Source organism: Nicotiana sylvestris, chromosome 11 (genome assembly GCF_000393655.2).
Source record: "Nicotiana sylvestris chromosome 11, ASM39365v2, whole genome shotgun sequence".
Classification (NCBI taxonomy): domain Eukaryota; kingdom Viridiplantae; phylum Streptophyta; class Magnoliopsida; order Solanales; family Solanaceae; genus Nicotiana; species Nicotiana sylvestris.
In genome coordinates, this window is record NC_091067.1 from 94,550,047 (window position 1) to 94,622,135 (window position 72,089).

A 72,089-nucleotide genomic window follows, 5' to 3' on the forward strand; every position below is an offset into this window, starting at 1 on the left:
TTTCCCAAATGGCGATTCTGAATTAAATAAATAATCTCATTTCGAATATTGTCACTTAAATAGGAAAAACTCCCTCGCGCATTTTAACCCTTCGGGGTAGGAGCGCAAAAAGGAGGTGTGACAGCGGGTATATATATATATGTATGTATACAAGAGGGACAAGAGTGCTGACATGGCATGTCTCATAGACAAGGAAATGTATTTATCTACTTTGTCAATTTTTTTGTTTTTTCCTCTACCAACTCAATACAATATCCATTTGTAAATTCAAAAAGCTAAGACCAGAAAGGAATACCATTACTTTCAACCGTTACAACCTTCTATACTCCAACAGTTACAAACCTTCGCCTCTTTTCTATGAGATGTGCAGAAGTTGAAGAGACACCTACCTAGGTAACAGCAAGGTTCTTCACATTATTTCATTATTTATTAATACATTACTGCAGAATTTCCTTACAAGTCTTGAGGTTATATTAGGTTGTTATAATTGTTGTTTATGAAAGACAATAATTATGTAATTTTCATGTCCCAAACTCCTAAATTTTCTTTGGTGTTTGTTATATGCATATCCAGTTCTATCTAATGCAAATACTATACCTCTGAAAGATTCCAAATCTTTGCCACAAATCTATCTCTTGGATGACTTTATTAAAGGGTTGCCGGCAAGCACCATAGTTTTCTTTCCGCGGGAGGAATACGTGACTATAGAAGGGAAGTGCTAATTAATAGAATTGCGGTACACGAAAAATGATCTTCTGAATGATGTATCACACTATGGCATAAATAGGAAGAGTAAGTAGTGTCATTTTTTATTATGCAAATATAGTACAAAAACGATTAAATATAGTTGATTTTTTGTTTTGTTTCCTTTCCTTTTTAGTTTTTTTCTTAAAAAATAATTTGACAGAAAATAAAGACTGTCAACCTTGCTTTAAAAGAAAATTTTGAAAGAGAAGACATTAGAAGAAGGAGAAATGCCGGAGGCATCTCACGTTTATCTACCCAATATTTTTCAGTACTACTATCTTTTCTCTTTTTCTTTTTTTTTTTTTTTTTTGGTTTTTATTCTCAAGGAGTACTAAGTCAGATGGGCACTTAACATATTTGGCTTTTCTACCTAAAATATTTATAGTTTCTTCGCCAATATGTACATTAAAGGTGTTATAAATAGAATTGTATTTAAGGTGAATGTTTATATTTTAGAGAGATTTTAGGATTTGTTACTTTGTGGCTAAGTCACTTTTCTCTTATAAATAGAGTGGTTCTATTCCATTATAATTAATCCCAAATCAATAAGAATTCGCTCTCCCTATTTTCTCTGCAATACTTTTCTTCTTTTATTATTTCATAACACGTTATAGCACGAAACTTCAACCAATTGAGTAGAGGCTTTGGTATACGTGTGTAGTGCTCAACTTATACATAATGATTGTTAATTGCTCCATGAACTTCCTCCGGGAATAAATTTTGGATTTAAGGTAAGTATTTTACCTTATTTTTCTCTTTTAAATTCCTGAAATTCTGTAATTTGATTTTAAATACAAGCAATGACAATAAATTTTGATTATAACGCTAATAGAGTTTGTGAAAAATTATAACCACCCGAAATGGTAAAATTTCTATATCTTGCCATGATCAAATTCAAGTATGATTATGAGCACAAGAAGTGAAGACTCATCCCATTGAATTGCTTCACTCTCGTTCTCTTAAGAGAATATGGTAGCAATACGTAATAAGTCTGAAAGAAAAAAAAACTATTACCGTAGAGGTATCAATAGATGTGGACGTGACAATAGACGAAATTATAATCGTCATCATTGCAATAATGAGAATAATAAGGATTCTCAAAATAATCCTTCACTTAGTGAAAGTAATATTTGTCATCGATTTGATATGAGATTTTGTAAAAGCACATATAGATTTATTATGGTTCATTCATGATGTAAATGTGTCAACATGTGATTTAAGAATACATATTCATTCTTGAAAGAATATGAGCGTGCTAGTGATAGTGAATTTGCCGCACTAACCTCTAAATACGACTATTATGAGTTTCTAGTGAAGTCCTTTAGCTTAACTAACACCTGAGCGGCATTTATGGATTTACTAAACATGGTGTTCAGGACATACATTGATTCATTTGTTATTGTCTTCATTGATGACACTTTGATCTACTCACGTAGCATGGAGGAGCACGAGCAGCATTTGAGAGTGATGCTTCAGACCTTGCGGAAACAGAAGCTATATACTAAGTTCTCCAAGTGTGAGTTTTGTCTAGATTATGTAGCATTCTTGGGGCATGTTGTATCAGGCGAACGTATTAAGGTGGATACCAAGAAGATTGAGGCAGTTCAAAGTTAGCCCCGTCCCACTTCGGCGACCGAGATCAGGAGCTTCTTGGGGTTAGCATGTTATTATAATCGATTTGTGGAGGGCTTCTCATCTATTGCAGCATCTTTGACTAGATTGACCCAGAAGGGTGCTCCGTTCTGTTGGTCCACTGGTTGTGAGGCGAGCTTTTAGAAACTCAAAGACAACTTTGACTACAACACTGATTCTAGTGTTGTCTTCCGGTTTGGGGATGTATATGGTGTATTGCGACGCTTCACGGATTGGCTTGGGTTGTGTACTGATGCATGAGGGGCGAGTTATTATATATACTTCACATCAGTTTAAGATCCTTGAGAAGAATTACCCTATGCACGATTTAAAGTTAGCCGCGATTGTTCATGCTCTTAAGATCTGGAGGCATTATCTTTATGGGTGTCCTGTGAGGTTTACACTGATCAACGCAGCTTGCAGCATTTGTTCAAGCAAAGGGATCATTTGAGGCAGCGCAGATGGCTTGAGTTATTGAAGGATTATGATATCACCATTCTTTATCATCCGGGCAAAGCGAATGTAGTTGCGGATGCCTTGAGCAGAAAGACAAAGAGTATGGGTAGCTTGGCATTCATTTCAGAAAAGTAGAGGCCACTAGCTTTGGACATTCAGTCCTTGGCTAACAGCCTTGTAAGGTTGGATATTTCAGAGCCCAGCTGAGTTCTTGCATGCGTTATTGCCCAGTCTTCACTATTGGAGAAAATCAAGGCTCGACAGTTTGATGATCCGCATTTGATGGTTCTCAGAGAGACGGTACTACAGGGTAGTGCCAAGGAGGTTTCTATCAGCGATGATGGTGTTCTATGACTCAAGGGTCATCTATGTGTTCCTAATGTCGATGGTTTGAGGGAGAGGATTCTAGAGGAGGCACAGAGTTTATGAGCATCAGAGGCCAGGTGGCCTACTCCGGCAGATGACTATACCGAAATGAAAATGGGAGCGCATTAATATTGACTTCGTAGTTGGGTTGGCGCGGACCTTGCGAAAGCTTGATTCAGTTTGGGTCATTGTCGACAGGTTGACCAAGTCGGCCCACTTTATTCCGGTTGTGATTACATATACTTCAGAGAGGTTGGCCCAGATTTATATTCAGGAGATAGTTCGGTTGCATGGTGTGCCTGTTTCCATCATATCAGATAGAGGCCCCCAGTTTACTTCACATTTTTGGAGAGCAGTACAAGGCAAGTTGGGGACCCGTGTAGAGCTCAGCACAGTATTTCATCCACAGACCGACGGGCAGTCAGAGTGGACAGTTCAGATCTTAGAGGACATGCTCAGAGCATGTGTGATTGTATTTGGAGGGCAGTGGGATCAATTCTTACCTTTGGCAGAGTTTGCTTACAACAATAGTTATCAGTCCAGCATCGAGATGGCTCCATTTGAGGCTTTATATAGTCGGTGATGTCGTTCTCCCATTGGGTGGTTTGAGCTTGGCGAGGCCAAGTTATATGGTACTGATTTGGTGAAGAATGCCTTGGAAAAGGTAAAGTTGATTCAGGAGTGACTTCCATAGCACAATCCAGATAGAAGAGTTACGCAGATTAGAAGACGCATGATTTATCATTTATGGTGGGCGAGAAGGTTCTATTGAAAGTCTCGCCAATAAAGGAGATCATGAGGTTCGGGAAGAAGGGCAAGTTGAGCCCAAGGTTTATAGGCCCATTTGAGGTATTAATATGAGTTGGAGAGGTTGCTTATGAGCTTGCTTTACCTCCCAGTCTATGGGATTTCATCCAGTTCTCCACGTGTCTATGCTTCGGAGGTATCATGTCGACTTGTCACATGTGTTAGACTTCAGCATGATTCAGTTAGATGAGAGCATGGGTTATGAGGAGGAGCCAGTTGCCATTATTAATGGGCAGGTTCACCAGTTGAGATCCAAGAGGATTTTCGCAATAAAGGTTCAGTGGAAGGGCCAACCAATCGAGGAGGCGACCTGGGAGTCCGAAAGGACAAGCGGAGAAGATATCCGCACTTATTCAACACTCCATGTATGATTCTAAACCCGTTCGAGGATGAACGTTTGTTTAAGAGGTGGAGAATATAACGACCCGATCGGTCATTTTTGCTTTCTAGAACCTCGTTCCTCTAAATAAGACTCCTCGTACGTGCTTTTACTGTTTTATGACTTGCAGGGATGGTTAGTTCGGTATTTGGAAGGGCTTGGGTTGAAATCGGAACACTTGGTTCCTTAAGGTTGGCTTAAAATATTAAGTTTGATTTCGGCCAATATTTTGAGTAAACGACCTCGAAATTGGGATTTGATGGTTTAATAGGTTCGTACGATGATTTCAGACTTAGGCGTATGCTCAAATCGGATTTTGGATGACCCGGAAGCGTTTCGGCGCCTAATAGCAAAATTGGCATTTTGGGTGAATTTCATAAGTTTGGATTTAAGTGGATTTTTTGCATTATAGACGTCCGTTTAGGATTCGGAGCCTGGGAATAGCTCCGTATGGTGATTATGGACTTAGGAGCATGTCCGGAAGTGGATTTGGAGGTCCCTAGGCCGTTTCGAGGTCATTTGGCGAAAGTTTGAAATTTAAAGTTTTTGGAAAGTTTGACCGAGGGTGGACTTTTTGATATCGAATTCGTATTCTAGTTTCGAAAATTGGAGTAGCTCCGTAATGTGATTTAAAACTTGCACGCAAAATTTGGCATCATTCCGAGTTGATTTGATAGGAATCGGACGTGCGGAAGTATTTTAAAAGTTTTTGCATTCATGAGTTAATCCATGCGTCTTGGCATCCGATTCGTGGTTTTTGATGTTATTTCAGTGTTTCGACCGTGCGAGCGAGTCCGTATGATATTTTTAGACTGGTGTAGATATTTGGTGTGGAGCCCAGAGGGCTCGGGTGAGTTTCGAACATGATTGGAAGGTTGAGAAAACTTCGATTTTATGGTGTTTCTTTGCTGGTGTTGCAGGTATCGCAAATGCGAGAATTTGTTTCCATTTGCAAGGAAGGCTTCGCAATTGCGAAGAAGCCTGAGCTGGAAAGTGTTCGCATTTGTGACTCTTTGGTCGCATCTGTGACCTTGATAGTGTTCGCATTTGCAACTCTTTGGTCGCATTTACGACTTCTGCAGTGAGAGCCCAGGTTCGCATTTGCGAACCAGGTGTTGTGAATGCGACATCTGCGACCTGTGCACAACTTTATTAAGTGCGGGACTTAGGCTTTAGCTCATTTTCTTTCATCTCTTGGGCAATTTTTTGGAGCTCTTGAAAGAGGATTTTCACCTAGCACTTTGAGGTAAGTAATTTCTACACAACATAAGTTAAATGTATAGATTATGGGTAGATTAACATATAAAATTTGGTGAAATTAAGGGTTAGATGAAAAATCTAGGTTTTGGATTAAAATGGGACTTGACCTCGAAAATGGTTATGGAATTTGGTGAAAATCATATATTTGACTTCATGAGGTTATGGGTAACAATTTCCTTCGAAAATTTCCGGAATTCGGGCACGTGGACCCGGGGTGAATTTTGGGAGTTGTTCAATTGGGGTTGGGTAATCACTTTAATAATTAGGATATGAACTTTTGAGCATATATAAATTGACTATTTTATATAATATTTGACTAGTTTCGAGTCGTTTGGCACCAAATTAAGGGTCTGAGCGCAATCTTGGATGAGAAAGTAGGCTTTGAGACAAGGTAAGTCTTTTTTCTAACCTTGTAAGAGGGAATTAACCCCATAGATAAATTTGACTAATATGTGCTCCTATTTGTGGGGGCTACATATGCACAAGGTGACGAGAGTCCGTACGTAGCTACTAATTATGTTATTGTCCGGGTGGTCTAGGACCCATATCATGCTATACTTGCAAATGTTCGTACTTTACCGGTTAACTTAATTGCTTAAGTCACATGAAATTTGATAAAAGAAACGTAAAAGGTTAAATTTCACTTATTTGAAGTTGTGAATGTGACACTACTGTTGTTGAGAATTTGTGTTTCTTTAAAGTATTTTCTTTTGTGAAGTGGGCCAAACGGCTCGGTAGCAGATAGATGCATCTATGGTTCGTGCCGTTAGACCCCCTGTAGCGTACAGTTTAAATATTTTTATGTTGGATCGAGCCGTACGACCTCGGCATAATTGTGTATATTGAATCTTTGGAACTAATTATAAATGATATTGCTTCATTGACTTGATATATAAATTGTTAAATGATGGAAATAAACTTGAAATTTATTATTAGTGAGAGGATAAGTTATTGTTTCCTGTTATGGAGTTTTCAACTATATTTATGTAATCCATGTTTAGTTATAATTCTTGACATTTTATTATTATCCCATAGTAAGTGTCAAAGTCGACCCATCATCACTACTTCTTCGAGGTTAGACGAATACTTATTGGGTACATGTTGTTTATGTACTCACGCTATACTTCTACACTTAACGTGCAGGATCTGAGGCAAGTGCATCTGGATATCAGTCCGACGTGCACACTTGATCACTCCTACGAGACTACACGGTGAGCTGCCTTTCGAGCCCGTCCTGCAGCAGCTGGAGTCTTCCTTTTGCATATTTTTCTATCTATTTCATTTCAGACAGTAGAATGGTAATCTTTTATATATTCTATTAGTAGCCCATATACTTGTGACACCAGGTCTTGACATACACTAGTAGACTTGTGGTTTTGGTTTATTTCTATGGCTATGATTGCACTCAGCTGCTTTCGTTTCAATTATCTTAAATCTGTTATTCATTAAATCTTTTAGATTAAGGAAAGTTATTTACTTAGAAAACCTATTAAAAAGGGAAATCAAAAGATTGTTCATTGTTGGCTTGCCTAGCAACGGTACTAGGCGCCATCACGGTCTATAATAGAATTGGGTCGTGACAACATGGTATCAGAGCACTAGGTTCACATAGGTCTCACAAGTTATGGGCAAGCCTAATGGAGTCAAGCGGATTGGTGCGGAGACGTCCGTACTTATCTTTGAGAGGTTATAGGGTGTTAGGAAACTACTCTTTGTTCATCTCTTATCATGCAGTTGATGGTGTACTAAGTTTCTTCTCTTATTCTCTCACAGATGGTGAGAACGCACACAGGGGACGTTCCAGACCTGGGAGGGGATACTTCCCCTATTGCTAGAGGCAGAGGCAGAGGCCGGGGGAGGGCACCTGCCCGTAGGGGACGTGGACGTCCTAGAGTTGCCCCAGTTGTACAATCAACGGATCCAGTAGAGGATCTTATTATTGAGGAGCAGGGCGAGGTGCCTGCAGCAGAGCCAGCCCCAGTCGATTTCATGTCAGCACCAGGCTTTTAGGAGATTATGGGTCGTATGCTACAGTTCATGAATTCCATGACCCAGGCTGGTTGATTTCCACCGGACCCATCCACATCTCAGGCGGGAGGGGTGCACAGACCGTTATTGCTCAAGCTCCTAGCATGCAGATGCTGTAATATGGACAATTATTATTATTATTATTATTGTTATTATTATTGCTGTTGTTGTTGTTGTTATTATTATTTTTATTATTCACATTTACATATTCATAAACCAAAAAAAAAAAAACCGACCACAGGATATCCAAATAACAAACAGCAAAAGAAAAAAAAACAATCCCCAGTCGGTCAATTCACGACTCCTCCGATGTTACGCGTGAACGATGCGGTTCAAGCGACATACAAAAAGAGCACACAGCTGCTCCTGCTCCTGCTCCTGCTCCACTGCCTACCGTTCACCTCCGCTCCTACTCCAGTCCTAAACCCCAATTGAATGAAACAGAGAACATGGCCGTCCAAATCGGACGGTCAACCTCGTTTCACCGCTTTCCCTTTCGCCAAAAAACAGACTCGTCCCACCAAAAATCGCTCCATTTTTCATTTCCAAGTCAGTCCAAGTTCATCATCATCGTCCAAGCCTAATCAATACCATCACGACTTTTCTCAACTTCCATACGATGTTCTCTTGAAAATTGCGGCCAATTTTACGCTGCCGAACTTACGTGCAGCTTCACTAGTGTGCAAATCTTGGTGTGATGCACTTCGACCTTTAAGAGAAGCTATGCTTTTTCTGAGATGGGGCAAGAGATTTAAGCATGGCCGTGGAGGGGTTAAACCCAACTTAACTAAAGCGCTTGATTCTTTCCTTAAAGGCGCCGCGCGTGGGTCCACACTAGCTATGGTCGATGCTGGCTTGGTTTATTGGGAGATGGGGAGAAGAGAAGAAGGGATTGCTTTGTATAGAAAGGCTGCTGAACTTGGTGACCCTGCTGCTCAATGCAATTTGGGGATTTCCCTCTTACAAGGTATTGAGATTGTTGCATTACTTTATTGAGATTGGGTGAATATTGCTTGTTTATTATTGTAGTTGTTAGTAGTTAAGTGGGATTTGAACTTCATGGGTTAGTGAGTTCGAAATACTACCACCGCCCATTTGATTTATTGCGTTTGAAATCTATTATTTATACTTATTTAGTGGATCTTTTAACACAAACATAGTCGAGGACAAAGTTACTGGATTTGGATGAACCCATGACTTGTATGCTGTGTCTTCCCCAGGTTAAGTGGAAGAACTAGCTTGCAATGTTGATAGTATCATATTTTCTGGATTCTTCATCTATGATCACTGAGTTATTTACATTCAATTTAAGTCTAGGTCCTAGGAATTCTGAAGCATTGAGAATAATGTAAGCTTGTGGTTCAGAAGGTGAAAGTGTGTTAGCAAACTTTTATATTATGCTTAATTGATATTTGTATCAAACTAAGCTGAATAAATGAATGTTAGCAACTTTAATCGCGTGAGCTAATTACTAAAATGTGTTTGATACAGGAATTGAAAGGTTTAGTCAAAATATTAATTTTCATTGATGTTATTATTCTTTTTGTTCTTCTTGTTGGCGGTATTGTAAATAAATTGTTTTCTAGAACCTTGTTGCCTCGCGTTCAATTGTTGACATGGCTCCTACCAAAATTGATAAAAATTTATACATTGGGACTTTCCAAAACATAAATGTTACCATGGCTCCAAAAAAAAAAGAGATATACATAGTCAACATGGCTCCAGTGAAGTCACTGATCTCAGTTGTTAACTTGCTCCTACGTTGTACATGTGAGCGTTATTAAAGAGCGTCACGCAGAAAATTTGCCTTTGATATGCACTTTGTAGAGTTTTAGGTTAAGCTTTCTGACTGAAAATGGTTAAAGTTTCATTTTCCATTGACAACATTTACCTTTAATTTTCATTAGTGCGTAACTAGTTTACTATTTCATTGTGTTTTTGATCTCTTCTTAGTTCTTACTCTATGTAGATAATCCTTCGGATCATGAGGAAGCTGTTAAATGGCTGTTTAAAGCCTCCGTTGCTGGCCATGTTCGAGCTCAATACCAACTAGCACTTTCTTTACATAAAGGTCATGGCCTGAATAGTAATCTCCAGGAACCGGTATGAGATTTTACCTGCTTTAAGTTATTTACTTTATATTTAAAAAAAGCTTTCACAGGATTACTGGAATTTCCCATGTCAATTGTAAATTATATCTCCTTGTTGTTTTATAAATTACAACATGCAATAGGAGATTTTGCAACCTCTATCTAAGAAGAAAATTATTTTAGATTAATCTGCTTAAACACCTATAAAAAAAAATCACGATTAACATCTATTTTAACAAATTCCTCTTGTACCTACCTAGTTTCTAAAAGGCGTTGAAGGAGGATTTCGATTAACAGAAGTAGTAGTAGAAGATGATAAGTTCGATAGTGTTTTGTTCATCTTAACAAGTGTCTTTGGACAGAACAGGACGTATAGTCCTTAAATATTCAATTACATACATAGAAAGAAGTGGGGAAAAGGTCCTTGAGTCCATTTTTTTGTTTTTTTGAACTGGACAGGCCTATTATGAAGAATATTGAGGGATACTTCTCATGGTAGGACTGGAAAAGATACTTATGTCAAAAACATATACTGCTAGGCATTTGAATGGTGCTTTAGTTTTCTTGTAGGTATGCAGAGAACATATGCCTGCTGCTCCATTTTCAGTTGAATTAATATATTTCAAAATTTAGGTCCAGATGCTCTAGTTTCTGAAGTTGATGGACCTGTTGTTTGTAACAGAATTCATTATTTTAAAATTGTGAAGAGGCAAGTATATTTCAAGATTTAGTATAAGATAATTTTAGAGTTGTTGCTTGTTAGAATAATTAACTAGTATTAGTACCCACGCAGATGCGAGGACACTAATCATGCCAAATATTTAAGTTATTTGGATTGTATTTAAATAATCTTAAAATTTACACTTTCTCAGTAAATATAGATAATCATTGGATATTAACTACATGGAAAAAATTAACTATTTCTTCTATTTTTCTTTTTTGATACCATTCTTGCCAGTGTCATTGGATCCTAAAAATAGTCAGGAAGCAAAATAATAACTCATATTTATGGCAAAATAATCAAATGTTGAGACAATGAATGATTCTTTGGATAAGACTTAACTCTTTTACCACTACTTGAGCTCTTATTTGGCTATCTAAAAATATAAAAAATTCTTTAGCTAGTGAATTTTTTTTTACTCCATTTTGATATTTGACATTAATCATGTTAAATATATGAGTTATTTGAATTATATGTAAATAACCTTAATATTTTAACCATCTAAATAATTATAGATAATCGTCAGATATTAATTAAGAAACACTACATGAAAAAAGACTAACATTTTCTCAATTCTCGTAGTGATGATTTTATTTTTTCACTATTCTCATAGGTGTCATTGGAACCTAAAAATAGCCACAAAGTGAAATAATAACTCATATTTATGGCAAAGCACAAAGGTTGACACGATATAAACGATTCTTTGATTACGACGTGACTCTTATACTGCTACTTGCACTCTTATTTGATATGATTTTATCTTTCAAACAATATTTCTATTTTGAAATTTCAATTTCTAAAATTTTATATATATTATAATAATGATTATCTTTATAATGATGCAAGTGAAGATATTATCCTTAATTTAAAATTCACTTTAATCGGCTATTTAAAAATTTAAATGATTCTTTGGCCGAATTTATTTCAGTATGACTCCACTTTAAATTTATCGATATCTCTAGCCCTAGAAATTGAATTTTCAATACCCTATATATACAAAAAAAATTATTCTTTGAATCATTAAATGTTAAATTAGTTGATTATTATTATTATAAAACATTGCATATATTGTCTTAAAATTGTCAAGTTGTTTATTTTTCGACTCCATACTTGGCTTAACCTCAATGCAAACTACTCAAATTGCATTCCAATTCAAATTCAAATATCATATCAGTTTGTTAGTAATAGTGATATTTTAAAAACGACACATAATGTAAATTAAAAAAAATATTCTAAGATATCCTTATCTTATCATCTATGTATTTGAGTTGAAAAAAAATACTTGAAATCGATGAGATTAACTTTTAAAATTTTTATACTCAACAAAGATGAAACATAAGAAGAAATTTGTTGTCATCTTTTATTTCTCGTTTTTAGATTTGTCTAACATTTTTTTCAATATTTATTTTCTTTTATCTTATTTTTCATGTCATTATTTCTTTTGTTACAAAAAATTAATTTATTTCACTTAAAAAGGATGAGTTTTAATAAATTTTTTCTACATATGAACTTTAATTATATTTTTAGTCTTTGGTTGAAATTATTTCATATTTCTTTTGGCTTTATCTAATCAGCCTAAATAGGTGCTCATCCGGCCACTTAAATTAAAAAATTGAATGATGTGTAATTTATATATAATACATATATAATATGTGTATAATCGTATGTTGTCGGTATATCATCTATTTATATTAGCTATAAAAAGTAAACAATAAATATGGTCGGATATTATGTAAATAATCTATTATGTATATATAGATTATTGGAGAAGTGATTGCTGATCCTATCCAGACTTGAAGAATTCGCAAAAGTTTTATCTTCAAATGAAAGGGGGTGGTTTGAATTTGGATAGGGATGTTAAATTCAAAAGTTAAGTGCACCATTATGGCACGTAAGTTTTCAACTCTCTGTATAAATTGCAGATATAGGTCTTGAGAATTGTATGGTGCATACAATCTTGTTCTTTTTTCAGCTTCCTGTATACATTACAGATGTAGTTCTAATGAGACCTTCACTTAAAGGATTCTATCATTGCATAGGCGAAGTGGTATTTGAGGGCAGCAGAAGGTGGATATGTCCGTGCTATGTATAACACTGCATTATGCTACTCGGTTGGAGAAGGTTTAATGCAGTCTCACAAATTAGCAAGGAAATGGATGAAGAGAGCAGCTGATCGAGGTCATAGCAAAGCCCAGCTTGAGCATGGGCTTAGTCTGTTTTCTGTAAGTAGTGCCTAAATATTCCTCCTCCCCTTCTCTCTTGCAACAATATCCATATCTAAGTTTAAAGAAGCATATAATTCCATGCATCTGTGTGGTGCATACAAAAAAAGGAGACCCCCCCCCCCCCCTTAAACTAAAAATAGTCGGCAGAGTAAAATATATGTATAATTCATGTTATAATATGTGTATTATTGTTTATAATTGTATACATGCTAGGAAAAGTAAAAAGTGAATCCGGCCTACTATTTGTGTAAAGATCCCTTCCTTTTTTTCTCCTCGTCAGCTTGTGAACTTTTAATAACTCATGCTGCACATTCAACAGGAAGGGGAAATGATGAAAGCTGTGGTGTACTTGGAACTTGCCAGCCGTGCTGGCCAGGCAGCAGCTGATCCCGTGAAGAACGTTATATTTCAACAGATGTCCAATTCTTCTCGTGATCGAGTTGTGCTTCTTGCCAATAATTGGCGTGCTTTACCTTCATCCCACTGATACGCTGCTATTGTCAGCTTCCTACAGCCTAATCAATGTCTCACTAAACTTCTTGAAGTTTAAGTGTAATACTATAAGATTTTTTTCCCGCATTTGCATGTTCCTTAGTTCGTTGTGTGAGACTGCAATAACTAATACTATAAGAGGGTTTGAGCCAATGCATCCCTATTAACAATGGCTTAGAGTTAAATAGATATTGATGTCGCTTGTAGAAAACGCCATAGTTGTTAACTCAACACGACATAAGCTCGTAATTTCTTACGTGGTTGTATGACTGCTACATCATCAAGACCGCTGTGCTTTCGATGTGGCTGTGTGGTTGCTTGCTACATCATCAAGTTTGTCGCCCTCTTAAGTTTCTTGCGGCACAACATGCCACGTGGGCCGATCGTCGTTTGTATATATTTATATTCATGTTTCATCCTGTATAAATGTCGTCGAATGTTATTTTCGACGTGACAATTATGGAAATAGATAGAGCTAAAGGATAACATTTTTACTGAGAATATGATTTGTCAAATATTAGTCAACGAGACAAATAGAACTCTGGAAACATTTTCCTCTTATCAAATAAACTGGTATACTAGCAAATGCCCCTCACGTAATAATATTAGTATGATGAGATCACTTGTAAAATTCCTTAAATATTTAAAGCATCGTGCAAAAGTTAACGGAATATTTTTTGCCAGAGGAAGATTTTAAAATAAAAGATGTCGTGAACATGATTAGATGATGAATAAGAAACGGAGCAAAACTTGTAGCTATCTCAGATTCCCTCCACCAAGCCTTGCTCAGGGCATCAATGGAGGAAGCGAATGTGTCACTTTTGACATCAAGTAATTCTGATGCAGATGACATCGAATTACCTAACCATGGGCGCAGAATCCTTTACCTGCACATCATGGTGCAAGCTTTGTGGGGATGATGCCTAGTGACATGGAGTATGAGAATCCTCTCGGGAACTTGCTAACTGAAGTTAATGATGTTGAAATTGGAGAAGGCTCTGCTAATTCTGATGAGCAAATTTGTGGCTAAATGTCAAGCCTAGCAATTGAAAAGTCATTCCCTCCTCAGTAGGAAGGAATCTTGGTAGCTTGTTTTGATGTTTTTTCTATTATCTAGGTTATTTCAGGGTTGTGATCCAGATTTTATTTGTTTTATTTAGTCAAACCCTTCTATCCCTCCATTCTGTTTGTGTGAGTCTTGTCTTTCTGTTCTGTTGCTATTTTCATTAGCCGGATCCGTGAGTTTTCGAGGGAGACCAAGAAGCTGTGGTACCTTGCTGCTCCAGCAGTTTTTACTTTGGTTTGCCAGTATTCAATTAGTGGCATTACTCAAATGTTCGCTGGCCATGTCGGAACCGTCCAACTCGCTGCCATCTCCGTTCAAAACTCTGTTATTGCCGGTTTTGCCTTTGGAGTCATGGTATGATCATTTATCCCACATCCCTCTAGCTAACTGTTTATATATAGTATATGCCGTGCGATGGAGTGATATATATATATTGATGATGACATTAACAATTTTGTGACAATGTACAGTTTGGGATGGGAAGTGCATTAGAGACGCTTTGTGGGCAAGCATATGGAGCAAAACAGCTCGAAATGCTGGGGATTTACATGCAGAGATCTTGGATTATTGTAGGTACCACAGCCCTGGTGCTAATGTTTCCTTACATATTCGCCACGCCTCTCCTAAAACTCATCGGTCAAGATCCTGAGATATCAAAATGGGCAGGGAAGTTCGCAGTTTGGATGATTCCGCAGCTCTTTGCCAATGCAATCAACTTTCCCATCAGGAAGTTTTTGCAAGCTCAGAGCAAGGTCGTGGTGATGGCCGCTATAGCAGGGGTTACAGTAGTTGGGCATACTTTGTTTAGCTGGCTGTTGATGCTCAAGATGGGATGGGGACTGGCGGGTGCTGCATTGGCGCTGAATGCATCCTCGTGGTTCATGGTGGTGGCCAATCTCGCGTATATATTTAGTGGGACATGTGGTCGAGCTTGGTCTGGTTTTTCTTGCAAGGCTTTTCAAAATCTATGGGGATTTGTCCAATTGTCTTTTGCATCTGCAGTCATGATCTGGTAAGCTTCTTTGATAATTGAAGCCTTTTTTAAGTTATTCATCTTTGTGATCTTTCCGAAGGGGAGCCTTAGCATAGCGGATAAAGTTGTTGCCATGTGACCAAAAAGTCACGAGTTTGAGCCGTGGAAACAGCCTCTTACAGAAATGTATGGTACGGTTGCGTATAGTAGATCCTTGTGGTCCGACCCTTCCCCAGACCCCGCGCATAGTGAGAGCTTAGTACACCGGGTTGCCCTTTTTTTTATCTTTGTGATCTTTTCCGGTGCATGCTCTAGTCAAGGCATCCATGATCCCAATCATGCAACCCTGAGAATTGTTTAAGTAACACGAGATCAGGTTGTTTAATAGTTCAAACAACCACGAAGTTATTTTAGACAACCTGAGATTGTTACGACCATCTCAGCTGGAGCTCAGGCTGAACTTCGTTCATTTGAAATGTGTACCAAGTGAGTCAGGTTCCCTATCTGGTTCTTTACAGTAAGTTTGTTAGATCATCAAAACATAAGAAACATAAGGCAAAGACATTGAAAACTCATCATAAATAATCTTATACCTGCACATTCTCCTTCATCAGCACTTCACTCTTCCTATTTTTGTATTGCTTCGTTATGATTAGGCTTCAAATCAAGTGGCTTAGATGTTAACTAATTTTCAAGATTTGTGCAGCTTAGAGATGTGGTATTACATGGCGCTGATTCTCTTTACTGGGTATCTCAAGAATGCGGAAATAGCTGTCGATGCAATTGCTATATGGTGAGAGATCACATCAAAATGCCTTTATTAGATGGCCACATGGAGCTTAAACGTCATTTAAAAATGTCATTTCCTTTTGGACTATAATGATCCGTGTTTAATCTCCTATTGATTATTCACTAAAGTATGATTAATTAAACTTTTTGTTCCAAAAGGAATTTTTTAGAACATAAGAATCAGTATTCTAAGTGTTTCTGATTAGCTACTCCAAAAAGGGTAGCAGAACATATTGCTAATTTGGTAAACTTGTACAGTTCCGACAAAAAGTACATTCATATACGAAAACAAAATGTCCAGCACGTGCATGCAGAAGGCGTTCGCTCTCTTTCTGATTCACCCAGTTATATTCTATTGCAGCTCGAACATTTGTGCGTGGACATTCATGGTGTCTTTTGGATTGAATGTGGCAGTAAGGTATGATATCATTTAGATTTTAAATATTCGTTATATCCCACAACTCTCAGATCAATAAGTACAATATGAAAGGAAGGACGTTCATATGGCAGCATAAGGGTATCAAATGAACTAGGGGCAGGGCATCCAAGAACCGCGAAAATGTCAATGATAGTAGCCTCGTTCACTTCTCTTCTGCTCGGTATGTTCCTGGCACTGGTTCTGCTTGTTTTTCGAAGCAAGTTTCCCCCGTTATTTACAAACAGTAAGGAAGTCCAGACGGTTGTACATGAACTTACACCTTTGTTAGCCGTCACCGTGTTCATAAACAGTCTTCAACCTACTCTTTCTGGTATATTCACTGCCTCTTTAAAATCTTGGTGCTGATTTTAATTTGTTGCTCAATTCCTGGACTCATTAGGAGTAGTGATGGTTTTTGACTGGGTAGAATTATTGAAATTGCAGGAGTGGCCATTGGAGCAGGATGGCAAGCTTATGTTGCATATGTGAACATAGCATGCTACTATTTATTTGGCCTTCCTATTGGTTGTTGGGAATAAACCCTTTACCAAAATAATATTCACGGTAATAAAGCGGAATAATAATGTAGCACCGAGATACGGTAATTAACAAGAATAAAAGAGTAACAATGACACCAAGATTTTTACGTGGAAAACCCTTTTGAATAAGGGAAAAAACCACGACCCCGAGAGGAGCAACTGATATCACTATAGTAAGGAATTTTACACTTTGTAGGTCGGAGATAAATACTCCAAAGACCACTACAACACTCAAAAGAAATAACCCTCTTTTGATATTCCCACCTCACTACAATATCGCTCACTCTCTATTTTCCTCACAGACTATTTTCTTATACCTTGTCTGTGAAACCTCACTCTTTCTTTCTCTCTTTGTTGGTGTGAAGAAATGAGAGTTGAAGCTCTCCTTTTATAGCCAAAGTTTCACCCTCTAAAGCCTACAATATTTGACAATTTACACACACTTTTCACAATTCAACAAAGTTGGCTACCAAACCAAAGAAATTCAACAAGGTTGGCTACCAAACCAAACTAATTCAACAAGGTTGGCTACCAACCAAACCAAGTCAACAAGGTTGGCTACCAAACCAAAGAAAACTCTTATTAGGCACATGCCTAATACTTCTTCAATGAGATGGACATCATCAATCTCCCCCTCCAGTCTCATTCATCCAGAGGAGGTAGCACTGTCTTCTAGTTTGAGTGCATGCCGACAAGTTCTTTGCATAGCTCGAACTTGTTCCTTGGTACCACCTTGGTCAGCATATCTGCGGGATTCTCATTTGTAGAAATCTTCAAGACTTTTAGAGATTCATCATCTACCATTTCTCGAATCCAATGATATCTCACATCAATGTGTTTGGTCCTTGCATGGTACATAGAGTTCTTGCTAAGGTCTATTGCACTTTGACTGTCACAATAGACGACATACTCCTTCTGATGCAATCCAAGCTCTTGAAGGAATCGCTTGAGCCATATCATCTCCTTGCCAGTTTCTGTAGCGGCAATGTACTCTGCTTCAGTTGTTGAAAGTGCAACGCACTTCTGCAACTTAGACTGCCATGATATAGCTCCCCCTGAAAATGTAAACAAATATCCAGTAGTGGATTTTCTGTTGTCAATGTCACCCGCCATATCAGCATCTGTATAGCCCTTCAAGATTGGATCAGATCCTCCAAAGCACAAACAATCTCCCGTGGTACCTCTCAGGTACCTGAGTATCCACTTGACTGCTTCCCAATGTTCCTTTCCAGGATTTTCAAGAAACCTGCTGACAACACCAACTGCGTGAGCAATATCAGGTCTAGTACATACCATTGCATACATCAAGCTTCCGACTGCTGAAGAATAAGGAACTTTAGCCATGTTCCCTTTCTCCTCCACTGTTGTAGGACACATCTTCTTACTCAACTTTAGATGACCAGCAAGAGGTGTGCTGACTGGCTTAGCATTCTTCATGTTGAAGCGTTCTAGTACACGTTCAATGTACTTCTCCTGAGATAGCCACAACTTTCTACTTGTTCTCTCTCGAACTATCTTCATCCCTAGAATTTGTTGTGCTGGGCCCAAGTCCTTCATATCAAATGACTTGGACAGATCTCCTTTCAACTTTGCTATCAACCCCTTGTCTTTTCCTACAATTAACATGTCATCCACATACAACAACAATATAATAAAGTTATTCTCAGAAAATCTTTTGAAGTATACACATGGATCAGAATAGGTCTTTAGGTATGTTTGACTTTTCATGAATGAGTCAAACTTCATGTACCACTGCCTTGGTGCCTGCTTCAATCCATAAAGACTCTTATTCAATTTGCACACCATGTGTTTCTTTCCAGCTACTTCAAATCCTTCTGGCTGCTCCATATAAATCTCCTCTTCCAAATCTCCATGAAGAAATGCAGTTTTCACATCCAACTGCTCCACTTCAAGATCTAGGCTAGCTGCTAAGCTCAAAATTGTTCGAATAGAAGTCATTTTGACAACAGGTGAGAAAATTTCGTCAAAATCAATACCTTTCTTTTGTTCGAAGCCTTTAACCACCAATCGAGCTTTGTATCTGACCAGCTTGCCATTTCCATCTTTCTTGAGTTTAAAGACCCATTTGCATTTGAGTGGTCTTTTACCCTTTGGAAGTTCAACCAGCTTGTATGTGCCATTTTTCTGTAGAGATTCCATCTCTTCTTGCATAGCTTTCATCCACTGGTTCTTTTCTGGATGGGACAACACCTCCTTAAGACTTTCTGGCTCCCCCTCATCACTGATGAGGACATACTCTGTGGAAGGGTACCTGCATGACTCTACCCTTGGCCTCTCTGATCTCCTCAGAGGTTGAGGTTGTTCTTCTCCCTGAGTGGGGTGCTCCACTTCCTCGACACCTTCATCAAGTTGCTCCCCCTGCTCAATAACCTCACCAGGTTGCTCCACCTGCTCGGCAACCTCGTCGGTTGTACTTTCTGCACTTGTGGGATTGTTAGAAGTAGAAGGAATAGTAACAAAGTTAGGAATTATACCATTCTTCGCCTTTTCTAACATATCAGCAGCAGTTCCAACTTCACTTTCTCGGAAGACTTACATCTCTGCTTCTGATGACCTTCTTCTTTACAGGATCCCACAGTCTGTACCCGAACTCTTCATCTCCATATCCGATAAATATGCAGGGAACAGATTTATCATCCAGCTTTGTTCTCTGCTCTTTTGGTACATGTGCAAAAGCTCTGCAACCGAACACCTTCAGATGCGAGTAGGACACCTCCTTGTTGGTCCAAACTCTCTCTGGGATTTCAAACGCCAACGGAACTGATGGACTCCTATTGATCAGGTAACAGGCTGTCTGAACTGCTTCACCCCAGAATGACTTAGGCAGTTTAGCCATTCTGAGCATGCTTCTCACCTTCTCCACAATGGTGTGGTTCATCCTCTCGGCTACACCATTGTGTTGTGGGGTTCCAGGAACTGTCTTTTCATGTCTGATCCCATGACTTGAACAATACTCTTCAAATTCCCTTGAAGTGTACTCACCTCCATTGTCACTTCGGAGGCGCTTTAGCTTTCGACCCGTCTCCCTTTCTACTAGAGCATGAAATTTCTGGAAAACTTGAAACACCTGATCTTTGGTTTTCAAAATATAAACCCATAATTTTCGTGAAGCATCATCAATAAAAGTAACAAAATATTTGTTACCGCCCATTGATTCAATTTCCATTGGGCCGCAAACATCAGAATATACTAAATCAAGTATATTCAATTTTCTTTCAGACGATGTCTGAAATGAGACTCTATGCTGCTTACCAAATAAACAGTAGTCACAAGGTTTTACAGTTGTACCTTTGGCATAAGAAATGAGTGATTTCTTGGCAAGAATCTGCAATCCCTTCTCGCTCATATGACCCATTCTTTTGTGCCATAAATCTACAGAAATCTCATCTTGTGCCGCGTTCAATTCACCTTGGCATATTTCTGCATTTGTCCTGTACAACGTGCCACGAGCAACTCCCTTTGCAATCACCAATGATCCCTTAGTGAGTCTCCACTTTTGATTTGCAAAATAACTCTCGTATCCATCTCGGTCTAAAGCAATTCCCGAGATCAAGTTCATCCGCAAATCAGGTACATGCCGCACATCCTTTAGAACCAATGTGCATCCGACATTTGTCTTGATACAAATGTCACCAATCCCCGCAATCTTTGAGTAACTTGTGTTACCCATTTTCACTGTGCCGAAATCACCTGCTACATATCTGCAAAAAAGATCTCTTACCGGTGTGGCATGGTGAGATGCCGCTGTGTCAACCACCCATTCCGACTCTGGACCTGACAGGTGCATGCATTCCTCTTCCTCATTTATAAAGAGGACAACATTATCATTATTTTGCACCATGGCGGCTGTGTTGTCGTCATTCTTCTGGCCACTGGTTTCACCTTTGCCCTTCCTTGGATTTGGGCAATCTCTTTTGAAGTGACCTGGTTGATTACAGTTGTAGCAATTTCTGACTCTTGATTTGGATCGGTTCTTTGACTTCCCACGAGCTCCGGATCTACCATAGTTGTTCGAACTCCTTTGATAACTCCTGCCTCTACCTTCTGTGATGAGAGTCTGTCCTTGATTTTCAGGCTTCTTTCTCATCTTCTCATTGAGTAGAAGAGCCGATGTGACATCTTTCAACTCAATAGTAGTCTTACCGTGCAGGATGGTTGTTGCCAAATTATCGTACGAAGATGGCAACGAGTTCAATAGCAAGATGGCTTTATCTTCTTCCTCGATTTTCACTCCGAGGTTGGCAAGCTGTGTGATTAGTCCGTTAAACACATTTAAATGTGACAAAAAATTCGTACCTTCACTCATGTGTAGGGCGTATAACTGCTTCTTCAGGTACAATTTATTTGTCAGCGTTTTGGACATGTATAGGCTTTCCAACCTTGTCCAAATTCCACGTGCAGTGTCTTCATCAATGATGTTATTTACCACATCATCTGATAAGTGCAACCTGATTGCACTAGCAGCTCTTTCATCCAAGTCAGCCCAATCCTCAGCTTTCATGGTATCAGGCTTTTTGGAATCAACATCTAGAACCTTGTGTAATCCTTGTTGGATGAGCAGATCTCTCATCCTTCTTTGCCATGTTGAGAAACCGTTATCTCCGTTGAATTTTGCTACCTCGTACTTTACTCCGGACATTTTTATTTTTCACCAAGTATAGTACTACCGACAGTGAATAGTATTTCAGTGAACGAGCAGAACCTGTGCTCTGATACCAGTTGTTGGGAATAAACCCCTTACCAAAATAATATTCACGGTAATAAAGCGGAATAATAATGTAGCACCGAGATACGGTAATTAACAAGAATAAAAGAGTAACAATGACACCAAGATTTTTACGTGGAAAACCCTTCTGAATAAGGGAAAAAACCACGACCCCGAGAGGAGCAACTGATATCACTATAGTAAGGAATTTTACACTTTGTAGGTCGGAGATAAATACTCCAAAGACCACTACAACACTCAAAAGAAATAACCCTCTTTTGATATTCCCACCTCACTACAATATCGCTCACTCTCTATTTTCCTCACAGACTATTTTCTTATACCTTGTCTGTGAAACCTCACTCTTTCTTTCTCTCTTTGTTGGTGTGAAGAAATGAGAGTTGAAGCTCTCCTTTTATAGCCAAAGCTTCACCCTCTAAAGCCTACAATATTTGACAATTTACACACATTTTTCACAATTCAACAAAGTTGGCTACCAAACCAAAGAAATTCAACAAGGTTGGCTATCAAACCAAACTAATTCAACAAGGTTGGCTACCAACCAAACCAAGTCAACAAGGTTGGCTACCAAACCAAAGAAAACTCTTATTAGGCACATGTCTAATACTTCTTCAATGAGATGGACATCATCATTGGTCTCATCCTTGGCTTCCTCTTCAACATGGGCGTCAATGTAAGATTTTGTTTCCTTTGTTCCAGTTTATGCGACGCTATTTCCTTCTTATTTAAAAAAAAAGAATGATATTTTCTTATAGTTAGTTATTTAATCCTTAATGACATGGTTCTATAGCTATACAAATATCTTGGTATGTTTAAGATCATAAGTTCCAGAGTCTTTTTTTCTTTTTTTCTTAAACTTCGTGGCAGTCAAACAAATTCACATAAATGAATCTTATTTCATTTATTTTCTTTGCTTCTATATTCTTCACCTTTTTCTCGTGTAAGATTCTCATATAGTGGTCTAACCTTTCTATACCAGAAAAAGAAATCCTTTTGGTATTGAGTTTCAAGACAGCAACAAGTACAAAAGCTTCAGTGACACTGCTATTGTGCTGTATTTTGTAGGGCATTTGGTTTGGAATGCTGGGAGGTACCAGTCTTCAGACTGCTGTCCTAATCGCGATGGTCCTCAGAACAAACTGGAATAAGGAGGTACTCCATTATTATTGTAAAAATAGCACGGGCTAGCTAGTTTTCGGGCTGCTCATTCAAAAATAGTCGGCGTTTGCAAAGTCATTGAAAAATAACCACTATTTTGCTGCACGGAAAGTTCCAGCATAATATACTGGAGATTGGTGTCCCTGTGTATGAACTTGCAGCATATTATGCTGGAACTTTCCGCGTATTGTTGTTCCAGCATAATATGCTGGAACTCCATACTGGAGTATATTTTCAGATTTTGAACAGTATTTTCGTTCAGATTTATCTTTACATGAAAAGTGACTAAATTTCGATTACTTTTGAAGTTGTGGCTATTTTTGAATGACCACTTGTAAATCTGGTTATTTTTTAATTTCTCCCATTATTGTCTGCTCAAAGGCGCACACACACTTCAGAATATTGCTTTCTCAAAGCAGTGGCGGAGCCACATAGCTCCAAGGGCTTCGTCAAAAAATACACTGTTGAATCCATTTGATTTCCTCGTGTATTTATTTCTTTAAGTTTTAGTGAAAATACTAACTCCACTACTTTCTCAAAGAGGATGATCAAAACTTTTTGCATAAACTATTAGATTCCAATACTTAGTAATAACCTCAATTCAAGCTTGTAGAAATTAAATGAACCCATATAACACATCCAGCAAAATTGATACTAATTAAGACATTGAATTCGTCTGTCAAATTACAGGCTTCCCTTGCTGGAGACAGGATAAAACAATGGGGAGGAGACTCGTTGGCTAAAGCAATTGATGCAAGTTAATCCTTGTTAGTACCATGTTGCAGCTTAATGTTAACGCCTGGTTATGTCCTATTTTAATTTCTTTCAATATTGGCCATTTCTAAGTTAACTGTAAAGCCTATTTCGATTTGGTTTTATTTTTGGGATAATTACATTTTTGGCCGTCCAAAAAAAATAGCATGCAAATATATATGTTTTGTATATTAAGTATAAATATACATAATTATTGTATATATTTTGTATATTTGAACTAACGCCTCTAATTATTTTCAGCCGTCAGGATAAAAATGAAAAAAAACCTTTATTTTTCGTTTTCAGAACTGATTTTAAGTTTGACTTCCAGATACAGAATGTCAATGAAGTGCAACTCCAACTTAATGGAAATAGCAAGAACAACAGAACGAAAAAAGAAAAACAAAGGAATTCAAAATAGAATTGGAAACAATTAACAGAAGGTGATTACCCCAAATTAACCAGACAAGAAACGACCCAAGTCAGACAGATTAACAAGGAGGAGAAAAAGAAAAGGACTAGCTCTTCTACAATTGTGATTGTTTGAACTTCCATGAGGTTGGATAAATCGAAGGATCACCTATCCCTTGGAAGCCATTCAAAAACTTAATGAATCTTTAATACGTTTATCTTAAACATTAATCGAGTAGATTTTTGGGATTAACGATACTATAATTGAGAAGGGTAAAAAACTAGGGGAATGGAATACTAAATCCATTTAATATTATAATTGAGAAGGGTAAAGTATATAAACTAGGGGAATGGAATACTAAATCCATTTAAGCAATTAAATGCCGAGTTCAAATAGTTTCTACTCAACCTTTCGGCGTGGCACTTTTGGTTAGTCAATACTGTTGTTCTAAGAATCTTGTTTCTTGTTTTCCATTTTGTCTGCCTTTCTATTTTGTTAAGTATTTGATGGCCAGGGATCACAATGCTTGTCGTTTAATTGTTAAGACAAAATTGTTCAACGAGCATTACCATATTTAGCTTCCAAGCGGACAGAGCTTTCTTCTTACTAAGTTCAAATATACCAACACAAACGTAAATTTTCACCATACAGAGAAACAGTTATATTTTGTGTTTCTCAATTCCCTAGCCTATTTAAATGCTCAAGATCACCATCTTTCTGCAACTTGGTTAGTGAAGGAAAAGTATTTTATTAGATCCCAAATCTCCACACTTCTTCGCACACAAAATAAGTTACTAATACCCCTATTTATAATAGTACTGTAGACATCAAAATTTTAACGGATCAAGCTAAATCATAAATTCAAGATCTTACAAGATTCCTGAAATCATAGGAGTCTATCAGGGTTTCTTGGAAGTTAGTCTACCCTAAACCTTAATGCACACCTATATAAAGGGATACATATTCCCTTGAAGAGGCGTCTCAAAAAAAATCCCATAAATTCTCGGAATATTCACAAAGGGATCAAGGTATAAAATAATGTCGTGATCAATAGATGTTCTTCTTGATAATCAAATACTTCAAGAAGAATATTCATACAATGATCGACTTTCATGGAGATTAAATAATCCAGAGAGGTCCGTATCATCCTACAACAACAACAACAACAACCCAGTAAAATCCCACAAGTGGGGTCTGGGGAGGTTCGTATCATCCTATGTTCGAGAATACGTTGATCCAGCCCTCGAATCTCGGAGAACAATTCGAAGGAAGAATCAAGGGATAAACAGAGTTGTAACTCGCAATATTTATCAATAAAATCACTTTATTCTTTTGTGATTGCAGTTTATTTTCGTATGCTGAAAATTTATTGCAAACAAATTCATTTGTAGACACTGAAATTTTAACAGATCAAGATAAATCCTAAATTCAAGACAACTATTTTATTAAGAGTTTATTAGGGTTACTTGGTGGCTACTCCACCCAAAGCCTAAGCCATGCTTATAAATAAGGCTACATATGTCCTTCAAAGAGGATCTCAGCAATTCCATAAACTCTCGGAATATGCACAAAGAAATCAAATATGTAATCTCTGAAATTCCATGAAACTCTTGGAACATTCATTAAGAGATCAAAGACATGTCAAATATGTCTTGCTTAAAGTCCTACGTTCGAGAAATACGCCGTTAAGGCCCTCGAATCACGTAGAATAAATCAGAGGGAAGAAACAAGGTATAAATGGAGTTGTAACTTGCAATGTTTATCAATAAAATCCTTTTTTCTTTATAGTTGTTTGTGATTGCAGTTTTATTTTTCTGCCCAAATTTATTACAAACAAATTGGCACGCCTAATGGGACCAAATCTGCCCTTCATTTCTTCTCTCACAGTGAATAGAATGTGGTGTCTTCTTTGCTAGTACTTCAAGCCTCGTCTACGACGATCTTGTAAATCTACGCTCCGACAAGCCTTGAAGTAAGGGGCATTTGTAGACAACAAAATTTTATCGGACAAATCCATATGAAATTTGGATAAAATCCTAAATTTAAGATACTACAAGTAGAGTCCATCGAGGTTTCTTGGAGGCTACTCTATTTGAAACCCTAACTTGGCTACCTGAAACTCTAGCTTGGAAGGTACTCTACCCAAAACCCAAGCTATACCTATAAAATGGGGGCTACATATTCACTTTGAAAACATCTCGAAATTCCATAAAAATTCATGGAATATTCACAAAGACATCAAATATTGTCTTTCTCAAAACCCCCAAAAGTGATCAATGGATGTTCTTCCTTTTCCTGGGGATCAAATACATCCTAAGAAAGTTCGCATCATCCTACGTTCAAGAAATACCCTGGTTAAGCCCTCGAATCACAGAGCACGATCTAGAGAAAAGAATCAAGGGAACAAACAAAATTGTACCCGCGTCATTTTATCAATAAAATTATGTTTCTTCATATTTATATTGTGGTTGCAATTCATTTTTGTATCACAAATAATTTGTTGCAAATAAATTGGCATGCTCAGTGAGACCAGTTCTGCCCTTCATCTCTTCCTCCTGTAAATCAAAAACTCCAAGTTTCAAAATCATTTGTTGCGATGGTCGAGTACTTCAAGTCTCGTCTTCAAGTTTCGGCAAGCCTACACCCTGACAAACCTTGAAGTAGGGGGCATTTGTAGACATCGAAATTTTAACAGATCAAGCTAAATCAAAAATTCAAGATCCTACAAGACTCTTGAAATCCTAGGAGTCTATCAGGGTTTCTTGGAGGTTACTCTACCCTAAACCCTAATGCACACCTATATAAAGGTATACATATTCCCTTGAAGAGGCGTCTCAAAAAAAAATCCCATAAATTCTCGGGATATTCACAAAGGGATCAAGGCATAAAATAATGTCGTGATCAATAGATGTTCTTCTTGATAATCAAATACTTCAAGAAGAATATTCGTACAATGATCGACTTTCATGGAGATTAAATAATCCAGAGAGGTCTCTATTATCCTATGTTTGAGAATACGATGATCCAGCCCTCGAATCTCGGAGAACAATTCGGAGGAAGAATCAAGGGATACACAGAGTTGTAACCCGCAATATTTATCAATAAAATCGCTTTATTCTTTTGTGACTTAGTTTATTTTTCGTATGCTGAAAATTTATTGCAAACATGTACAAAACATATTTCAACTACAAAAAATGAAAGTCTATTCCTATAGTAATTCTGACTACAAATTCTATTTAGGTATGAGTCAAATAAACTTGCAAATACCAAATCCTAAACAAATGAAGTTTCCTACTACAAATTTGAATTAGTTTTCCAACAATTAGACTTATTTTTTTGCTTGAAATTAAATTAAAAAAAAGGTTGTTTTTTTTTTTTTTTTGGGGGGGGGGGGGGGGCGAAGGTTGAAATAGAGGTAATATCCAAGGAAACAATGAAGCCATGTTCTCCAACCCCAGATGAAGTTTGGCATTCTAGCCTTTCATATCTTGATCAATTTTCATACCCCTAGTGTATTTTTACCCTGCCAGCCACCAGTATTCAAACATAGAAGGTTTACACCGGGTAAAAAGAAATCCTTATCCAAGGCCTTCACCAAATTTTACCCTCTAGCAGGGCGTGTCGTGAACAACCTTTATGTCAACTGCAACAACGAGGGCGTTCAAATGTAAGCCCTCTTATATCACTAAAAATCCAATTACTAAAGAATTCAACAAGTTCATTCCTTGCGAGTTGGATGGTGTCAAAGATCTTGGCTTAGTAGTACAAGCAAACTTTTTCGAATGCGGAGGAATGGCTATTGGTATAGTTATTTCTCACAAGCTAGCTGATGCTGTGTCATGTTTCACGAGGAGATGATGATCCGTAATTCGACAGTACAAGATGCTCTTTTTATAGGATTCTAGCTTTATCGGCTTTTATATGGAGCCGTTTCAGGGAGACGGTTCATGCTGAAAAGGATCCAAACAAGATTTACGCAGTGACATATTCAGTGAACTTACATAGACGATATATAAGACAAACTGATCCACCACTGCCTGAATCTTTATTGGGAAACATAATACAATCTGCACTTGTAGTACCATTCTTCGATTAGGGTAATGAAGAAGAAGCTTTTAAGTTTATCAACAAAGTGATAGAAGCTATGCAGGAAAATAGGTATTTGATCACCGCAAGTTTGAAAAATCTAGCCAAGTGACTTTTTAATTGATATATTCATAGATAAGTGAATTTTACATTACAAACATAAGAAACATGATTTTACTAGATAAATCTGGATAGGTAAGTAAACATATGAGTAATGTACTTCATGTTCTATGTTCAAGGACCTAGTTCAATCAGAATCGAGAACTGCGGAGAGGTTCTAACCGGCCTAGCCTAACCAACCGCTACAAGCGGGCAGGAAATAGATGTGGTGGAGACTCAAGTCAAGGCAATGGATCACTATCACTGAAACAATATGCAAAAGTTTACCGGAAAAAGGCAAGAAAAAGGAGAACTAAGGATCGCGAAGTAAGAGTCTTGGACTAGTGGAGAATATTATTTAGGAGATTACAAATAAAAAAGGATAAAGGGCAGCCTGGTGCACTAAGCTTCCGCTATGCGTGGGGTCCGGGGAAGCGCTGGACCACAAGAATCTATTGTACGCAGCTTTACCCTGCATTTCTATTAGAGGCTATTTCCATGGCTCTAGTACTAGATAAAATACTAGATCAAATCACAAGTGTTTCTAAGCTGAAAACTCCCAATTATAGATTTTCAAGTGCTTCCAGGCTGAAAACTCCCAATTTTAGATTTTTTACTTGTTTTTTTTTAATAGCAAATGTTTTTAAACATTTTTGGTATTTGTCAAACAACAAAACAAGTCAAAAAGTGCACCTTGTGCTGTATGCAGCATATGATCAAATAACCTCAGACGCCATTTTACGAGCATCCTTTATTAAGTGTTATCATTTCTAATTTTGTCCAACAAATGCACAATATTTCAAATAGCGTTATTGGTCTCAACTTACATTTCACTTAATTAGTATCTCCTTTTCACATAGTTTCTGTTAACACTAGTTTATTTCGACCATCCTATTCTAATTCAGCGCTACCTCTTAATTAATCTACTATGCATTCTCCTTAATTAAAACACTGAATGTAAATATTTTAATTGTTTAGATTTATACACCACAATTGCGGAATCTAACTTCACTTTCATCTGGGGGAATAAACTTGTCATGCATTTATTCTTACATCTACTTATTCCAAAATCTTTACTCGCTAGTGCTTCTCCACGGTCCTCACCCGCTAGTATCTTTTAGTTACAATATCACCTAATTCACAATATTTTGTCATAGTTATATGATACCTGAGTGCTCAGGAATTTGAAAACGCATCTTGAATCCTTTTGCAGTCAACCAAATAAGTGAAACCATAAGCTAAGTTCTTCAGTGTAGCATCATGCAATTCTGCTGAGGAAGTAGCAGTAGCATCTGTGGAAAAGAAGACTCTGAACCCTCTCACAAAGGCCTCTCTGGCTGTAGTCTCACAACACAAGTTGGTCATTACTCCACTCACTATTACCTCCGTTATCCCCATCTCCAACAGTTTCTCCTCTAGGCTTGTATCTGAAAATGTTTGTCACTAGAAATTAGTAGCATTACTATAGTTTCAGGAACAAAAAAGAAGTGATTCTTAAGGATCCGTTCTCGATATTAATTTTTTCATAACCAAGAAATCTCCTAGGATTAGTGGCGCACGGTTCGAAATTCGGTGGATAAACGGGTCTGACCCTCTACCTTTCTCCACTTGAATTCCACGGTTTGTCTGTGGGGTTTGAACGTTTTGCACTGTTACCATGAGACTAATCCCAGGGGGGTTGTTCTTCATATTAACTTTCTGGGGGGAAGTAGGGAGTGGGGTGAAAGTGGCCGTGCCACTTGAAGCAGCCCCAATCTTGCATGTTCCCTGTTCTTTATTATATAAAAGAATGATGTTATTTCACTTGGATACTTGTTGTCTCCCACCAGCAGAGTAAACAAATATTACGAATATATATATATAATTTGAAATTAAAGCAGAATTGACTGTTAATTAGTTGATAGGAAAAGAGTGTATAATTGCTCAACACAAAACCATCAGATTAACTTTTGTCCATGTCACATAATTTAGTTACATTGATAAGTTCCATACTATAATAACAACCTTACTAAATACCATAAGTTATAATGTCAGTTCAGTTCATCACCCGTAACAAATGGTTAAATTGAACAAAAAGGAACCTCGGAGCCCCAAAAAACCTTCCGCATAACACTCTGAATCGTATTGTTCCCAAAAAAAGACATATTGTATATTTAGAAATCATTTAATTTTTGTTAAAGAATGAATAGTCATATTTCTTGTACTATACATAGATAGCACAATCATAGGGATTGATAATAAATCTGTAGGATTTTCCTCTTTATTTCTTTCCATAGTTAGGATTCTCTGTATAGCCTCTTTATTCCTTTCCATAGTTAGGACTCCCTGTGCAACTATATATGTTTGTTACTCCATGGAATAATACATCAACTATTCTCCTATACCTTGTTTATTACATGGTATCAGAGCCACTATAGCTCAAAACTTTGCTGGGAAAATCAAGTCCCTTATCTGTATTAGGAGAGAGGGTTCAGTCTCGTTTTGGGTCACCCCTGGGAGTGATTGGTTTGTCTCACATTCACCATATAAGGAGGTGGAAGAAGATTTTCGGTCTAGAGACAGCATCTCCGGGGACTGTGTTGCCAGAGCGTGATCTCACGCGCCACTTGAAGTTAGCGATTGTTCACCAAACACCGGCTTGTGGAAGCACATGAACTGGCAGCAACAAAGCTTGTTCAACAGTGTAGATTCATCTTCTCCATTTCGACAATTCTTGGTATTATTCTGGTAACTCAGTTATTGGGAGAGATCTGTGGCTCCTTTATGTCGGCCTATACCAAGTTTTGTCCTTCCATTTCTATCCGCAATTTACTTTGACCAAATTTAAGTACCTCAAATTTGTCATTTCAGTTCTGTTAAATTTTGAGGCTCGATAAATTTTGGTTTTTATACTTCTGTTACTATTACGGTTTCTACTGGAGTTACTAATGAATTCTCTTTTCTTGTTTTTTTTTTTGTTTTTTTTCTTGTTTTTTATTTTATTTTCGTCTTTCTGAGCCGAGGGTCTATCGGAAACAGTATCTCTGCCCCTATGTCTGCGTACACATTACCTCCCCAGACCCCACTATGTGGGATTTTACTGGGTAGTTGTTGTTGATAGTGTGTTGGGACTTCTGTATATTGGACTTCTTGGTTAGAGTGGTGCTTCTGTTTTTTCTGGTTGTGGTCAGATTTGTGAAACTACTTTTGTGCACTGATTTCGTGGACTATTATTATTGGTGAGGCTGCTGGGATTCTGTTGGTTTTGTCAATTTACTGTTGGATAGTTAACTCACGGCTAATATTTGTACAGCTCCTAGTCCAACAATATTGATTTCAAATGAGTTTCTGAAATTTCTTCAATATCATAATCAATTATGGAATCTTCAGTCACTGAGTTTGTTGGGTCAGATAAAACATGTATTATCAGCTCTTCAAATAAATGGGTGATTGATTCAGGTGCCACAAATCACATAACAGGTAATCCAAAGATTTTTTCTAGCTTTTGGTCACACAAAGCACGCTCTCTAGTTACTGTAACTGATGAATCAACTACTAGTAATGTTGGATCTGGAACTGTTAAAGCAACTTCTTCTATTACTCTGTCATCTGTATTAAGTCTACCTAACTTAGCCTTTAATTTGATTTTTGTTAGTAAAATCACTAAAGACCTTAATTGTTGTGTCGCGTTCTTTCCCAATCATTGTCTGTTTCAAGATCTTACAACAAGCAGGTTATTGGTAAAGATATTTATCTAGTGATCTCTACATCCTTGATGAGTGGGAGCCATGGCCTGCTGCATGCTCCAGTGTTGTATCTCCTTTTGAAGCACATTGTCGATTAGGACATCCCTCTCTACCTTTGTTGAAGAAGCTCTGTCCTCAGTTTTAGAATATTTCTTCATTGGATTGTGAGTCATGTCGATTTGCAAAATACCATCGCATCTCGTTAGGTCCAAGGGTTAATAAGTGAGTTGAGTCAGCTTTTGAGTTAGGTCATTCTGATGTTTGGGGACAATATTCTATTGTTTCCAAAATTGAGCATAAGCATTTTGTCACTTTTGTACATGATTTTTCTCGAATGACTTGGATTTACTTTATGAAGAGTCGCTCTGAAGTGTTTACTCACTTTTTTGTCTTCTATGCTGAAGTTAAAACTCAATTCAATGCTTCCGTACATATTCTAAGGAGTGATAACACTAAAGAATACGTATTAGAGTTATTTCAGTCCTACATGAGACAACATGGTATACTACATCAGTCTTCATATGTTGATACACCCTCTCAAAATGGAGTTGTTGAGAGGAAGAATAGGCATTTGCTTGAGACAGCTCGGGCAATTTTGTTCCACATGAAGGTTCCTAAACAATTATAGGCTGATGCAGTCTCTATAGCTTGTTTTCTCATTAATCGCACACTATCTACTATGCTTGGTGGTGATGTGCCTTACAGTGTTCTCTTCCCAAACAAGTCATTATTTCCGCTAGAACTTAAGGTGTTTGGATGCACATGTTATGTTCGAGATGTTCGACCATCTATTACCAAGTTGGATCCCAAGGCATTGAAGTGTGTTTTCTTGGGCTATTCTCGCCTCCAGAAGGGGTTCCGGTGTTATTCTACTAAACTTAGCAAATATCTGGTGTCAACCGATGTGGTATTTTCAAAGACGACACCATTCTTCTATGCAACTCCCAATTCTACAAGTCAAGGTGAGGAAGATGAGTGGCTAGTATATCAGGTTACCCGTGCTTTGACAGAACAACCAGATGATGTTCCTCCTTTTCCTAGTTCTTCTATTGAGCACCAATTGACTATTGTGCCTTCAGCACCTGCTCCAACTGTGTTAGAAAGACTGCCATTGTTCAAGTTTACTCGCGGAGGCGAGAGACGAATGATATATGTCCTGCAACAATTCCTTCGTCATTAGACTGTCCTCCACTTGATCCTACAGAAAACCTTGACCTTCCTATTACTCTTCGCAAAGGTATACGTACTTGCAAATTCACATATTCTATTGCTAATTTCGTTTCTCGTTTATCCTCTACGTCTAGATCTATGATTGCTTCTTTAGACTCCATCTTGGCACCTAAAACAGTGAAGGAGGCTTTGAACCATCCTGAATGATCTGATGCAATGCTTGAGGAAATACATGCCTTAGAGGGTAACCACACGTGAGATTTGGTGGATTTACCCAAGGGAAAGAAACTAGTGGGATGTAAGTGGGTCTTCACCGTTAAAGTTAATCCATATGGTTCTGTGACAAGACTTAAGGCTAGACTTATGGCTAAAGGGTATGCTCAAACTTATGGGGTTGATTATTCAGACACCTTCTCCCCGGTTGCCAAACTCACTTCTATCTGCTTATTTATTTCTTTAGTTGCTTCCAAGAATTACATCAGCTAGATATCAAGAATGCGTTCCTTGAAAATTGAATATAAATCACACGAGTGGAAAGATATTAACCAAGCCGCGACTGGGACTCAAGAATAAAATCTATAGAAAATTGAATATTCAAAAAGATAAATCTAAATCATACGAAAGGAAACATATTCAATACATTGTAGTTTACTACTCATAATTGCTACAATACCTTGTGTCTTAGTTTGCTAGTGAATATGCTGGAAATAATTTAGTTTAAATAGGAGTAGCATAATAGGTTTGAGAATTAAGATTTTGAGTTTAATTACTTGTTGGCTTGTAACTGTTTTCATAATTCCAAGACCCAAAGAAATATTTAATGCCTTACTGACATTTAAACTTAATATATAAATATATTTTTCACATGTAAATTTATTCGGTATGGTTCGGTATTTTTTCGGTTTATTTTCATAAAATAAAAACTTATCCTAAAAACTTATCCTAATTATCGATACGGTTATATATTTATATAAAAATCTACAATTTTATTAGAAAAAACCTAAAAATCGATTCAGTACGGTTCGGTCGGTTTAATCGATTTTTATATATCCATTGACATCCCTAGCAGAATCTGAATACAGAGCTATGTCACAGTCTACGTGTGAGATTATGTGGATACATCATCTTATGACTGAAATTGGGTTGGAGCATCCAATACCAGCAAAACTCTGGTGCGACAATCAAGCTGCCCTCCATATTGCGTCAATCCGGTGTATCATGAAAGAACTAAGCATATTGAAGTTGACTGTCATTCTATTCGTGAGAAGATTCAGGAAAACTTGATCTCCACTGGCTATGTGAAGACAGGAGAGCAACCAGCTGATTTGTTCACAAAGGCGTTGAATGGAACTCGAGTAGATTATCTTTGCAACAAGCTGGGCATGATCAATGTCTATGCTCCAGCTTGAGGGGAGTGTTAAAGAATGAATGTAGTCATATTCCTTGTACTATATATAGATAGCATAATCAATCATAGGGATTGATTATAAATCTGTAAGATGTTCCTCTTTATTTCTTTCCATAGTTAGAATTCTTTGTATAGCCTCTTTATTCCTTTCCATAGTTAGGACTCCCTGTACAACTATATATGTTTGTTACTCCATGAAATAATACATGAACTATTATTTTAGGAGAAAGGCAAGAAAAAGGAGAACTAAGGATTGTGAAGTAAGAGTCTTGGACTAGGGGAGAATATCATTTAGGAGATTATAAATAAAAAAGGATAAAGGGCAGGCTCCCACTATGCGTGTGAGCTTAGTATCTGTGGTCGAGCGCTTCCTCGGACGCCGCGCATAGCGGGAGCTTAGTGCACCGGGCTGCCCTTTATCCTTTTTTATTTGTAATCTCCTAAATAATATTCTCCACTAGTCCAAGACTCTTCACGATCCTTAGTTCTCCTTTTTCTTGCCTTCATCAATTATAATTTTAAATTGTTCATTTTACTCTAATTTATTATTTATAGCTACACAAATATATGTGATTTGTGTTGGACCATTCTGTACACGAAAAAACGCCCTCACATAAGCTGAAATGGAAATGGAAGGGGTAGGAAATTACCTCTGAAGGCACTATAAGTGTGCTTTTCTACCACCAAGTCAGCATCTCTCCGGTTCAACTCCGGTATGAGTTCAGCTTCAATGGTGCCATCTCTGATGACGTCTCCGTTCCACCACTCGTAGAGCATGCCGTAGTCATCCGGTGACTTGTGACGGTGGCGCGTGAATATCACAGGCACGGAAGCCTGTCGGCAGAGGTCGATGGTGGTGTTGATAGCGGGGAGAATAGGCTTGGCCATGGAGTAGAAGTGGTTCTGTATGTCTATCACTAAAAGAACCGCAGATTTCGGGTCTGGATTTCGCTTTCGGGTTTCATATTTCCTGTATGATGAGGAAGCCATGGATAAAGATGCAGAGTGACGGGAATAGAGATTACGAGATTCCACCTGTTATTAGTCGTTTTCTATCACAACAGTAGGAGTAAATTTTGGACCTTGTGATTGTGACCACTCACCAACTAGTTGAGACACTGGTACGACCTTGGCCCTAGGATTGCTGGAAAAATAGTACGTAGTTAAATATTGTTTTTGTGACTCGAAATCATGGTAATTTCATGTCTTCTAATCATTCATTGAACTGAAGGTAATTGTTATAGTAGTAGCCAATAATGGATAAATTTAGCGAATTAGTGTTAACTCAAAATGGTTAAACAAACAGGAAATACTAGCATTTATACATTCTTTGCTCAAGGTGAAAAGAAATGTTATTGATCGTGAATCCTTTGATTTCGCGCACAAGATTATTGTAGCAGTCTAAACGATGAAGTAACTGGAATGACTTGTTATGCTAACAAGGTCAATGGCGCTATTACACTTCTTCAAATACGAATAGCATTGTCTCTTTCATCGATACGTAAACCCTTTCAATATTTGCTCTGTAATTGTTTAACATTGTAATCATCCCTGAATGTTGGTAACCAATACTCTCAACGCTTCGCTTGGAAGAAAAAAACTACTACCCACGTAATAATACTCGACGCACGACAGAGGTAGTGAACCAAAATCACACCCAGAACAGGGGGAAATATTTGTGCAAGATGACATTATAGAAATGTGACAATTAATGGGAAAATGAAAGGATCCCACGGACGGGCAGATTATTAGCCATTTGGTTTACACAAAAAAATTGCTATAGCAATACAAAAGGAGCAATGATAGGGAATATCACAGATTTGGATTGTGAGTTTGCTTTGGTCCAAAAACATGCTGTTAACATAAATTGCATTACTGCAACGTCCTGTCATAACATGAAAATTAGGACCTAATAACAGTGAATTCTAAAATGTCAACATTATAAACCCTTCTGCAGTTTCTTCTCCGTTCCTGGATAAACAAGTATATCCATCAAATTTCTCTTTGTTATTATCTTCCATGGGTAATGGTGGATAACCGGACATCATTTAGCATGTCCACGAACAAGCAAACAAAAAAGTTTCCAAATGAAAATGTCATGCCACAGGCCTACACAAGACCCCTCTGTTTGAACACATCGAGCATTGAGGCTCCAATTTTTGCAGGAGATTCGCACACTGTAACACCAGCTTCCTTTAGTGCCTTGATTTTGTCTTGGGCTGTTCCCTTTCCCCCTGATACAATAGCTGCACTTCCAAAAAGATCAGAATTAAACAATTACTCTAGGCATGACAGCAGGTAATATGACACATCTTTTTATAGCTCATGCAATTTCATTCATCATCATGATTCATGATAATGCAGCAAAGCAAACTCAGTATAGATCAGAATAACACAGCAGAAAAGCGGCCATACCCGTTCCTAATAAACTCAAGAGATAAGAAAAAGACTAGCTTGAATGGGCAGATAAAAAGAGAGCAGAGCCAGGTTGTGCAATAGTATCCCTAGTACTTCCGAATATCAATAACCAACAGATTGTTCTCACGAGTATCGACAAGAAACAGTTTGGATCTATTTTTTAATTTTCTCCCATTATTTTTTGGTTTAAGGGGCATGGGAATGGAAGGCATAGTTCAGAATTAACATAGAATCAACCCATTATACGATTTTGACCAATGAGGAATTCTCCCATAAGACTGTTTTGTATGTAACCAAAATCAAATTTAATCAGTTCCCAGATCAATGTAACTATCAATATCAAAGGTTACAGAGTCAAAATATTTAATGCATGCAAGTTGTTGGCCAACAAAGTACCTCCAGCATGACCCATTCGCCGTCCAGGAGGAGCTGTCAATCCAGCAATAAAAGCAACTACAGGCTTTTGAGTTCCACTTTCCTGTTTCAGGAGCAAAATACATAAAACCGCACAAATCCTATGAATACAAATATTATTCAGCTCAGCTTAAAATGCTATTAAACCCAGAGACATGGCAAGAACTGGATGTTAAGAAATTCTAGCATAATAATCAGCCAAAGATTCTGAACATCCTCTCTAAAATACGAGAAGCTAACAGAGTATCTTCTTCTTATGCTCCAGCAGCCACATCATTAACTTTCTCGTAATTCTCATACAAGGGAATGATAGAGCAGTGCATACAGTTGCAGGATCAAAAGCTTAAAATTATTGGTTTGATCCCTGTTAGACAATCTAGGGCAAATTAAGGGTGTAGAGGATTGAACCATAAGCTTATACGTGGAAAGGAAATCAAAATGATGAACCAAGAAAAGTTATTCAACAAAAGAGCCAGTCAAAGAAGGCACAAATACATCTGGGCTTAAGAATGTTCTCTTTGCACAGGTTGAATCCAAAAACATAATGGTGTGGGTCTGGAGGTACTTTAGGCCTTTCAAAAAGCACAATAAAAAGGAAGCAGATAGAAACGTGGAGATTCCAATCGGAAGTGAGATAGCAAATCTTCAGTCACAAGATAAATGAGTTCACTGGTAAGGTATTCCAAGTTGTGCAAGGGACACCTAAAACGAGGGGATATTTTTATTTAAACCACAGTTGAAAAGATAATAGAAAGAAGTGTGTACTTTTGGTGTATGGCAAGATGTTAAATCTCTGATATGGTTGTCGGACTAAGACAAGAGATCAAGAAGCATGATCAAGAGGTAGCGTTATTTTACTTCTTTTACCTTGACAGCTGGCAAAGAAGAACATCCTCTGCTGGAAGGAATTTTGTACCTATTGGAACAAATACCATCTTGCATAGTTTCTTATAACGCTGAATGTTACCAGGTGGGGTGCACCCTCAACATGGATAGGATTTCTGGTATTTTTTATCAAGATGTTTTCTTTTGAAATAAAATCTAGAGATTGAATAACTTGAATGTGAGTGATACAGTTTACTCCTACTATTCCATGAGACTTAAGTGGTATAGAAATATTTCTGAAGAAAGAAGAACCGCATTTACATATATTACCTAAATCTGACAAAATTCTGGAATATTGATAAATCAATCATCACTAAAAATTATTTCAGTGAACTTCAATGGAGATGCAGTATAAACACTATACTGCATACCTTGAATGATACAGTTCCTAAATACCAAATACATCTCATTAAAATTTTATAGTGCTGGATATGAAGGAAATCCTTGGTACTTACCACTTATGTTGCTCGGACTCTCCGAAAGTGTGGCCGGATACGTGTAGGATCCTCCAAAAGTAGTGCATTTTTGAAGGATCCGACACGGGTGCGGCTACATTTTGGAGAGTCCGCGCAACATAGCTTACCATAAGAAAACTGTTACTCTTGACAGTATCGCAGTAACAGCTTGGCACTCATAAATATGGCTAGGACTCTATCATAAATAACTTTCCAAATCAAGGTGGACAGAAATTCACATCACCACAGGACTACCATGAAAGAGCATATGATTTATTCCATAAAAATGCTGAATGAGCCAGCATATACAAAAGTATAATCCTGACATTGGGATACTTTACTCTGACATAAATATTTCAATCATCACGAACCTTTATGAAGGCTGCAGCATCTTCTTCTGCTGTGCCACCAATCTCACCAATAAGAACAATACCTGTCATACGACGGGCACTTATAATTAGATCGAATGATCCTAATCTCCCTTCAGGATAATGCATAGATCTTCTAACTTCCGTTTATCATCTAATTCTCAGTTCCATACTTTTTCTTTTTTGATAAGTGAGTCATTGTCAGTTCCTTATAAATGGAACAATAGGTAAAGGCAGCAGAGAAGTCTGGGAAAAGTAAAAAACATTCGCAACCCATCAAATTTTAATTAAGAAAAGATAGTAAAGTAAATGAATAATCCTAAGGTCTAACAACACTATGGAAAAGAAAAAGAAGTACCATTTCTAGAGACAATAAATGTGATAAAGGATTAAAAAGAGTTCTTTCCCTGGGTTGGGCGCTTGGTGATGGTCGTCAAGGTAAATAGTAAGAAAATTTTCTTCTTCCCGCAATCTGGGGCTGGCCCACCTCCATTTATAAAAGCCCTTTAGCAAATTTTCCCCTACAAAATCGTGTTGCTTACCGTACACTATTGCACTCTGGTTGTAACAGATGTTAAGTTTAATCAAGAAATCTGATAATTCTGGAAAATATAAGTAACCATCTTATTTTGTCATCTACTCTCTGCTAAGATATGCATATAACACTACCACACAGAAGAAAAACATGTCATTCCTGGCCATCATCTGTAATACTTGGATTAATTAATCCTTCAATAAGGTTTACCTTCTGTCTGTGGATCAGCAACAAATTTCTCTAAGCAATCAACAAAGTTTGTACCATTGAAAGGATCCCCACCAATCCCTACACAGGATGATTGCCCAAGGCCAACAGCAGTTGTTTGAAAAACCTGAAAAACAAATATCAAAAAGAATAGTTCAGGAAAAAAAATGCTTATAAAAAAGAGCATATATATACAGTAGATTACTATTCCCCAGGAAGATCAGATGATTCCCAATGTCATTTTCTAAGAGAAAAATGTCCAAATTATCTCACAAGCAGGGACTAGATTTTTTGAAACTGGATCGTTTTGACTTCTTTAGGTACCGCTTCCTACATTTTATTATCCCTTTGTCTTCCCAACATTCACAATGACAGGGCACATTTACACATAGAGAATTCAATGATGAGAACCTTAAATCTCATCAATGAGAAAACCATAGAAAACAAACAGATCGACCTCTGTCTGGTTAAAACATGCAATAACCGCATTTTATTTTATTTTTGATAAAGCATGCAATAACAGCATTATTGACTTGGAAAATTTATTTCAAGGACCGATGACTTCCTAGATATAGCCAGTCCTATTAACATTCCAACACATAAATGTTTAGTGAATAACATGGTCAAAGGGGAAAGGCACAGAAATACATCAAGTCTGCTGGACTTTATAAGCAAAGCGCCATAAAAGATCGTGCAGTTTCAGTAAAAAGCAGATTGAAAAAAGAAAAAAATGAGAAAAAAGTATATGTAAAACAAGAAAAATAACTACAAATACAAGCACTAATTATATGGACAAAATAATAGAGAAAAGCTGCAATGTGAAATATATGAAGTAAAAACAATATCATCCACTTAAATTTAAAAATTCAGATGCAAAGATACAGCTTTAATTTTTAATTCAGATTCAATGACTAGACATAACACATTCATTTCTTTATAACCAAGAAATCCATTGTTCCAACTTCGAAACTCCATGGTTAATGGTCCACCCCTCTACCCTTTTCCATTTAAATACCAAGAGCGTGTGCACTAGATAGGATTCAAACTCGTGAAGTGTGCCTAGCACACACATAAGCTAGGCAAAACACCTCGCTTCCATTGCACCAGATTCCAAGCTTAAGCGCACTTTTAACAATGTTAATATAGACACTTCAAACCGATAACCATCACTAAATATTAAAAGGTTTAAGATCATATTTATCAAGAGACTTACTTTTTCCCATAGAAATAATTGTAAAAGTAAGAGGAAAAAGAAACTCGAAATAAGGTTTTAACTTTTTAGCTAATAAACTACTGATAAAATTATGCCCTAGACATAAATGACACTGGATCTTTTCAGACCACCAAAACATCTTTAGCCAACTACATTTATTGTCCCCTCTAGTGATGGTGCCAAAAATTCAATCAAATAGAGTTTTTTGCCCCTCTAAATGGTGCCAAAAGTGATACTATTTCAAGACTTGGTTTTTCTTTTGCTGCAACAGTTAATGCACCCAACAACCCCTCTCTCTTTGAGAACCATAAAGGGAATCTGAATTCTCTCAATTCTTCTCTTCAAGGCACAGTCTTGCTAGATATACATTCAAAATTAAGCGGCAGAAACAACTCCATCAAGTGTTTAAACAATGACCTATTAGCACAATGTCTTCTAGAAGCAGCAATGAGACTGGGATTTATGGATCAATAATAGAACACCAAATAAAAATAATATCCTATTCATGTTTCACAAAGTTTGCATTCAGCTAGATTCTTTTAACATTTTAACCACAACTATGTTCTCTTGGCACCAGAAGAATTGCTCATAGATTCCCTACCACTCTCACAGCGACAGGTAGTGTCCCCCGTTCCCCTCTCAGCTTTAAAACCTTTTTTTTCTTTTGAATAAGGTATATAATTTTATTGATGTGGAAAAAGCTCCTGTATACAAGCATGAAGTAAAAAAGCTACACACAAAAAATGGCCACTATGGAAAACATCAATCTTTTGTCTAACGAGAACCTCATGTGTACACCAAAAATCACTAAAAACATGAAGCTGTTCCTATACCTTCAAGCGTTCGCATATTTCTCGCCTTCAAATCCTACGAGTGAGGGTTTTCGAAAACAGGTAGGATTTTAGAAAAAGCAAATATCTGAGAGATTCTTTATTTTTTGGAAATATGGCAGAATCTTCTAAGCCTCCAAATCTTTAGCGGCTCATCATGAATATGAGGGGTGCAACATAATACGTACAGTTTAGACAAGTTTAATAGACAATTTTTACAGAGAATAAATCTTACCGCTTCATATGTCAGCGTACCAGATCGAGAAACAATTCCGATACGTCCTGGTTTGTGAATGTATCCAGGCATAATACCGATTTTGCACTCTCCTGGTTTTATAATACCTGGACAATTCGGACCAATCAGCCGAGTTTTAGATTGCTTCTTGAGAGCTGCTTTTACACGAACCTGTAATTGCATGGGAAACCCAGGCAAAGAAAACAAGCCAGTGAGAGAATAACAGAGTGAAAAGACAAAAAGGTGCAAGCTCAATTAACAAGCTAATCCCAATTATAACATTTACTGAATCAACCCAAAAACAAAGGATCATAACCCCCAAAAACAATTTATATAACCCTGAAAATAAACTCATCTAAGGGATTATTACTTGCAATCAAATTAGCTTATTGTAATCTCCCTTTACTCGTATTTTCTTGTTGAGTCGAGCAGCTGGAAACTAGAATTTAAACCTTAAAGTTGAGCATTCAGTTCTGAGAAACCCTGTCCAATCTAGTTGTCAAGAACCCATCTTAATGCATTCAATACTTAGGACTGCAGCTTCAAAGCTAATCCAAGTAGTAGTGAAACAAATGTTATAAATGCCTTATGGCAAAAACATTCTTTACGTTTCTAAATGGACATTGAAAGGGATCAAACCCCTTTCACCATTTCATCTCCTGCATGATGAAGAAAAATATCGATGTTGCCCCTAATGACTATAATAATACATAAATCAACAAGAATGGCACCAATGTTTGACACATAAAATACACGAGCAAAATGACTAAAGCTGAACAAATAAAAATGACGAAGGGTGAACAAAAATGTTAACGTGAGATGTTCCTTTCCATTTTAACACAATTTCAGCCCATTTGCTCTTTTTTGGGGATCAGTCAGCCCATTTGCGCATCTTAACACATCCATCATGACAAAAAGTTTTAGATTTCAGCCTTCGTTGATAATCTTTGTTGTCAATCTTTAAAGTTGCTGCAGTTGTCTAGTTCCGCATTCTTAACCCCTTGTCACGCTTTGTAGATGAACAGTTTAGTTTTGGGCATTGTGTATTTACTATTTAGTCACCAGCAAAGAAATTATTCCTGCCTTCTATCTTCCTAAACTTCTTACATTTTGCTCATATATGGGTCTTTTCTTCCTCAGATAATTTATTCCTGAACTTCTTCTGGGCCTAAACTTATGAGCCAAATAAAAACTAAGAATGATCGAGCATAGACCTAAGTACAGTACGAACCTGATTAACCTCATGCCTGGTAGATCTATACTGAAGTCGCTATTCTTACTAAGATGGTGAAATTATATAGTGAGCGGGCAAAGGAGAAGGTTCATTAACCTAGAGAAAGTGTATGATAAGGTGCCTTTGGGATGTTGGCAAAAAAGACATACATACTAAAAAAGAAAAAAATACATATCAAATATATAAATGTCACAAAAAATATGTACTAAGGAGTTATTAGTAGTGTGAGAACAGTGGTGGGAGATACAAATAAGGTTCCCATATCCGTGAGTTTACACAAGAGATTGGCATTAGGCTAGTACTTGTTTCCCCTAGTTATGGATGAGGTAAATAACAACAAACAGGATTAAGTCCCATGGTTTATAGTATATGCGGAACATTAATGGCTCAATAGATACTATCCCCTCCAACTAGCACTAAAATTCCTTTCACAAAAATTTTCCTTCCGGCAACCTATTACACACTTTAACTTGAATCCGTAGTTAGGACCCTCTGAACGGTCTAAGACCACATCTTCCTAAGAAATGCATTACATGATCAATGCCAGAACGACAAACGCCATTGCATTAAAAGAACACTTCATCACTCCTAAGTCATTAGATACAATGAATGTTGGGCCACTAAGGTATCACCCTAAAAGACTCCTAAAAAGCATAGGACCTAAAGTAAACATAGTAACATGACTAGGTTATCAAAGAAATATATTAACATGACTAAAATATATTTTCAACTAATTGGTATCGCCTACATAAATGTTGTTCTTCCATTGTGCCCTATCTTTCGTTAAGTCTAGTGATTTCAAATGATTGTAAGTTTTTCAAGACAACTTCCTTCTATATAATATCGAGGCAGCTTCCTTTCCGAAGAGTGAAATGTAAAAAGAAGAAAAACTATGTATTACTGCATTGTGGTATATTTCTCCAAAAAGATTTTGTATGTCTCTAAATCATTGAATTGTAGATCTCCAAATTCTTGTGCAAGGGTAGAGTAGAATGCATTCACCAGCTCTAGTCTCCAGCTATAATTTAAAGACAATTCACTTATCTTCAATCAGAAAAAAAAAAGGAGAGTTCCAGTAGAATGGATTTGTATCTTACCATATCATGCTGAGGAATTCCCTCTGTGATGCAGACAACTAAGTCCAATTCAGCCTCCATGGCCTCCATAATAGCTGCTGCAGCAAATGGTGGAGGAACATAGACCACTGAAGCATTAGCTTTTGTTTCTGCTTTTGCCTCTGCAACAGTATTGAAAACAGGAAGCCCCAAATGTTCTGTACCACCCTTTTTGGGTGTCACTCCACCAACCTATTTAAGCACAGGAAAGACAAAATGAGCACTAGAGAACTATCTCTTTCCAAAGTCTCTAAAAAGAGAGTGAGAAGACTGGGGGGAGGGGGGCGGATATCCATTATGATTAAACAACAAACTTTCCAAATAATTTCATTAAAGAACGAACTGTCTACAATAGGCGCAGATCATACAAAAAAAATCACATTTTCTTCATGGGATAGAAATCAATAAGGAGCTCAATAATAGAAAGGAATTTAAATACTTGCTCAAATGACATCAATCTGAAGGCTGCAAATAATACCAACTAACTTAAACAAGTTAGCAGCATTACTAACAGTGACAATCCCAAGGAAACATTAGAAAACAAAAACGAAGAGAAGAACTTGAAGACACAAGGAGTTTAAAACATCATAAGAACTTTTGTTTTGGATAACGATGGTGTTTGGGCCAACTTGCGCGCACTTTGACTATTTAACTGGACACCTATTACCTCCCACCAGCAGAGGTACCGAGTAATTCTGCCTACCAAGGCTTAAGCAGATGAAAAGAAATCACTCAGCATCTTTTGACTCTACTGGGATATGAGTCCTAGTCTCCCATGGTTTTCATCTCACTTAATTGACAATTAGGCTATTCATTAACCACTAGGTCACACCCTTAGATGTGCATCATACATGAACTTTTGATATGAGTATGAGTGAAAGAACTATGATGCTTACAATACGAATCATTTCCAAAGGAAGAAAGCACTATTATAGACATCCTTAAAGAACTGCTAACAAATAAGCCAGAAGAAAGGGCTAAGCTAACACTATTATGGCTAGGCTGTCTATCACAAGAATGTGCCAGAAAGGATGACATGAGATGCAACTGCTTATTGGAAAACTAATCCTCGGAACAGATTGGGACGTCTCAAGGATAATCTCTAATAATCATACGCCTTATGCAACTTTTTGAAAGAGCTTCAACTTGGAAAACGTTTTGCTTTTGGCTGTCCGCGTTTCTGCATTTCCCTAATGCGAGCGTAGCACCTAAAAGTGCTTTCAAATGAAATATTCAGACATTATCAGTAACCTAAGCAGGTATAACATTAATGGACTCTAATGTGCACATAAGAAATAGACAATGTTAAAAAACAACTTGTTTCATCTTGAAAGAAAAAACAGAATCAATTGACTGAAATTGTAGCATTATCCACACAAAATCACAGTTTAACAGAATTATACAATTAATATTTAATACTACACTCGGTGGAATGAAAGAGAGCTCAGTCTTAAGATACTTTATCCAATATAGGATCTTGTCAATATCCCAAGGTCAAATAGTTGCAGGTATCTTCCCAGTGAATTATATGACCATATAAATTGAAAGACATTGAAGTTGATATAACAATTCCCATTTCAGTAAAATATAACTCCAGACTACTGTAGTCCAGGAATCCAGACTTTACAAGGTTGCCGACCCCAGATAGTGAGAACTTTAAACAAACGAACCAGCAGCCACTTGTACATCAATATTGAAAGAGACTTGACCATCATGACTGAGGATAAGATAAAAACTACTTACATGATCCTTTAAATATAAACTGAAGAATAATTACTGAAATTTTAGATCATTCTCAAATGTAACTAAGAAAAAGGTCATATTCTATTCAATTTTCCAAAAAAAAATGATAAGGCTTATCTGAAGCATGAACAAGCAGTAAACCAAGTTCAACTAATCATCAGCAATATGAGATCCGTTATGCCCTCATTTGATAGAACAGTGGGTGCGTGAGATCGTCAAAATTGGACTTCAAAGAAATTCGAAACAGTAAATCATATTTCTTCATTTCACTATTATGTCCTCTTACATGGATCAAAAAAGGAATAACAAAAACGTCATGTTACCCAGCATGTAGCAGGTGCGGGTACACCCGCTGCTTTCAGCTCAAACTATAAATATATAACTGAGTTTCTGTAAAAACATAGTATAAAATTATACTAAAATTGTGATGTTATGGTACTAATGCATTCACTGGTCTAAAATTTAAGATCCACCTCTGTTACACAAACAAAACTGTAATGTGTAGACACGTTACAGATAAAATGAAAGAGGGGAGGAGTACCATTTTGGTGCCATATTCAATGGCCTGTTCGGTATGGAAAGTTCCGTTCTTGCCGGTGATGCCTTGACAGATGACACGTGTGTTCTTATCAACGAATACAGCCGGCGGAGGCAGTGGCGATCCAAAGAATCTGTACTGCTGCCACAAGGACGAAGATGCAGAGGGTGTGGGGCTGCTAGAGTTCAGCTTTGTTGACAGATTTGCAATCACTCTGGTGGCTTGGCGAGCCATGGATGCTCTTACTTGTAAACCTTCTCTTTTCTGCGATTTACGGTGGCGTTTTTTGGTGGCGTTCTGTATATGTAATGGAGCGGCAAAAGTAGTGAAAGTCTTCTCAATCGGAAAAGTTGAACTTGAAAAGGCGACCGAGGAATATTCTTCGGGGCGAAAGTGATGGGTCTCACTTGTCACCCAATTTCGAATCGGGTCTTGCCTTTGTTTCCTTGATTGAGCCCTTTTTTGTTTGCTATGATAATAGACGTACTGACGCGTCACATATATCCAGGAGAGGCATCGTGGTGCATGATATTTGCACATGATATTGTATTTAATGATGAAACGGTGTCAACATGCAATTAGAGGTACGAAGGCAAGACTTTGGAATCTAAAGGTTTCAAGTTGAACAGTACCAAGACTGAATACTTGGAGTGTAAGTTCAGTGGTGAAACTCTGGGAGGGGAAGGGAAGGTGAGGCTCGACTCGCACGTCATCCTAGGAGACAAAGTTTTAAGTACCTTGAGTCTATTATTCAGGGGATGGGGAGATTGATGAAGATGTCACACATCGTATTGGGGCGGGATGGATGAAATAGAGACTCGCTTCCGGTGTGTGTTTTGTGTGACAAGAAGGTGTCACCAAAACTTAAGGGTAAGTTCTACAGAGTGGTGGTCAGACCAATGATGTTGTATAGGGCTGAGTGTTGGCCAGTCAAGATCGTTCATGTCCAGAAGATGAAAGTAACAGAGATGATGATGTTGAGATGGATGTGCGAGCACACCAGGTTAGATAGGATCAGAAATGAGGTTATTCGCAACAACGTAAGTGAGGCCCCTATTGAGGACAAGATGCGCTAAGCACGGGTTAGGTGGTTTGGTCATGTGAGGAGGAGGAGCACAGACGCCCTGGTGAGGATGTGTGAGAGGTTGATATTGGAGGGCCTACGGAGAGGTAGAGGTAGGCCAAAGAAGAGGTGGAGAGAGGTGATTAGGCAAGACATGACGCAATTTCAGTTGACCGAGGATATGACCCTTATAGGAAGGTATGGAGGTCGAGGATTAGGGTAGTAGAGTAAGTAGTCTAGAGTGTTCATAACAGTAGTATTGACACGTAGTCTCGCTTTCTGTTGGTAGTAGGTTTTTATGACTAACTGTTGTTTGCTTTCATTGTTGATCACCTTACTATCTTGTTATTATTCTACTTTTATATGGTTTTTTCGTACTGTCCCTTCTTGGCTATATTTTCATTAATGTGATGCTTATGACTTCCTGAGCCGAGGGTTTATTGGAGACATTCTCTTTATTCTCACAAGGTAAGGGTAAGGTCTACGTACACACTACCCTCCCAGACCCCACAGTGTAGGATAATATTGGTTATGTTGTTGTTGTATTGATGCTTCCCAAAAGATAAAAATATAAAAACAAAAAAAAACGAATGTATTATGGTTTTAGTAATATTGTAATTAGTTATGTTAGAATTATTTGTTATCTGATTGTTTGATTTGATGTATTTAAAAAAATATGCATTGCATCATTTTATTTGTTTACAAAAAAACTCTTCGCAAACTTGAAAAAATACTGGAAAGGATTTTAGAAAAGGTTTTTGAAAGGGCAGTTTTGATTTTATACATGCTTATCCATGTGCTATAAATTATGGTATTGTTAATGTCATAGTTTACTGTGTATAAGAATAGTACTGAATATGGTTGATCACGCCCAACTATGCCTTATAAAAAGTACAATGTGGTCGTTGCAAATATAACCCGGTTTACAAGTCCGGAGTCGAATCCCACAGAGAACTAAGACTTAGCTACAGCTGTTCACTATCACCAAGAAGACAAGCTTGAACAGTTCCTAACTTATAGATATTTAGATTCTTGTGTTTAACTAATTGATTAACAAATTAAAATAATAAATTAACAACTAAAGATACTAAGAGTTAGAGACAAGATTAAGGAGGTCTAGAGTTATGATTTCCCCAATTGTCGGAATCCTTCCCGCTATATCTTCTATAATTTTGCCTAAGTATTCTCTACCGATCATGAGCACTCTTATTACCGTAAATCTCTCCCGAGTAATCACGACAATTTACTAGACGCACTCTCCCGAGCTACGCTAGCTGGCTTTTGATACAGCTCACTTCAGATCGCACCCAAGGCTTCGTTATCCCTAATCCCGCCTTTAAACCCTCGGTTATTGATCCCTCATATACTCTGGGAGTGGTGTTGTTCAACAATTACCTAAATATGCACTCTCTCCCGAGTTATGCATACTAAATAGGCACAGCTAATTGAGAGCTCTTCAATTAACTACAATAAGAACGTAGTTGAACAAATAGAGATTATACTACGGCTCAATTATATAAAAACATAACAAGAATTTATCCTACAAAAGGTTCTATCAAAACTCTAGATAACAAATTAGCTATTCATAATAGTATGTAAAACTACAATACTAAAAGTCATAACCAACAACGAAAAATAGGAAGAGGAAAGAAAAAACTTGTAGAAGAATTCCCAAGCCTTGCTCCTATTGTGTCTCTGCCTCCTTAGGTCAAACCTATGTAAAAAATATGTCCAATCCTTTTCTTGGCTGGCTTCCTTGGTTTAATATAGGGTTTAGGGCTTAAAATCCTGTGTTTTTCACCTTGATCCCTGAAATTTACGCATCCTGCCGCGGTTCCACCGCGGTCACGCCGGAACCGCGGCCAAACACCATCTCAGATTCTTCAGTTGTCCGCGACTGCCCTCTGCCGTGGTTATGCCGCGGTCGCGGTTTTTGACCCTGTTTAGTTTGTAATTTGGAAAAATGTAAAACATGAAAGTTGTATCCCTTTGAGTTAACTTTCCAACCATATATTGTGGAGCCCAAATGGAGTTCTGAGTAAAACGTTATGTCTATTTTACTAGACAGTGCACAATATGCCTCTTCGAGCTTTCGTTTTGTTGTTTTATCATTCGTTGATCCCCGAACGCGATCCCGGCTTAATTCCTTGAGCTCTTACTCAGACTTCAAAGCTCCAAACCACTTAAATTTATTCCATAACATCTATATAGCTCGGAATCACACCTACACGGCATAAAACACACAATTAGTGCAAAACAGTAGCGATTAAAGCGCAAACTCAACTAAAGTGCAGTAAATTAGAGTGTAATAATTGACTAAAATACGTAATTATAGCCTATCATCAATGGTATATAACTAATACAAGTTATTTGTTATAATAGGTTATAAAACACTACCAAACAAGAGATTAATAATACCATAGCTAATACAAATATTAATTTTTCTCCCCTAAGGTCTTTGACTACAAGTCTAAAAAGATTACTCCTTTAGCTCATCTAGATGCTAGAATAATGTTTACTCAAAGCAAAAAGGGGCAGAATTCACAAAAATTCTCCAAAATTTGGCTTGGATTATTAATTCTCTTTAAATTATGTGAAATCCTTGTGAGAAATAACACACCGAAAAACTATATTATTGATGTGTTTTAACTATAATACAAGGACCCCTATTTATACCAATACATAATACATACATCACTCCTATTCCATATAGGACTATGACTATTTACATGAACTTACTCTAACACTCCCCCTCAAGATGATGCATATAAATTAAATGTACCGAGCTTGTTACATATATAACTAATACGAGAACCAGTGAGGGACTTGGTAAAAATATCTGCAAGTTGATCATTTGATTTTACAAACTTTGTAACAATATCTCCTGAGAGAATCTTTTCTTTAATGAAGTGACAGCCAATCTCAATGTGTTTAGTCCTCTCATAGAACATTAAATTTGATGCAATATAAAGGGTATCTTGATTATCACATACAAGTTCCATTTGGCTGATTTTTTTTAAATTTTAACTTTTTGAGCAACTGTTTGATCCAAACTAGCTCACATATTACCATAGCCATCGCTTGATATTCTATTTCTATATTATATCGAGTAACTACATTCTGTTTCTTGCTTTTCCAAGAGACCAAATTACCTCATATAAAACACAATATCCAGATGTGAAATGTCCATCAGAAGGTGATCCTGCCCAATCAGCATCTATGTATCTAACAATATGCTCATGACTTCGATCCTCGAATAGCAGTCATTTGCTTGGAGCTGATTCTATATATTGAAGAATGCGAATAACTGCATTCCAATGACTATTGCAGGGAGAGTCCATAAACTGACTTACAACACTCACAGAAAATGAAATGTTAGGTCTAATCACAATGAGGTAATTCAATTTTCCAACCAGCCGCCTATATCATGCATGATCGCTAATAGGCTCCCCATGTCCTGATAGAAATTTAGCATTTGGATTAATATGAGTGCCAACAGGTCTGCAACCGATCATTCATGTCTCTTCAATACTGTCTAAAGCAAATTTTCTTCGTGAAATAACAATACCTGAGCTAGACTGAGCAACCTCAATACCTAGAAAGTACTTCAATCTGCCTAGATCCTTAGTTTGGAAGTGTTGAAAGAGATGTTGCTTCAAATTAGTAATACCATCATGATCATTGCTAGTGATAACAATATCACCAACATAAACCACCAGATAACCAGATTAGGAGCAGAATGCCGATAAAATACTGAGTGATCAGCTTCAATACGAGTCATGCCGAGCTTCTGAATAACTATGCTGAACTTTCCAAACTAGGCTCGAGGAGATTATTTCTAACCATAAAGTTACATGTGTAAACGACATACAAGACCACTAGACTCCCTCTGAGCAATAAAATTAGGTGGTTGTTATATATAAACTTCATCCTCAAGATCATCGTAGAGAACGACATTCTTAATGTCCACTGATAAAGAGGCTAATGACGAACAACAACCATGGACAGAAAAAGATGAACATATGCGACTTTATTCATGGGAGAGAAGATGTCACTATAATCAAGCTCAAATATCTAAGTATGACCTTTTGCATCCAGACAAGCTTTAAGCCGATCAACCTAGCCATCCGAACCAACTTTGACAGCATAAACCCAACGACAACCAACAGTAGACGTACCTGAAGGAAGAGGAACAAGCTCCCAAGTACCACTCGCATGTAAAGCATACATCTCGTTAATCATTGTCTGTTGCCATCATGGATGAGATAGTGCCTCACCTACATACTTAGGAATGAAAACAATGGACAAAGATGATAAAAAATTATAATGGGAATATGACAGACGGTGATAACTTAAACCAAAATAATGGAGGTTAGGATTAAGTGTGGATAATACACCTTTCCGAAGTGTAATTAGTGGACTAGGAGGAGATAAGTCCGCAGTAGGTGCAGAAGCTGAATCATATGGGTCTGATGTTGGACGTGGACGACGATGCTAAGTCAAAAGTGGTGGCTTTATGGCTGGAGATGTAGGAGGAGCAACTATAGACTCTTATGAAGTTGGTAACTTGGTATAGGTAGGAGTGGTTGTGGTAGTATTTTGGACGTCGATGGGGATGTAAGAGAAGGAACAATAGATTCCTCACAAGTAGGTACATGTAAGGCCTCAAATATATCTATATGATTAAATGAAGTAAATTAAGGTTGAGACTCAAAGAACGTGACATAGATTGGCATAAAATACCTATGAAGATCAGGTGAGTAGCAATGATACCCATTTTAAACCAAAGAATAGCCAAGGAAGACACATTTGAGAGCACAGGGAGCTATTTATCTTTTTTGGGAGCTAAGTCATGAGCAAAACATGTACGCCCAAAAATACGATAAGGAAGGGAATATAAGGATGACTTAGCGAACAATACTGGATGTAGAATCTGATTTTGAATGGAAGATGAAGGCATTTGATGAATTAAGTAACAAGTTGTACGAACTACATCGCCCAAAAAATGGAGTGGAACATGGGACTCAATGAGAAGTGTGAGAGCAGTCTTAATGAGATGCTTATTCTTTCTATCTGATAACCCATTCTATTGAGGATTATACAGACAAGATATCTGATGGATAATTCCTTGAGAATTCATAAACTGCTGAAACTAAGAGGATAAATATTCTAAGGCATTATAACTACAAAAATTGCAAACAGAAACACCAAACTGAGTTTTAATTTCAGCACAAAAACTCTGGAGTATAGAAAATAACTCAGAACGATCTTTCATTAGGAAAATCCTTGTACTTCTTGAGTAATCATCAAAGAAACTAACAAAATAACAAAACCTAATGTGTAACTAACTCTACTAAGACCCTATTGTAAGCACGTGATTTTTGCCCTATATGAGAATTACTCCCAAAAAATTCAAAAATAAAATGATTTTTCTTTGGTGTACAATTTTGTGATATTTTGAAGAATTATTTGTATTTGTCTGTGCGTGTTTATTCGCTAAATTAATAAAAAATACAAAAATATGTCGCATTTTGCATGTAGGATTTAATTCTACAATTGTTAGTAATTAAAATTGTTTTACAAAAATTAAAAATTACAAAAATAGGCATCGTTTGCATTTTTAGCATTTAATGTCCAAATATACAATTTTATGCTTAATTAATACTTAATTGTGCGTTAATTGTTATTGGGAGTTAATTTGCGCCTTTATAACTTAATTTAGTTCTTAATAATAGTTTAAGTATTTTTATAATTTAGTTTTAGAAAAATAAAAGAAGAAAAGAGAGCGAAAATATAAAGAAAGTCGGAATTGGGCCTCTTCTTCAATTTCAAGCTATAGGCCCAAAAAATGGCCCAATCTTCCCTACGACCCAGTCCATTTCGAACTGGGTCGACCCAGTCCATTAACCCAACACCCCTTCTTCATTTTTGTCCAACACAAAACAAAACCAAAAAAAAATAAAAAATAAGATAAAGTAATTAAAGTTGGAATTTTAAAAATAAAAGTAAATAAAGGTGAGATTTCTTTTTCTAAAAAAATAAAAGCAATTTGTAAGTGGGATTTCTTTTAATTAAAAAAATAATAAAATAATAAAAAACAAATCTGAAAATTTCGAAAATTTTGCTATAAATAGAAGAGAAAATTTAGGAAGAAGTGTGGAAAAAAAGAGAGGAAAAACTAGATAGAGAGAAGAAAAAAAGAGGGGGCGGAGTGAGAAGTATACACCCGATATACATTCTGGATACACTGAATATACAGGGGCAGAATTCATTTTGGAGAGTTTTGAAGTTGAAAAAGAATAGTTACTGCTTCATTGCCTCGCTTAAGATCTGAAATAGTCAGAACCTTCCTACCTTTTACTTCTTCACTATACTTGGAGTCGTTTATAGTCTCCTGGGTTTTCTGCTATTCCTACTGTACTGGTTTGCGATGTTGCTGAATCTGCTGTTGCTGTGTTATTACTGCTGCTGACTTCTCCTTCTTTTGTTCTTGTACTGCTGTTTCCAGGTACACATTTGTACAATCTCGGCTTGAAGCAAAAAATGAAATATTAATCAGGCTTTGTTCCTGTTGAATTCCTCCTGTTTAGATTTGTGGTTGAATATAATTTTTCTTTCTTCGTATAAAGATGTAGTTGAATGATTAATGAATAATGAGGTTGCATATGTATACTTTCTTCATCTAATAATGTTAGTTTAAATTACGGAGAATAATTAATCTGTTTTGATATTATGGTCAATCTCATGTTCTAGTATTATTGAATAACAGAATATAAAATGAAAGCAGTTTTTCTTTGTACAAACTCGATCGCAATTTTCCATTCGCATTAGCCGTAAACTAATAACTAATAAGTTACGTTTTTCAGCATGTAAATAATTAAGAGATTTTCTTTTATTTTAGAGACGAACTTAATAGAAAATATAGTCATTGTAGGTTTATCCTTTAAAAATAAAAATGAGACGAGCCTCGCCAAATAAAACGTATAGATTGCGGGGCCCTCACAAAATGTATGGTTTAATTAGAATTCGGAAGGACCGTTTAGCGAATTTCACGGTCTTCCCCAAAATAATAACGCGATAGTCTCTTTAGGCGCGTGTTTAATATTTTACTTTCTTAAGCCTGGGTGTGCATTTCATGCGACCCGAATCCAAATCCCAAAACATCAAATAAAACGTGTTCCGGATTGTGGGTGCATTTCATGTAACGCAGTCCAAAGACGTGTTTTAAGCGATGTTCATATTTCTTTTAAAAACAATAATAATAAAGCGGTTAAAATATAAAATTTGCACATAAGTTCATATTTGTATAAAATCAGATAATCAAGCCGAATATAATAGTTGAGCGACCGTGCTAGAACCACGGAACTCGGGAATGCCTAACACCTTCTCCCGGGTTAACAGAATTCCTTATCCGGATTTCTGGTACGCAGACTGTAATATGGAGTCATTCTTTTCCTCGATTCGGGATTAAAATTGGTGACTTGGGACACCCTAAATCTCCCAAGTGGCGACTCTGAAATAAATAAACCAATCCCGTCTCGATTGTCCTTTAATTGGAAAAACTCCCTTGCACCCTCGCGGGTGCGGAAAAAGGAGGTGTGACAGCTCTGGCGACTCTGCTGGGGACTTGGCCCAGAACCACTGGTTCAGGGTTAGAAATTCGAGCTTAAAATAACTGTTATAGTTGGCTTTATTTATTATCTGATTTTTACATGTTTATGCTTAATATGCTAAATGATGCTTTTACCGCTTTAATATTATCTGAATTGTGTATAAAACTGCTACGAAACTCTTCTTCTTTCTGAGTCTTCTAAATTTATGGTGTACACGTGCGCGTGACCCACCTTTCTGTTAGAAGTCATACCAAATAAGACGAAGTTGGGACAAGTAACTAGGCCGGGCAGACTTTCGTGCTCCCGGTACGTTGCCCCCATTTCGGCTCAAGCTGTCCACTTGGGTAAGCCAGGGCTAGAACAATATGCCTCAGGTTTTTTTTCACTTAGAATAACTCAGCTTCATGCCGGATCCCTAGTAGGAACGTTTGTTTGCATCACGTGCATTTGACTTTGGAGGCTCAACACAGGGGTTGGGTCTGTCTAGGACAGGTGTACCAAAAAATGAAAATGACCATCCTGATGCATCTTACTTGCTGCTATTTGCGCATTTATTTGATTCGGACTTTTGTGTTGACTGACTTTTGAATATCAGGAATAATATTTTGAAATTGAAAAAAATAGCGGTTAGGGAATTGATTGTTTATTTTTGAAAAAAAAAACAATGCCCAAATAACTGTCAAAACTCTGCCGAAATTTTGAGAAAATGAAAAAAAAAATATTTTATTAGTTTGTTTTATTAAAAGCAAAGGAAAAATAGAAAGAAAAAAAAAGAGTCGTTGTTCTGTCTTGTTTTTAAAAAACAAATTAGAAAAAAAATAGTTTGTCTTGCCATAAAAAAAATGAAAATGAAAAAAAGTCTTGTTTTAAAATGAGTTTTTATTTATTTATTTGTTTAGATACCAAAATAAAAATAACTAATAAAATAAAAAGAGTCGCGTCGAAAGTGGTTTTATTATTTGTTGCAAATATGTATATATATAAAAATCCAAAAAAGTTGTTCTTTATTTCCAAAAAATGTATATATATCTTTATTTGTTGCAAAAATATTTGTCGTGCCAAAAGTCTAGAAAAGTTTTTTTTAGACTCTCAATTTTCAAAACAAAAAAAAAATCCAAATTTTTTTTTTCCGTTATTGACTTCTTTAGAAAGTCTTTTTAATTATTAAAAAATATATATATATATAATAAAATAAAATAAATTCGAAAATATTTTCCTTCTTCTTTAAAAATTGAAAAGAAAATTCAAAATTCAAAAAATATTTTTTTTAGAAAGCGTTTCTTTTATTAAATGTAAAATTCCAAAAAAAAAATATTTTCTTTCTTCTTAGAATAAGAAAAAAAAATATCTTCCTTTTACTTTTGAAATTCTCAAAGTTCAAATCAAAAGAAAAGGAATTCTTAGAAATCTTTCTTTCAAAAAGAAAATCAATCAAAAATCCAAAAAAAAATATAAAAATACTTCCTTTCTTCTTTTAAAGCAGTTCTTTTACAAAAAAAAATCATAATTTAAAATCAGTTTATTTACTTTATTCATGACCGGCCCGAACTACGCGGGTTTGATTCTCACCGGATGTGAGATACGTAGGCAACCCTCATCGGGTCCAACCCCCATTTTTGCTAAAATAGCCAAAAACCAATAAATAAATAAAAAACATGTCAAAATTTTAATTTTTTTTCATAAATAAGTCGGGCAGTGTCCAGCCTCCACTTTTTGCTAAAACAAAATAGCCAAAAAAAAATATGTCGAATTTTAAGAGTCATAAAGAAGTCGGGTGACGTTGTTTTATCAAGACATAGCCGAATGTTCCCGAATGGGACGCCAGAAGGTCGACTTTGCATAAACAACCACCTTTTGGGTCATGTTTAGGATTTTGGTCTAGTTGACCCACACAGCCTTAAAAATCTTCGTCCCCGAGGCGCTGAAGGACCGTGTTTGCAACACCAGGTTTTTATTGTAATTTAAAAAAAAAATAAAAAAAAATAGTCGGCGGTCAGGTGAATACCGTTTGAATTTTGTCATAATAAGCCGAGCCAGCTTCGGCCGCGTCTTAAACCGTTCTTGCCGAAATAACCTCAGAGTATCTTTCAGTTGTCGAAAGGCTATTTTCATAAAAGAACGGACAAGTGTGTAAAGTGTCATAAAATAATCCTCCGGCCTCAAAATTTGGACGGGGCCACATTTGCAAAAATAACCGTTTGGTTGCATTTGTCAAACGGAGAAAGGAAGCTGGCCGTTTGTTTTGGAGTTTGTAAAACTTTTGATTATAATATGTGGGTCGTTTGATTTTCTAGTTTGTAGGTCATTTTTAAACCTTTGAAACCCAATATGAAAATTGAAAAAAAAATGATTAGTATTGCTTATCTTTTATTGGTCCGAACTACGCAAGGTCTGATTCATGCAGGGGCATAATACGTAGGCAATCTCTATAAGATTCGACCACCACAATAAAATATATATAATAAAATAAAATAAAATATAAGTGAATAAAATTTTCAAGAAAACTGGGACGACACAAGCAGTCGAGCAAATGCATAATAGAAAGGGGATATTTGTCTAGGAGCATTGCATCTCAACGTGTAATTATATATGTGTTAAATTCTCAAAACTAACAAGTTTGTTCATTTCCAGAATTCAAGCAGTTAGTTTCTCTAAAGAGTATACTGGCATATTATCATTATCACACGAGATCAAAAGGACGAATACCCGAAAGTATGTCTATCCCAGATGTTGACACAGGTATTGAGCTAGAGGAGATGGATGTCGGGAAAATGAAAGAAGAGATGTTTAAACTCAAACAACAAATGGCTGAAATGTACCAGGCTTGGTCTACAGGGCAGTTACCCCTATCTTACCCAACTAACCCTGCTCCATCAATGACCCAAACTCAGGATAATATTACCACTGAATTATCCCCAAATTTCCCCATTTACCAACACTACCGAGGAACCACCTCTCAAACACCGCAGTCTCCACCTCCAAAACCAGTTTCATACTTTCCTCCACCTGTGACTCCTGTTTTCGTAGCACCTCCCCCGGCTACATTCCACAAATCTCCTAGTGAGCCTACATTCCAGGCCCAGGACAACCAATATTACCCCCCGGAGCCCACCCTCAAAGCCTCCGAAATCCATTCAACTGCTCCTCGTTTTGATATCCCAACCGAAATTGACAAGCCAGCCAAAAATGCTGAACAAGAAGAAATGTTCAGGAAGGTCAAAAGTCTAGAACAATCATTCCGAGACATGCAGGGATTAGGTGGGCAAGTCAGTGTAGCTTACAAGGATTTGTGCTTGTTCCCAAATGTACAATTACCAGTTGGTTTCAAGATGCCTAAATTTGACCTATACGATGGGCACGGCGACCCAGTAGCCCACTTAAGGGGTTTCTGTAGCAAGATGCGAGGAGCTGGGGGAAAGGATGAATTATTGATGGCTTACTTCAGTCAAAGTCTAAGCGGATCAGCTTTGGAGTGGTATACACGCCAGGACCATGGGAGATGGTACACCTGGGATGACCTGGCACAGGCATTCACATACCATTTCCAATACAATCTGGAAATCATCCCAGATAGATTATCTTTGACAAAATTTGAGAAGAAACATAATGAAAGTTTCAGAGAGTATGGTTTTCGGTGGAGAGAACAGGCAGCAAGAGTGGATCCTCCTATGAAGGAGAGTGAAATGGTAGACTACTTCCTCCAAGCCTTGGAACCAACTTACTATGCCCATTTGGTTTCAGCGGTAGGGAAATCATTCAACGAGGTAGTGAAGATGGGAGGTATGGTGGAAGAAGGCCTCAAGACAAATAAAATTATGAGCTATTCAGCAATTAAGGCAGCTACTCAAGCTATTCAAGGCAGGGTAGGAGAAATCGGAAGAAAGAAGAGAGAGGAAGCAGCGGTAGTTGGTTCAGGAATTTGGTCGGGACCCAGAGGTTCACCGCCTTACTATAATCAACAACGACCTCGCCAATCAACTTACCACCACAATTCATCCCAACACTACTATCACCTTACAGAGCCCCATTCTTCCATTAACCAAGCCCAAACATATACTCAGCCTCCGGTTCGCTCGCAATGGCGCGCACCGGCTCCCCAGAACACACATACACCACTGCAAAACACCTATTCACCACCAAGAGCCTACAAGAACCCTCCAGGGGTAGGTTTCCGGGGAAATCAGGCTTTCAGAAATGAAAAAATACAAAGAACATTCACTGAGTTAGGGGAAACCTATACTGCCGTGTTCCACAAATTAAGGCAGTTAGGCTTGTTGAGTCCTGTTGAGCCCAGATTGCCAAATCCCTTTCCCAAAAATATGGACCACTCGGTAAGCTGTGAGTATTGTTCGGGGGCTCTCGGTCATGATACCGAGAAATGTTGGAAGTTGAAACATGCAGTACAAAATCTTATTGACACCAACAAGATTGAGGTTCAGACACCAGAGGCACCCAACATCAATCAGAACCCGTTGCCGGCACAACTTGAAACCCACATGATTGAGCTAATGCACGAAGGAGGGAAGCTAAAGAAACCCTCACAAACAGTGATGATGATCCGTGTCGGTTCAAAATAAATGTTAACCAGTGGGAAAACGGTGGTATAGTTGGAAAAGGTGGATAACAAGCCAGTTATGGTGTTGGGAAAAGGGTCCAATGAGGCAGATGTACAGTTTGTGGGGTTGAAAGCAAAAATCAACAATTGAATGGCTACTCCTCTTCCTATACGAAGGGAGTCTTGGTAGTGGGCTCTGATTTTCTTTTTTGTTGTCTGGATTATTCCAGGGTTGTAATCCAAATCTTTCTTGTGCTCGCCAAAGTGTGAAACCTTGCTATCCCGTATTTTAATAAAGTGAAAGTTTTTTTTCCCTCATTCCTTATTTGTTTTAATTTTTCTTCTTATTTTTGTCTTCTGAACAGTTCTCTTTCTACTGATTCTAATGACATGGCATGCACGACGGATCTTCAACCTAGTCTAAAAAAAGAAATCAATCAATCTGATTTCGAACTTATAGTACAAGATTGTGATGATAAGTCGGAATACGATGAGGACTAAGCCTTCAGAAAAATTAACAGAGAGTTGAGCCAAGTTGAAAAAAAAAAAAAAGAGCCCAACTCAAATGACACGGAAGCCGTCAATCTAGGGGATGCGGATGACATCAGGGAAGCTAAGATAAGCATCCACATGGAACCAAACATCAGGGAAGAACTAATCAAAGCACTTACTGAATTCAAAACATTTTGCATGGTCATACGACGACATGCCGGGCTTAAGCACCAATCTAGTGGTTCAAAAATTGCCCACTGACCCGGCATTACCCCCCGTCCAGCAAAATTCAGGAAGATCAAAACCAACGTGAGTGGGAAGATTAAGGAAGAAGTGACCAAACAGCTGAATACTAAGGTTATTCGGGCCGCTCGATATCTTGATTGGTGGGCTAATGTGGTGCCAAAAAAAAAAAAAAAAAACGGAAAATCCGAGGTATGTGTTGATCATCGCAATCTAAACAGAGCAAGCCCGATGCTTTATGATCCACAGATATCGAAGGGAAATGCGTCGACATGGCTATCAATTCTGACGCAGTTAAGAGATATTATGATTTCTGGTAATTGTAATTGTTGTTTGTTTGTACTTAGCATTTATCAGAGAATGAAATGACGGAGGCAATTCTTTCTTCTATCCAAACACTTTGACCTTTGCTTCCCCTTTTGAGCCTTATTTACTCTTTCATACCCCTCTTTTGGAATCTGTAATGAAAACGAAAAAAGTAATGATAATAAGAACAAAAGAAAAGTCAAGAAAAAAAAAACAAAGGAATGGGAACTACGTTTGACCTGATTCCTCAAAGAAGGATACGTAGGTGCCTCACGGCTCGGTCATAGTGTAACATAGTGTGCATAAGGTAACATATTGTGACAAAATAAAAATCCCCAAGCAAGAAAAACTGGGGCAGAAGTTGGCGCTTGTAATTTTGGCAAGAAAGTTTGATTCCAAGAGTTGTACTATTTTACCCCTAAAAATTATTTTTGAACTTTTGATACCCCCTTCTCCTTTCAGCCATACACAAAAATCCCTATTGATGTCCAAAAAAGACCTCCCGATCAGTATCTGAGAAGTGCTAAGTCAATGCAAATGGAAGTCGGGAATAACACTCTGATCCCCAGCAAAGAAGAAGATCATAAGCTGGAACTGAATTGATAGCCGAAAGAATCCCCAACAGAGAGAGTCATATCGGCAACACTCCAATTCCCAGCTGAAAAATAAAATAAAATGAGAGAGTCTTATCGGTGAAAACCTTCACAGGCACCATAAGGCGACAAGAGTTGAGAGAAATGAGAGAGTCTTATTAGTGAAAACCCCTCGAAGGGCACTATGAGGCGACAAAACAAGATTGGCGGGAAGGATCCGCAAAGAGTTGAGTGCCTGTTTATCCCCAGCAACATGAGGCCGTCTGGAAGGTTGATTGATACAAATAGACTGGGTTGATTAATCCGGAATGCGCGACATGATCGTTGGAATCGGTTATATCATTCAGATAAGTTCTTTTCTTTCCTTTTCCCTAGCATTTGTTCAGAAAGACTTCTTCTTTTTTCTATTTTTTGAAATCATCACTTTTTCATTTCTTGGTTTAAAAGACTTACCTTCCCAGCAGTTTGTTTTTGAAAAGGATTTTCAGAGCTTACTACCAGTTGCCAAAATGATGCAAAGCAAAATGCGAATAGGACACGCCAAAGATAAGGCGATAAAGAGAAAAGAAGTTGGTCGCAAGACCAAATGATGAAAGGGGCCTAGATCCCAATAGGACCAAATTTCCAGGGGAAGTTGGAGAAAAACAGGAAAACAACAGTTGAGAAAATTGTGGACCTAATTCCAAGAGGGCCCCCGACAGATCATCGAGATGTAGGAGCATCCCCAACAGATTTTCGACCAAGTTCCAAGAGGGTCGGACAACATAGAGTGGGGAAGGGAGAAAGGGAAAAAACCATCCCAGTAGGAGTATCATAACCAACCGGGTTTTTAAACTAACAAATTTTGTTTGGTTTGAAACAGGTAAATGGAATGGCAGTGAAGACCATAAGGGAAAATGCAAACTGGGGCAGAAAATTTTCTTTTCAGTTAGAAAATTTTCTGGAAATCAGGTACCCATTTGGGGAAGAATAAAGATAGCACCAAGGAAGTGGTCTTTGAACCAGGGTTTCCCCCAACATAATAAGCTTCCAATGGAGGAAGTTGATCCCCAGCAGACAAAACAAAGAGATGACATTTGTGCTCAGAAAAGCAAAGAGCCATTATCCTCCCCAGCAGCTTCCAGAAGAATGAAGCATCGATTTGAAGGGATAAAATTCCCCAGCAGCGTTATCCTCAACAACGTTATCCCAAGAAGATAACACTTTTATCCCCAGCAGTGTTAAGAAAGAAAAAAAATTGAATTTGAAGGAAGGAAAGAAAGGAGACTCCCCCAGTGGTATTATCCCCAGCAATCAGGCATCCACCTGGAGAACAAGGATGAGTAGTTGAAGTATTAGTAATCAGGCATCCACCTGGAGAACAAGGAAGAGCAATGAAATATCAGAAATCAGGCGTCCACCTGGAGAACAAGGAAGAGCAATGAAAGAAACAGCAATCAGGCATCCACCTGGAGAACAAGGATGAGTAGTTGAAGTATTAGTAATCAGGCATCCACCTGGAGAACAAGGAAGAGCAATGAAATATCAGAAATCAGGCGTCCACCTGGAGAACAAGGAAGAGCAATGAAAGAAACAACAATCAGGCGTCCACCTGGAGAACAAGGATGAAGAAAAGAAATAGCAATCATCTGGAGAACAAGGATGAAGAATTGAATTAACAGTCAGGCGTCCACGTGGAGAACAAGGAAGAACAGTTGAAATATCAGAAGTCAGGCGTCCACCTGGAGAACAAGGAAAAGCATCAAAACTGGGGCAGAAGATTTTCTGCCATGGTCGAAAATTTTCTCAGAAGAACAAGGAAATCAATTCAAGTTTTAAGAGATAGCAAGACAACAAGATTTGGAGAAAAACAGTCGGAGGTAAGACAATTCCAAGATGTTGAAAATGGGATCATCCGCCCTCGAATAGGATATTTGGGTTCATCCACCCTCGAATAGGATATTTTGGGTTCATCCGCCCTCGAATAGGATATTTTGGGTTCATCCGCCCTCGAATAGGATATTTTGGGTTCATCCGCCCTCGAATAGGATATTTGGGTTCATCCGCCCTCGAATAGGATATTTTGGGTTCATCCGCCCTCGAATAGGATATTTTGGGTTCATCCGCCCTCGAATAGGATATTTTGGGTTCATCCGCCATCGAATAGGATATTTGGGTTCATCCGCCCTCGAATAGGATATTTGGGTTCATCCGCCCTCGAATAGGATATTTGGGTTCATCCGCCCTCGAATAGGATATTTTGGGTTCATCCGCCCTCGAATAGGATATTTTGGGTTCATCCGCCCTCGAATAGGATATTTTGGGTTCATCCGCCCTCGAATAGGATATTTGGGTTCATCCTCCCTCGAATAGGATATTTGGGTTCATCCGCCCTCGAATAGGATATTTGGGTTCATCCGCCCTCGAATAGGATATTTGGGTTCATCCGCCCTCGAACAGGATATTTTGGGTTCATCCGCCCTCGAACAGGATATTTTGGGTTCATCCGCCCTCGAACAGGATATTTGGGTTCATCCGCCCTCGAATAGGATATTTTGGGTTCATCCGCCCTCGAATAGGATATATGGGTTCATCCACCCTCGAATAGGATATTTTGGGTTCATCCGCCCTCGAATAGGATATTTTGGGTTCATCCGCCCTCGAATAGGATATTTTGGGTTCATCCGCCCTCGAATAGGATATTTTGGGTTCATCCGCCCTCGAATAGGATTTTATTTTTTAAAGTTGTTGAAATCAGGAGCCCCCTCTGAAGAACAGAATGGCGATGTATTGGTTGAAGAGAGGAATGACATTCATTTTTAAAGTTGTTGTTGAAGTTGGGAGCCCGCCCATAGAACAGAGGCATACATTTCAGTCTTTAATTTTCAAGCATTGAACTTGGGAGCCCGCCCAGATAACAGAGGCATACATTTCAAGTCTTTAATTTTCAAGTATTAAAATTGGGAGCCCGCCCAGATAACAGAGGCATACATTTCAAAATCAAGTCAGAGGACAATAAAACAGAGGGTTACAATAGGAATCCCCAGCAGGAAACAATAAAATTCCCCGGCACCGGGAAACAGAAGGTTGCAACAAGAGGTCACAGTACAAACTCAAGTACATGTGTCAAAAGAAGTAAAGCACCGAAAGAAATGCAAGCAGACAAGGAAGCAAGGCAACAAAAACAAATTGTACTCTAGCCTAGCTTCTTGTTTTTTTAAGCACGGTGTAACAAGGAGATCGGTAAGCAGTAGTAATAACATGCAACAACAGTAACATTGCAGTCCAACGGTAGTCCCAGCTACCAAAATTTCTCGAACTACATTGACCTGATTCCTGTTTAGCCCAGGATATGTAGGAAACCTTTGAAGCAAAGGTTCGGTCAAATCTTTTTCAAAAAATGCTTCAACGGAGTACTCGGATGGGCAAAAATCGCTCGCTTTATCTTTGCACGAAAACCCTTCGTGTCTCCGGGCAAAGAGGGGCAGCTGTAAGCACGTGATTTTTGCCCTATATGAGAATTACTCCCAAAAAATTCAAAAATAAAATGATTTTTCTTTGGTGTACAATTTTGTGATATTTTGAAGAATTATTTGTATTTGTCTGTGCGTGTTTATTCGCTAAATTAATAAAAAATACAAAAATATGTCGCATTTTGCATGTAGGATTTAATTCTACAATTGTTAGTAATTAAAATTGTTTTACAAAAATTAAAAATTACAAAAATAGGCATCGTTTGCATTTTTAGCATTTAATGTCCAAATATACAATTTTATGCTTAATTAATACTTAATTGTGCGTTAATTGTTATTGGGAGTTAATTTGCGCCTTTATAACTTAATTTAGTTCTTAATAATAGTTTAAGTATTTTTATAATTTAGTTTTAGAAAAATAAAAGAAGAAAAGAGAGCGAAAATATAAAGAAAGTCGGAATTGGGCCTCTTCTTCAATTTCAAGCTATAGGCCCAAAAAATGGCCCAATCTTCCCTACGACCCAGTCCATTTCGAACTGGGTCGACCCAGTCCATTAACCCAACACCCCTTCTTCATTTTTGTCCAACACAAAACAAAACCAAAAAAATAAAAAAATAAAAATAAAAAGTGAATTATCACTATTATTATATATATAAAAAAATCCGAAAATATTTTATTTTATTTATTATTTTTATTTTAAAAAAAATATATATATATATATAGTAATTTCGGAAATGATTTTAAAAAAATAAAAAATAAAAAAATAAAAAAATGTAAAAGAATGTAGAAAATTTAAAAAAAAAAGTAAAAAGTTTTAAAAAATTTAAAAGTAAAAGAAGGTTGGAATTAAAAAATAAATATAAAGATATCTGAAAATTTAAAAAATTTAAAGTAATTGAAAGTAGCATTTTTAAAAGAAAAAGAAAAGATAGTGGTTTATTTTTTAAAGAAAAGTTAAATAAAGTGAGATTCTCTTTTAAAAAAATAAAAAGTGGGATTTTAAATAAGATAAAGTAATTAAAGTTGGAATTTTAAAAATAAAAGTAAATAAAGGTGGGATTTCTTTTTCTAAAAAAATAAAAGCAATTTGTAAGTGGGATTTCTTTTAATTAAAAAAATAATAAAATAATAAAAAACAAATCTGAAAATTTCGAAAATTTTGCTATAAATAGAAGAGAAAATTTAGGAAGAAGGGTGGAAAAAAAGAGAGGAAAAACTAGATAGAGAGAAGAAAAAAAGAGGGGGCGGAGTGAGAAGTATACACCCGATATACATTCTGGATACACTGAATATACAGGGGCAGAATTCATTTTGGAGAGTTTTGAAGTTGAAAAAGAATAGTTACTGCTTCATTGCCTCGCTTAAGATCTGAAATAGTCAGAACCTTCCTACCTTTTACTTCTTCACTATACTTGGAGTCGTTTATAGTCTCCTGGGTTTTCTGCTATTCCTACTGTACTGGTTTGCGATGTTGCTGAATCTGCTGTTGCTGTGTTATTACTGCTGCTGACTTCTCCTTCTTTTGTTCTTGTACTGCTGTTTCCAGGTACACATTTGTACAATCTCGGCTTGAAGCAAAAAATGAAATATTAATCAGGCTTTGTTCCTGTTGAATTCCTCCTGTTTAGATTTGTGGTTGAATATAATTTTTCTTTCTTCGTATAAAGATGTAGTTGAATGATTAATGAATAATGAGGTTGCATATGTATACTTTCTTCATCTAATAATGTTAGTTTAAATTACGGAGAATAATTAATCTGTTTTGATATTATGGTCAATCTCATGTTCTAGTATTATTGAATAACAGAATATAAAATGAAAGCAGTTTTTCTTTGTACAAACTCGATCGCAATTTTCCATTCGCATTAGCCGTAAACTAATAACTAATAAGTTACGTTTTTCAGCATGTAAATAATTAAGAGATTTTCTTTTATTTTAGAGACGAACTTAATAGAAAATATAGTCATTGTAGGTTTATCCTTTAAAAATAAAAATGAGACGAGCCTCGCCAAATAAAACGTATAGATTGCGGGGCCCTCACAAAATGTATGGTTTAATTAGAATTCGGAAGGACCGTTTAGCGAATTTCACGGTCTTCCCCAAAATAATAACGCGATAGTCTCTTTAGGCGCGTGTTTAATATTTTACTTTCTTAAGCCTGGGTGTGCATTTCATGCGACCCGAATCCAAATCCCAAAACATCAAATAAAACGTGTTCCGGATTGTGGGTGCATTTCATGTAACGCAGTCCAAAGACGTGTTTTAAGCGATGTTCATATTTCTTTTAAAAACAATAATAATAAAGCGGTTAAAATATAAAATTTGCACATAAGTTCATATTTGTATAAAATCAGATAATCAAGCCGAATATAATAGTTGAGCGACCGTGCTAGAACCACGGAACTCGGGAATGCCTAACACCTTCTCCCGGGTTAACAGAATTCCTTATCCGGATTTCTGGTACGCAGACTGTAATATGGAGTCATTCTTTTCCTCGATTCGGGATTAAAATTGGTGACTTGGGACACCCTAAATCTCCCAAGTGGCGACTCTGAAATAAATAAACCAATCCCGTCTCGATTGTCCTTTAATTGGAAAAACTCCCTTGCACCCTCGTGGGTGCGGAAAAAGGAGGTGTGACACCTATATATCAGAATGAACTTAAGAAAAAATAGACTTTGTACGACTCTGAGTTCTATGTGAAAATATAGCTCAAATATGTTTCCCAAGTCGATACAACTTACAGTCTAATGTAGATAAACTAGACAAACCAGACACCATCTTTTAAAGCTTGGATAAACTTGGATGTCCTAAACGTTAGTGAATTAGGTCTGGAGGTTCTGTAATAGGACATGATGTAGAGGGATTGGGTGAGTTAAGGTAGTAAAGGCCTTGTGATTCACGCCTTGTGCCAATTGTCTGTCCCGTACTACGGTCCTGCATAATAAAAGAATTATCAATAAATATATGCTACAATGGAGGGCACGAGTGAAATGACTAACAGATGCAAGATTAAAAGGACAACTGGTACATAAAGAACATAATCTAAAGTGGCAGAAGACATGGGATTAGCTTATCCAACTCCGTTTACTTTTGTTTGGACTCAATCAGCTAAAGTAGTATTTGGAAGGGACTGTGAATAAATAATATTCAACAAAAATGACCTATTATAATAAATATGATTGGAGGCGCCTAAGTCCATGACCCATGGTCCAAGAGTAGTAGACTGAAAAACACAAGCAAAGGAATTACCAACAGTAAAAGTATCAATCTGAGCGATAAAGGTTATTTGTGGAGGTGTCTGCTAAGTTGCTCGATACTGAAGGAACTCATTATACTCCCCTTCAGATAACGAAAACTCGTGGTTACCTGCAGTCTCGATCTGAGCAACATGAGCATTTCTATGTGGTCGACCATGTAGAGAGTAACAAAACTCACGAGTGTGCCCAAACTTATTACAATAAGAACAATTTGGTCAAGTTCTTCTAACACGACCTCCTCGTCTATTCTCCATAGTCTGAGGTGCCTGATTTTGCACTGCCTAGGATGCGAGAACAGATGAGTTAGTTATCTGTAATGATAATACTGTGTGACTGGGCGTTGCAGCGAGGCAAAGTAATCTAGAGAGTAATTCATCAATTGTAAGGACAGTCAGACTAGCCAAAATCTGGTCGCGCACTAAATTAAGGTAATTAGGAAGTCCAACAAGGATAAGAACTAGAAATATCTTCTATCGTTGCTCTTGTTTCTTTTCAACACTAGCAGAAACTGGAATCAACTTCCCAAATTCCTTCATGACTAACTGTACTTGTCCCAAGTAAGTAGACATATCTAATTCATATTTTTTTAAATTTATCATCCACGATATCACATCATAGAAATGAGATATGTCATTAGCATATAAAGTGTGAGTCTTTTCCCAAAATAAATATGTAACGACCCAGACGGTCGTTTTAAGAACTAATGCCCCGATCCCCTATTAACTGCTTTCCTCGTATTTGTTTCCGCTATTTTGATTTTCCAGGATGTTTGGTTTTGCATTTCGGAGTGTTTTGGGACACTTAATCCCTAAAAGAGAGAATAAGCTTTTGAATTTAGACCATAGTCGGAGTAGTATGAAGATGGCCTCGGAATGGAATTCCATCGGTTCCGTTAGCTCTGTTGGTTGATTTTGGGCTTAGGAGCGTGTTTGGATTGTGTTTTGGAGGTCCGTAGCTTATTTAGGCTTGAAATGCCAAAAGTTGAATTTTTGAAGTTTCCGGTTCGATAGTGAGATTTTGATATCGGGGTCGAAATAAAATTTCGGAAGTTGGAGTAGCTCTATAGTGTTGAATGTGATGTGCATGAAAAATTTCAGGTAATTCGGACGAGGTTTGATAGACTTTTTGATCGAAAGCATAATTTGAGAGTTTTTGGAGTCTTAGGCTTGAATCCGATGTTAAATTGGTATTTTGATATTGTTTTGAGCGTTCCGAAGGTTGGAACAAGTTTTAATGATGTTTTAGGATTGTTTGGCATGTTTGGTTGGGGTCCTGGAGGCCTCGGGTGTGTTTCGGATGCTCAACAGACCATTTTTGGACTTGTAGAAGGATCGGATTTTTGCTGGTTTTATTGCAGACTTTTCTTCATCGCGATCGCGTGAGGAGGCTCGCGATCGTGAAGGCTTAGATGAGGGATAGGGGATTTTGTTCTACACAATCGCGAGAAAAGGAGTGTGAACGCATAGTGTTGGCATAAGTTGAATCGCGAACGCGTGGGATACGCCGCGTCCGCAAAGAGGAAGAAGTGAGGCAGCTGGGGAGTGGAAGTTGCTCTTCGCGATCGTGTGAGGTCAATTGCGATCGCGTAGAGCTGAGTAGTGCAACATCACGTTTGCGTAAGGAGTTTCGCGTTCGCATAGGGTAAATCTGGGAGACCAACGAGGTTGCTCTTCGAGATCGCGAGGGAGCTTCCGCGATCGCGATTAAGGTCGTGTTTGGGCAGAACATAAAGTTCAAATCGAGGGTTTTGAGTTCATATCACAAAATTGAATTGGGAGCTCGATAGGAGACGAATTTTGGAGAGATTTTTGGAGGGAGTTTGCGGGTAATGATTCTTAACTCCTTTTTGTTTATAACCCATTAATCTACACATGAATTCATCATCTAATTTCGAATTTGGGGTGAGAAATTGGGGGAAATTTTGGAAAAGTCCTTTAACCTAATTTTCGAGTTTTGATTGGGAATTTGACATCAGATTTGGATAATTTTGGTATGGTTAGACTCGTGAGTGAATGGGGGTTCATAATCCGTAACTTTTAGCCGATTCCGAGACGTGGTCCCGGGGGACTTTTTGGACAATTTTCTTAATTTCGCGTGTTAGCTTCGAATTAATTAGTGGAATCAGTTACTTGAATTATACTTACATTATGCAATTGATTTGAATAGATTTGGGTCATTTGGAATTGATTACTCATGGCAAGAGCATAGTTTCGGGTTAATTTTTGTGTTAGTTCGAGATAAGTGGCTTGCCTAACCTTGTATGGGGGGAACTCCCCTTAGGATTTGGTATTGTTGATAATTAAAATGCGTTGTACGTGAGGTAACGAGTGCGTACTCGTGCTAATTGTTGAAAATCCTGTTTTCATTAAGTAACTATAATTGTGTTTCCTTTCCTGTTTATTCTACTTGCAATTTAAGCCTACTGTTAGCTTGGGGAAGCATGTCTAATTGACTTAATTGCTTTATTTGCTCAAACTGCCTTATTTGAATTTTGTGCAGCATTCTAGGTTAGAAATACCTGTTTTATCTCGGTATGAAATTTGGATTGATCTGAATATTCTTCGTGTTGTTGCTGTGTATAGGACTATGGGACGGCATCCCGGGAGATCCCCTTGCATGTTTACTTTGGGACAACGGATTTGTATTCCGGTAGATCCCCCTGCACTTTTATATTGGAATTACGGTACTGCACCTAGTAGATTCCCTAATACTGGGTATTTACATTTGGGACTACGGATCGGGATTCTGGTAGATCCATGTGCACTACGAGTTGGACTACAGGATGACACCCGGGAGATCCACTGGATATTTACATTTGGGGACTACAGGACGGTATCCTGGAAGATCCCCGGTTGTTATCTCTGTATTGAGTTGTATTCCTTCTATGATTATTTTGTCTCTGTTATAGTTGTTGTTATTCTTATTATCCTATGCTACTTCTCTGTTAGCATTTAATTATATTGCCGTATTCTATACTGTTTTACCTCGTTTTTCAGCTATAATTAGTAGGGCTCTGACCTTCCTCGTCACTACTCGATCGAGATTAGGCTTGGCACTTACTAAGTACCACTGTGGTGTACTCATGCCCTTTCTGCGCATGTTTTTCATGTGCAAATCCAGGTACTTCGACTCATCCCTACCACCCTTGAGGCAAGGCAATTCTCTAGAGACTTCGAGGTATATCTTTCGCGTCCGCAGATCGAGGAGTCCCTTTCGATTCTCTCTTATAGTTATAGACCTTCTGTATTTACTTTTGTTTAAACATTCTAGAGTTAGACACTTGTAGTTATTCAACAACTTGTGATTTCATGAGATTTCGGGTTTTGGGAAGTTGTTCAGTTTTTTTGAGATCTTGTATTAGTGTATGCCGAGCGGCATTTTAAACGCTTCTATATTTGCTTATCTTCAATTTTTATTAGTCTTCTCGCATTTTGTTTCTTTTTCCGCAATTGTTAGGCTTACCTAGTCGTAGAGACTAGGTACCGTCATGACAGTTCATGGAGGGCGAACTTGGGTCGTGACAAGTTGGTATTAGAGCTCTAGGTTCATAGGAGTCATGAATCACAAGCTGATTTATTAGAGTCTCGCGGATCGGTACGGAGACGACCGTACTTATCTACGAGAGACTATGTAACTTTTAGGAAAATTCCACTTCATTTGATTTCCTTGTCGTGCGGGATTTTGATATCACAATTTTAAATTTTTGTCTTCTATTCTCTCGCAGATGGTGAGGACATGTGCTACCACAGATAATCAAGCCCCCTACTGAAGCCGT

General features: G+C 37.5%; 4 protein-coding genes across 4 annotated transcripts; 2 read left to right on the forward strand and 2 right to left on the reverse strand.

Annotated features, from left to right (window-relative positions):
• Positions 1 to 7,970: 7,970 nt before the first annotated feature.
• LOC104216407 (F-box protein At1g70590) lies at positions 7,971 to 13,467 on the forward strand. The gene is made up of 4 exons (XM_009766435.2): positions 7,971 to 8,642; positions 9,645 to 9,778; positions 12,526 to 12,708; positions 13,031 to 13,467. The coding sequence occupies exons 1-4, from the start codon at positions 8,111 to 8,113 to the stop codon at positions 13,196 to 13,198; spliced, it is 1,017 nt and encodes a 338-aa protein (XP_009764737.1). The 5' UTR covers positions 7,971 to 8,110; the 3' UTR covers positions 13,199 to 13,467.
• A 523-nt stretch (positions 13,468 to 13,990) lies between these two features.
• Positions 13,991 to 23,788, forward strand: LOC104216415 (protein DETOXIFICATION 30-like). The gene is made up of 6 exons (XM_070162675.1): positions 13,991 to 14,623; positions 14,740 to 15,281; positions 15,949 to 16,035; positions 16,393 to 16,449; positions 22,801 to 22,887; positions 23,584 to 23,788. Exons 1-5 carry the CDS (start codon positions 14,537 to 14,539, stop codon positions 22,850 to 22,852), a joined length of 825 nt encoding a protein of 274 aa, XP_070018776.1. The 5' UTR covers positions 13,991 to 14,536; the 3' UTR covers positions 22,853 to 22,887; positions 23,584 to 23,788.
• A 5,369-nt stretch (positions 23,789 to 29,157) lies between these two features.
• LOC104230422 (nicotinamidase 2-like) lies at positions 29,158 to 35,683 on the reverse strand. The gene is made up of 2 exons (XM_009783228.2): positions 35,197 to 35,683; positions 29,158 to 29,670 (listed from the first exon to the last, which is right to left on the reverse strand). The coding sequence occupies exons 1-2, from the start codon at positions 35,534 to 35,536 to the stop codon at positions 29,420 to 29,422; spliced, it is 591 nt and encodes a 196-aa protein (XP_009781530.1). The 5' UTR covers positions 35,537 to 35,683; the 3' UTR covers positions 29,158 to 29,419.
• Positions 35,684 to 36,260: 577 nt separating this feature from the next.
• On the reverse strand, positions 36,261 to 47,204 carry LOC104230423 (succinate--CoA ligase [ADP-forming] subunit alpha-2, mitochondrial). The gene is made up of 7 exons (XM_009783229.2): positions 46,740 to 47,204; positions 44,438 to 44,647; positions 42,107 to 42,277; positions 39,832 to 39,955; positions 39,090 to 39,151; positions 37,361 to 37,442; positions 36,261 to 36,792 (listed from the first exon to the last, which is right to left on the reverse strand). Exons 1-7 carry the CDS (start codon positions 46,968 to 46,970, stop codon positions 36,656 to 36,658), a joined length of 1,017 nt encoding a protein of 338 aa, XP_009781531.1. The 5' UTR covers positions 46,971 to 47,204; the 3' UTR covers positions 36,261 to 36,655.
• Positions 47,205 to 72,089: the final 24,885 nt, after the last annotated feature.

What these genes read in the sequence shown, in the direction of transcription:
- LOC104216415 (XM_070162675.1), top strand. Translation starts at nt 14,537, where the DNA reads ATGTTCGCTGGCCATGTCGGAACCGTCCAACTCGCTGCCATCTCCGTT. An exon ending in GTTTTGCCTTTGGAGTCATG is followed by an intron (nt 14,624 to 14,739) that starts GTATGATCATTT and finishes GACAATGTACAG; the next exon opens with TTTGGGATGGGAAGTGCATT. An exon ending in GCATCTGCAGTCATGATCTG is followed by an intron (nt 15,282 to 15,948) that starts GTAAGCTTCTTT and finishes AGATTTGTGCAG; the next exon opens with CTTAGAGATGTGGTATTACA.
- LOC104230422 (XM_009783228.2), bottom strand. Translation starts at nt 35,536, where the DNA reads ATGGCTTCCTCATCATACAGGAAATATGAAACCCGAAAGCGAAATCCA. An exon ending in CACTTATAGTGCCTTCAGAG is followed by an intron (nt 29,671 to 35,196) that starts GTAATTTCCTAC and finishes AAACATTTTCAG; the next exon opens with ATACAAGCCTAGAGGAGAAA.
- LOC104216407 (XM_009766435.2), top strand. Translation starts at nt 8,111, where the DNA reads ATGAAACAGAGAACATGGCCGTCCAAATCGGACGGTCAACCTCGTTTC. An exon ending in GGGGATTTCCCTCTTACAAG is followed by an intron (nt 8,643 to 9,644) that starts GTATTGAGATTG and finishes TACTCTATGTAG; the next exon opens with ATAATCCTTCGGATCATGAG. An exon ending in ATAGTAATCTCCAGGAACCG is followed by an intron (nt 9,779 to 12,525) that starts GTATGAGATTTT and finishes ATCATTGCATAG; the next exon opens with GCGAAGTGGTATTTGAGGGC.
- LOC104230423 (XM_009783229.2), bottom strand. Translation starts at nt 46,970, where the DNA reads ATGGCTCGCCAAGCCACCAGAGTGATTGCAAATCTGTCAACAAAGCTG. An exon ending in TTGAATATGGCACCAAAATG is followed by an intron (nt 44,648 to 46,739) that starts GTACTCCTCCCC and finishes GTGCTTAAATAG; the next exon opens with GTTGGTGGAGTGACACCCAA. An exon ending in ATGCTGCAGCCTTCATAAAG is followed by an intron (nt 37,443 to 39,089) that starts GTTCGTGATGAT and finishes CTCCTGAAACAG; the next exon opens with GAAAGTGGAACTCAAAAGCC.